Source organism: Drosophila busckii, chromosome X, assembly GCF_011750605.1.
Source record: "Drosophila busckii strain San Diego stock center, stock number 13000-0081.31 chromosome X, ASM1175060v1, whole genome shotgun sequence".
NCBI classification, from domain to species: Eukaryota; Metazoa; Arthropoda; class Insecta; order Diptera; family Drosophilidae; genus Drosophila; species Drosophila busckii.
This window is the reverse complement of record NC_046608.1, coordinates 249,024-317,386: the sequence shown is the minus strand read 5'-3', so window position 1 is coordinate 317,386 and position 68,363 is coordinate 249,024. Positions and strand designations below refer to the sequence as shown.

General features: G+C 36.7%; 14 protein-coding genes across 16 annotated transcripts in view; 7 read left to right on the top strand and 7 right to left on the bottom strand.

Moving 5' to 3' along the window:
• The window catches only part of LOC108606808 (transcription factor SPT20), a 12,976-nt gene extending 1,055 nt beyond the window's left edge, over positions 1-11,921 (top strand). Inside the window, exons 2-4 of the mRNA XM_017997277.1 lie at positions 7,374-7,436; positions 7,534-10,841; positions 11,836-11,921. Of these exons, the coding sequence (XP_017852766.1) occupies positions 7,670-10,840 (3,171 nt within the window). The 5' untranslated portion in view covers positions 7,374-7,436; positions 7,534-7,669 and the 3' untranslated portion in view covers position 10,841; positions 11,836-11,921. The remainder of the gene's footprint in view (positions 1-7,373; positions 7,437-7,533; positions 10,842-11,835) is intronic.
• LOC108605405 lies at positions 11,918-13,434 on the top strand. Its single transcript, XM_017995075.1, has 3 exons — positions 11,918-11,938; positions 12,050-12,141; positions 12,210-13,434. The coding sequence occupies exons 1-3, from the start codon at positions 11,918-11,920 to the stop codon at positions 13,432-13,434; spliced, it is 1,338 nt and encodes a 445-aa protein (XP_017850564.1).
• Positions 13,435-20,261: 6,827 nt separating this feature from the next.
• Positions 20,262-24,255, bottom strand: LOC108606976. Its single transcript, XM_033294322.1, has 8 exons — positions 23,922-24,255; positions 23,762-23,866; positions 23,561-23,704; positions 23,401-23,512; positions 23,071-23,345; positions 22,799-23,014; positions 20,772-21,185; positions 20,262-20,712 (listed from the first exon to the last, which is right to left on the bottom strand). Exons 1-8 carry the CDS (start codon positions 24,114-24,116, stop codon positions 20,341-20,343), a joined length of 1,833 nt encoding a protein of 610 aa, XP_033150213.1. The 5' UTR covers positions 24,117-24,255; the 3' UTR covers positions 20,262-20,340.
• Positions 24,256-24,520: 265 nt separating this feature from the next.
• On the top strand, positions 24,521-27,999 carry LOC108606978 (protein Tob2). Of its 2 annotated transcripts, none has more exons than XM_017997547.2 (5): positions 24,521-25,163; positions 25,229-25,446; positions 25,510-25,686; positions 26,248-26,774; positions 26,850-27,999. In XM_017997547.2, the coding sequence occupies exons 2-5, from the start codon at positions 25,294-25,296 to the stop codon at positions 27,697-27,699; spliced, it is 1,707 nt and encodes a 568-aa protein (XP_017853036.1). In that variant the 5' UTR covers positions 24,521-25,163; positions 25,229-25,293; the 3' UTR covers positions 27,700-27,999. The 2 variants fall into 2 exon arrangements, with proteins under 2 accessions (XP_017853036.1, XP_017853035.1); XM_017997546.2 differs by having other exon boundaries at positions 24,522-25,163; positions 26,847-27,999.
• A 4,510-nt stretch (positions 28,000-32,509) lies between these two features.
• Positions 32,510-34,624, top strand: LOC108605991 (small ubiquitin-related modifier 3). Its single transcript, XM_017995812.2, has 3 exons — positions 32,510-32,638; positions 34,142-34,258; positions 34,389-34,624. The coding sequence occupies exons 1-3, from the start codon at positions 32,621-32,623 to the stop codon at positions 34,542-34,544; spliced, it is 291 nt and encodes a 96-aa protein (XP_017851301.1). The 5' UTR covers positions 32,510-32,620; the 3' UTR covers positions 34,545-34,624.
• A 192-nt stretch (positions 34,625-34,816) lies between these two features.
• Positions 34,817-35,649, bottom strand: LOC108606081 (UPF0488 protein CG14286). The gene is made up of 3 exons (XM_017995928.2): positions 35,414-35,649; positions 35,216-35,350; positions 34,817-35,143 (listed from the first exon to the last, which is right to left on the bottom strand). Exons 1-3 carry the CDS (start codon positions 35,583-35,585, stop codon positions 34,860-34,862), a joined length of 591 nt encoding a protein of 196 aa, XP_017851417.1. The 5' UTR covers positions 35,586-35,649; the 3' UTR covers positions 34,817-34,859.
• Positions 35,650-36,354: 705 nt separating this feature from the next.
• LOC108605858 (60S ribosomal protein L30) lies at positions 36,355-37,418 on the top strand. The gene is made up of 4 exons (XM_017995669.2): positions 36,355-36,409; positions 36,486-36,531; positions 36,599-36,744; positions 37,197-37,418. Exons 2-4 carry the CDS (start codon positions 36,511-36,513, stop codon positions 37,363-37,365), a joined length of 336 nt encoding a protein of 111 aa, XP_017851158.1. The 5' UTR covers positions 36,355-36,409; positions 36,486-36,510; the 3' UTR covers positions 37,366-37,418.
• A 159-nt stretch (positions 37,419-37,577) lies between these two features.
• LOC108605406 (zinc finger matrin-type protein 3) lies at positions 37,578-38,719 on the top strand. Its single transcript, XM_017995076.2, has one exon. It carries the CDS (start codon positions 37,608-37,610, stop codon positions 38,709-38,711), a length of 1,104 nt encoding a protein of 367 aa, XP_017850565.1. The 5' UTR covers positions 37,578-37,607; the 3' UTR covers positions 38,712-38,719.
• A 188-nt stretch (positions 38,720-38,907) lies between these two features.
• Positions 38,908-40,882, bottom strand: LOC108605760 (protein NipSnap). Its single transcript, XM_017995563.2, has 6 exons — positions 40,778-40,882; positions 40,191-40,282; positions 39,915-40,094; positions 39,557-39,850; positions 39,345-39,487; positions 38,908-39,279 (listed from the first exon to the last, which is right to left on the bottom strand). Exons 2-6 carry the CDS (start codon positions 40,247-40,249, stop codon positions 39,131-39,133), a joined length of 825 nt encoding a protein of 274 aa, XP_017851052.1. The 5' UTR covers positions 40,250-40,282; positions 40,778-40,882; the 3' UTR covers positions 38,908-39,130.
• A 1,693-nt stretch (positions 40,883-42,575) lies between these two features.
• Positions 42,576-50,039, bottom strand: LOC108605702. 2 transcript variants are annotated; one of them, XM_033294335.1, is made up of 8 exons: positions 49,948-50,039; positions 49,738-49,819; positions 45,547-45,921; positions 44,374-44,987; positions 44,103-44,316; positions 43,264-43,564; positions 43,058-43,182; positions 42,576-42,991 (listed from the first exon to the last, which is right to left on the bottom strand). In XM_033294335.1, exons 3-8 carry the CDS (start codon positions 45,767-45,769, stop codon positions 42,858-42,860), a joined length of 1,611 nt encoding a protein of 536 aa, XP_033150226.1. In that variant the 5' UTR covers positions 45,770-45,921; positions 49,738-49,819; positions 49,948-50,039; the 3' UTR covers positions 42,576-42,857. The 2 variants fall into 2 exon arrangements, with proteins under 2 accessions (XP_033150226.1, XP_017850983.1); XM_017995494.2 differs by lacking the exon at positions 49,948-50,039 and having other exon boundaries at positions 49,738-49,857.
• A 437-nt stretch (positions 50,040-50,476) lies between these two features.
• LOC108605872 lies at positions 50,477-52,847 on the top strand. The gene is made up of 8 exons (XM_017995686.2): positions 50,477-50,733; positions 50,799-50,903; positions 50,963-51,106; positions 51,169-51,280; positions 51,342-51,475; positions 51,533-51,673; positions 51,739-52,335; positions 52,397-52,847. Exons 1-8 carry the CDS (start codon positions 50,536-50,538, stop codon positions 52,766-52,768), a joined length of 1,803 nt encoding a protein of 600 aa, XP_017851175.1. The 5' UTR covers positions 50,477-50,535; the 3' UTR covers positions 52,769-52,847.
• Positions 52,848-53,449: 602 nt separating this feature from the next.
• On the bottom strand, positions 53,450-54,470 carry LOC108605392 (antigen 5 like allergen Cul n 1). Its single transcript, XM_017995062.2, has 3 exons — positions 54,327-54,470; positions 53,886-54,268; positions 53,450-53,824 (listed from the first exon to the last, which is right to left on the bottom strand). Exons 1-3 carry the CDS (start codon positions 54,468-54,470, stop codon positions 53,572-53,574), a joined length of 780 nt encoding a protein of 259 aa, XP_017850551.1. The 3' UTR covers positions 53,450-53,571.
• Positions 54,471-58,107: 3,637 nt separating this feature from the next.
• On the bottom strand, positions 58,108-59,147 carry LOC108605999 (loricrin). The gene is made up of 2 exons (XM_017995821.2): positions 59,070-59,147; positions 58,108-58,879 (listed from the first exon to the last, which is right to left on the bottom strand). The coding sequence occupies exons 1-2, from the start codon at positions 59,073-59,075 to the stop codon at positions 58,229-58,231; spliced, it is 657 nt and encodes a 218-aa protein (XP_017851310.1). The 5' UTR covers positions 59,076-59,147; the 3' UTR covers positions 58,108-58,228.
• A 3,128-nt stretch (positions 59,148-62,275) lies between these two features.
• LOC117134904 (zinc transporter 7-B) lies at positions 62,276-62,768 on the bottom strand. The gene is made up of 3 exons (XM_033294337.1): positions 62,763-62,768; positions 62,454-62,695; positions 62,276-62,390 (listed from the first exon to the last, which is right to left on the bottom strand). Exons 1-3 carry the CDS (start codon positions 62,766-62,768, stop codon positions 62,276-62,278), a joined length of 363 nt encoding a protein of 120 aa, XP_033150228.1.
• Positions 62,769-68,363: the final 5,595 nt, after the last annotated feature.

The following is a 68,363-nucleotide window of genomic DNA, read 5'->3' as shown; positions in this document are numbered from 1 at the left end:
AATGTTGATGCAGCAAAAATAATATTTTTTTTAAATTCCAATAAATAACACAAAATTAGCCAAGCAGCTGTAGTCTAAAATTAATAACTAATTTTATGTATGTATGTACATAGCCGCCTTATATATTATACATACAGTCAGGTTCATTACTCAGAACTGAGTTTGGCCATGTGCCTTATGCGTTATACGATACCGGTTTTTTTCGCTCTTAAGGATTCACAAAACCAGCGAAAAAGGGTGCGCCAAAAAAAAGCAGCTCTTGCTCCACAGGGCATTAACAGAGTCTTAAAGTTTAAGTTTCAAACGCATAAAAAAAGTACAAGTTATATGAGTGGAGAATACATACATATACATAGATACATCTGTGTATATATTTTCATACACCAATACTTCAATGTGAAATTGCCACAATTGTTATCACTCACACACACATTGTCAAGGTGAATCTGCTGTGTAATCTAAGTGGTTCATTCTTGATATAAGGCTAGAGACATATTACAGTGCACTTTCGCTTTAATGAACTGTATTGTAAGTTAGCTACCGTTAGCTGCACTTATAAAATAAATGTTCCGCTTGAGCGTTCTCAAGCAGCTTTGGTATTTATTTTCAGAGTAGTACGCGTGGGTATTTGTTTTTACTTACGAGTAAGCTTTTTTCAAAGGTATTATAAATTTGTTTTTGTTTGCTTTTCTTCTTCAGAATTCATTTATTGCGTCCCAGGCAATTTTGACTGTAGCTGTTGCTCGCTATGAAAGGCATACAAATAAATTTGATTATGATATATGGTCAAAGTAGAGCTAAACTGCCAACCTTCAACATTGAATACTTAAGCGTGTGTGCACAATTGTAGCTCTAACTCTCTGTGCATGTGTGTGTGCCTGTTTAGCTGTAACTGCACACACACATAATTATGTCTAAAAAAAAAGCTTACTGTCCCAGGCTAGCAACATTATCAAAAAGTCACACACAGCGTTTTTCCCTTTTATTTCATATTTTGTATTCCTTTGTTACTCTTTTCTTTATGTTTTTTATTTACATTTGTCTTTACAATTGCTTTCTTCATTGTTCAGCTTATAATAATTATAATAATTTTTTGTGACTTCTAAGCGCTTGCATAGCAATACATACATACATATGAACATATATATGAACATATGTATATAACTAAAAAACTAATAACTCCTCTGTGTGCCCGCTTGTCGCAAAGCATTTACATAAGCGCCACCTCTTATAAAAAACACACACACATACTTAAAAACATACATATGTACATATATGTACAAACGTACATATGTGTATGTGTCTGAATGTGATTGTAGCTATAAAAACTTTGGCGGCTGCTGTAATCGCTCTGCAATCAGTTCAAGCCGACAAACCACACACACACACACACACATACATAAAAAAAAGTACAGTTCACTTGAATGTATATGTACATGTGTGTATATGTGTATATGTAAATTCAGTTCAGGGAGCTCTGTTTTATGTGCTGGTCATTAGCTGGGTTAGTAGTTCACCTGTTGATTGCATTAGTTCGCTTGAGACCGCACAGTGACTGAAATTTGATATACATACATACATACATATGTATTCGAGACACACACACACACACACATACATACATATGCAACCTGCATGCATATTGATGTGCATGTACTGAATTATCAATTTTACGGCAGTTTCGCAACAGCAAATCGCACAAAATTATGTGTGTGTGTGTGTGTGTGTGTGTGTGTGTGTGTGTAGAGTGGCTATAATGACACTCACACACACACTCATATGTATGTATAGGGGCCAGGCAAAACTGCGAGACTATAGAAGTTGATGATCATAATTATTATAAATTTGTAGAAAATATAAATTTCAAATATTATTCACAGCACTCTGGTTTAATTTCAAAACCATTTTCTTAAAAGATTAAAACTTTGGAAAAATTATTATAATTAACGACCTTTAGGGGGCAACCCTAAGCAATAACATTAGCTTTGCCTATAAACGGCAACAGTTAAAAATAATGTTAGTTGCAGCTGCACAGTTGGAAATATTACGAATCAAAGCTCGTTGAAGTCTGTACACTGACGTCATCAAAAAGTGATTAAGTCGAAAGTAAACATATGTGTTATATGTATGTATGTAAATATCTGTGTTTGCTTGTTCATGTGGACTTCTGAGCAGACGAACTGACGGAATGACGTGACCAACTTGACCAAGAGCTTAATCTCAGTTAAGCGGCCATTTAAGGTGCGACCGTTAAAATCAATCAATATCACATCATCGAGAAAACTTTAGCATTTGATGTGACCATTTGACATTGTCACGCAGCTGTCAAAGTCACGTTTACAGAGAAAAAGAGCCGACACTTGAAATATAATTAGCTAATAGTTTTGGAAAAGTTCAGATGCCAGCCCGAAAGCTTGCTCGCAATTTATTATTGCGCTTTTTCAAAATCGTTTATAGCAAAATTTCCAGCTCGAGTGGCAGTAGTGGGTTAAACAAATTAAGAGCAGCTCAAGATGGTTATTTTTTCATTCAAACTTATTTGTCTACAACGTAGTTTATTCAATCTAAGCTGTCTTAACGCTTGTCTCTTCGTATGTGTGTGTGTGTGTGTGTGTGTGTGTGTGTGTATTTGTGGGTCAACTGTTTGGGATCAACTACGAAATAGTTTATTGTCGAGAGAGACTTCGCTGGCAATTAATCGATGCGCATACATCTGTGCAACATTTTGAAAAAATTTAATAATTTTCTACACATTGTTATTTTGGTTGGAAAGGGTGGAAGGTTACACCATGTGCATATCATTATGAACATATTTCGATGTGTAACTGAAGAATTTCCTATGCTATGCGTAATTAAAGCAAACACTTGAGCCGGCCAGCAACAGCAGCAGCTGCGAAAGAGCAAGATCAAACAGAAATAATAATGAGTAAAGTAAAGTCAAAAGTCTGGCTGTAGCTACTTGAAATGTATCTGTAAATGCGCGTACCTAAACAGTTGTATCTCAATATTGTATTTTGTTTTGTTTCTTTTTTTAATATTGCTCAATTTTCTGAACGTGCGTTCGTGCGTGTCTCTGTGCGTGCAAAAGTTTTCAATTCCACTACAACTTTTGAATTCCACTACAACTTCAGCTAAAGTCAAATGTGTGACCCTCCGCCTGCCCCTCAGTAAAACGAAGTCAACGTCACGAGCTGCCTAAATTCTGTACTTAATTTACTATTGCCTTAAGGCAAACGCATGTAGCTACAAGTGTTTTGCTTTTGCATTAAGCATAATCTCTGACCGTAGCTTTCAGCTAACGTACGCTATATAAACTTTATAGCTATCTCAAACACACACACACACACACACAAATACACACCAAGATACATATAGAAAACTAACTGAAGTTGAAGTTTTTGGTTGCTGAAAAAACCAGTTTTTTCTCATATGTACATACATATATGCGACGAGATCTTCGCTTGACTCTGAAGTTCACTTGAGCGATCCCCAGAGGAAACGAGGCAAAAACAAAAACCACAATGCACAGAATAAGAATAATAGATAATCTTACCATCTTACATTATATATATATCTTAAATTTTACCCTATAGTTGTACACCGAAATTGCGAGAGAGATTGTTCTAAATTAACGGTATTTTAGCTGTCTTTTATATTGAAATATATCCATGGTAAACACCATCTTGCAAGCCCAGAGCAGTATTATCGTAATAAAATAATACTACTTCTACTGAAATTATCTTCTAATATCTCGTAGAAGAATGAAACTTAAAATAAATAGTTTTTCAAGCTAGAGTCCACCTAAATAAAAATAATAAGAAAAATCGCAGTGAGCTGGCGGCACTAAGGTAATAATTGATTATTATTGACACGATGAATATTTTAATATGTTGCTATTGTTATGATTCTAAAGTTCTACTTTCAAATAAGGGCGAGGAGAATTCTGCTCGATAATAAAAATAACAATACATCTAATGAAAATAGAACTATCAACCTGGTAAAAAAATTAAAAGAAATTATAATGATTGTTAGTATTTATACAGGAATTGCTGTAAATAGTAGAGTTGATGCATCCACTTCTACTTATTTAAAATAAATTAAATTATTCTGAATAAATAAGCATATGCATGATAACGAAAGGAAGATACATACTTTACAAATGCATACATACATATATAGATATAACTCTATCCCGATATTATTGAAATGTGTGTGTGTGTGTGTGTGTGTGTGTGTGTGTGTGTAGTATTTGCCTTTATTGAGGTCGATTGTTCATTTATCGTCAATGTCAGTCATCAGTTGGGCTGCTCGGCGCATGTTTTGTTGTCTTTACACATTCCCTTGCGTGTCTTGTTTGTTTACATCAGCTACAGCTATATTACGGTGGGATAAGGGGCATAGGGGGGGGGGCGTTAATTACAGTAGAGTATGGCAATCGCATAACTGCTCTCGCGAGTCTCCCATTGTGGGAGGGCTATTGCACAACTCAACAAAATCGAAAAAGAAGCTAGCAGCTTGAGCTCTGGAGCATTTGCACTATAAACAAAACAACAATTAATTGTTGAAGCGCATTGTTTATTTCAATACGAAAGTACAGCAGGCCAGCCAAGTAGCCTTCAAGTTGCAACAATGTAATCGATTACGCTTTTTGTCTGAAATTCTAATTATGTCTTCGTTATGTTACATATCTGTAAAGAATTTGTATAAAGATCGAGACAGACACAAAGAGAGAGAAAGAGAGATAGCATTGTGCTGATAGCTGAAAACTTAAATTAGCGTGATTTATTTTAATGATTGGCTCATTCCAGACTATCCTTTGCTAATGGCTGCCCATATGAACTCGAAATGTATCAGACCTAGACTGCCAAATTTGGCATCTAACTAGCTCTGAAGCATACAAATATTTAGACTGTGTGAACTCAGCAACCAGCCAAGTTCGCAACGGAACATTTGCTTTAGACGTAAGTAGATATATGTATCTACATATATGTATGGTATGCAGGGCAGTTGCTAGTCGCGCTGGCTAGTCTATATAAATTATTTTTTTTGGCAGCTCACTGCTCTTTTACCCACTTGCAGCATCTTCAGGCATAGCACATATGAATTTTATTTGCAATATGCCGCATATACATCTTATAGATATTTCCTTTCCTTGCATTTGCTGCCTGAACATTGTCTGCCTATTGGCGCCAACGGCCAATGCGTCAAAAAGAATCAAGAACCACTCTTCAACTCTGCCAAAAAAAAAAAACATTAAATCATACCCATTGTGCAAATAACGCTCTAAAGCGGCCTCATGCCTAAGCAGAGACTATAAATTGTGCTTAAACACAGCGTTTAAGTGCTATTTGCAGCAATTGCTTTTTCTAAAATTGCTTAGCTGCTCCAAGGCAGACGCGACTTCAACCGTAGACTATAGTATGTATGTTTGTATGTATGTATGTATGTGGAAATAGTAATGGACTTTTAATAGTTATTAATGCCATAGCATACATATGTATGTAGCTGGCAATCAATTAACTGAATTCAAATTTGTTATTAAATATTTTTTTTAATATGTTGCATATATGTATGTGTATGCATGTATGTACATATGTATTCGAACATTTAATATTTATTTCCCAACATTTATTTGCTGAACAAAATTCCAATTGCATTTCCTTTGCTTTCGCCAGAGGTTATTTTTATGGCTAGACTTAAGTTTTGAGGGATGTTAGTTAATAGCCTATAACCAGGGGTGGATTGCATATACTCAATCTAAGGCAAGGGTGGCAAGTATTAAAATCTAGCGCCCCCTCGCACCGCCCGCTGTGCTTAGACCGAAGGGTGACGCATTTTATGTGATTTCACATAGTTTTTTGACTTCAGGGCGTAATTTTCAGTTTTCACAATGTACTACGGAATTAACGCAGGAACACCTGTGCAACAACAAAGACTCCAGCTATACAAATAAATATATCTATATATGCATATGTACGTATGTATGTATGTATGAATCGGTCAGATTAGCAGCGTTGTTGCGAACCTCTTTTTTTTTATTTTGCCTCATTTGCAATTGGCTGGCAATTTCATGAAGCATACACTAAATACAGTCACTGATATAGTTTGTGAGCACATTATCAAGGTGCACTAGATATTCATTTAACAAACAACGTCGGTCGGTCGGTCGGTCGGTCGGTCGGTCGGTCAGATAAGCATATGCAAATTGGTTGCCAAGGCATTTACAAATGCAGCAAACCGGTTAACAGCTGCTACTAGCGAATATCCCCTCTCACACCCGCTCAGCCACTAAGCCCAAGAATCGTAATTGTGTCGTTGCTCTAAACTCTTCTTTGAAATACATTTAAATATCAGTCTATATGCTATAGACAGTGGTGTGTAGTGTTTTCAAATTTTGTATTTGAGCGCTCTTAACAACCAACCTTATAATTTATTCTTTTTTTTGTCATATATAAATAACGATAAGTAATCTTGTGCACTGATATAAGAGATGTTGATATCATATAAGCTTCACAGACACTTAATAATTAATTAAATAATTAATTTTGGTCTGCATATTTTCATACTTTTAGATCATACTAAAAAAAACCTAATGATTAAAAATATTTACTCTGAAAGATGTGCTTTAAAAATAATTTTGAGTCATGTTTTGAAAACTTTTTGAGCTTAAACTTATTTTCTTTTATTTATTTAAACTTATTTATTTTAATTTTTTAAAAATTATTTTTTGTTACTTTGCGCAAGTTTTTAAAGTTTGCAGCTATCGATAATAAAACTGTGATGCTTTGAATTTTATAAATTTGAGCACTCCCTTATAAACGATTTGCCTTTTAAAAAGAACTTAAACTTTTACCTTTTTTGCAATAGCAAAAATATATGTGGCAACATTTCTTAGTGCCTTTGTTTTCTCATTCACTGATTGGCTTTGCCATTTTTCATGTTTTTCCGCTAATGCGCATTTCCTTACCGCACAAAAGGTAGAAGGAAGAAAAGATTAGCTATCAAACGACCCAAATAGGCGCTAAACATTGCACACATTCATAGATCTAGACACATATGCACGCACACATCTGTACGTGGAATAGCGTCCGTATACGTTTATGAGTTTTACATTGAATAGGAATGAGAAATCATTAGCCATATGGTTTTAATAGCTAAATACATATGTACATATGTATTTTCACAATGTTCCTATTACGAAATCAATAGAGATATTAACTCTCAATTGTTGCGCATTAGACGAGAGCGCTAGGCTATAAATTAATTAAGAACGTGCACTTTTTATGGAGGGATACTCTCAAGTACCTACGAGTATGTACATATAGACTGAATCAATTTTAATTTTAAAGCATTATTTTTTTCACTAATTGCAGTTCATCGATACGCAAGGCGCCCAAATGCGTGGAGAAGCGTAAAAGGCGAAAAACAAATTGCCAGTAAGTTAATTAGTATATTTATTTGCATGTATGTGTATATGTAGCGTTAATTCATTTAAAGTTGTTGATGTTGTTGTTGAAACAATTGCCATTTTAGCTTACTTCGTGCTAGAGAAACGTGGAACATTCTCAATGGTGGGCGGATATACCAAAGTGATTTCTAGCTTTCTTCCAACCCAGAACCCCTTGTACTCTCCCCAAATTTTTCTGGCCTCCGAACACTGTAAAGAAACATGTCTGACATGCATGACAACGAGAGCAGCGATAACAACATTGGCAAACTAAATGCAGACGCTGGCGCAGTTATCGATATCAACAAGCAGCCGTTACCAAAGCCGCGTTACAAATCGATAAGCGAATTTTTGCCACAAGAGCAAACTTCGCTGAAAATAGTGGAGCCTTTTGAGCAGCAACAGCAGCCGCAGCCGCAGCCGCCGCAATTGCTGCAGCAAGAGAGCGTAGAAAGCGAACAAAGCGCGCAAACAACGCCAGAGAAGGAGAAAGAGAACAGTCGTATAAAAAAGAGCGTCACCTTCGATACAACAGATGAGAAGATACAAAAGTTTATAACCGGCGAGCCCATTGTCGATCAGCGTAATCCCTTCAAGCATGTGCTGAAAGAGAAAAAGACGCCTCCGCCAGTGCCCACCAAACGTTCCACGCTCAGCATACGCAAAACGGTTACACAACAGTTGCGCGAACGCGAACGCGAGAAAGAAAAGGAGCGAGAGCGTGAGAAAAACGAGTCCAACTTGCGCAAACAGCAAAAGCAGCCGCAGTCGCAGTCGCAGCCACAGGTGAACGGCGGCAGCACCAGCTCGCCGGCCGATGAGTTTATAACCACTGAGGAGGTACTGAAACAGTCCAAATATGTTAAGACGTACATAAAGAATCCCGATGCATATTTCGTGTACGATCCCACGGTGCTGGCACGCCTGAAGTTCGAAGAATTACGTGATATAGCAGCCAAGGTGCCGCCCAAGCGGAAACAGACGGCCAACTCGCAAATCCCCAACCGTGTCAAGGAGACCAAGCAATTGAAGCAAGAAGAGGCTACTAAACCCAAGCAAATAACTTATAAGAAGTGCTCCAAGCCAAATTATCCGGAATTGGCACATCTAAAAATTAAAACGGGCACAGAGCATACCGGTGATTATTTCAATGCCGCTGAAGTGACCAAAAATGCCAAAAAGTTTGATGAGCGCGTCAAGAAATTACAAATAAGCTCCGATGATGATCTCGACGAAATCGACGGACCGCTAACTAAAAGCGAGTCCAGCGACGAGCTCAATACACACAGTAGCGAAAGCGAACCTCTGAGCATGGAGCAGAGCACAAGACCAAGTGCCGAGCGAACAGTGCAAAAAACAAATAAAATGGGCACCTTTACCAATACCATAAGCTCCGATGAGTTCCAGGCGTATCTGGAGCGCAAGGGCCTTACCCTGATGCCCAAGCAGCTATTAACGCCCACTGTAACGCCCACGCCCTCTCCCACTATCGCAGGGAGAGAGAGCGCCGAGGAGCGACGCCGCCTGGTGACTGAGTCACTGGCAGCGCTGCGCAAGAGCAACAGCAAAAAGCTAACGGTACTGCAGCGCCTCTCCAACAGCTTGTTTGCCCCCAAGCGCAAAAGCACACCCAAAGTCAGCGCCTTAGAGACGATGGAACGCAAAGGCAGCGCTCCCAGCGATCTGCGACGCATACGCTTGGAGCCAGCGACTCCGGTGACGACGACGACGACGCCGCTGCAGCGCAACAGCCTGGAACGACAGAGTCTTATACCCAGACGCGTGACAGCCACTCCCGAAGGCAGCAACGCAAGCTTCAGTCGCAGCGCTTCCATGGATCGCCAGCAGATCAAGGCGCTGAGACAGCCCATTAGTCGCTTAGAGAGTGTGGGTCAGCGACGCAGCTTGGCCACCAGCATGCCCATAGCTAGCAGCACGCCCAAACGCAAGGAGCAGGCTTCGCCGTTACAGCAGCAGCAGCAACAACAACAACAACAAAATCATCAACAACAACAACAGCAGGAGCCGCAACAACAATGGGAGCAGCTGCGTGCCATCAAAGAAGTCACCGATAGACAGCTTTACAACAAGGTAATGCAGCAGCAGCAGCAGCAGCAGCAAGAACAACAGGCGCAACAATTGTTGCAAAGCGTCGAAAACATTTATGAGCATCTGCCTGGACAGCCGTGCTTTGTGCGCGGCACGCTGCAGCGCAACACCTTCAATGGCTTTGGGAATGCGCGCAATCGCCAGTTTATGATTGTAGATGGCGCACCCATAGCACCACAACAGCAGCAACTGCGTCTGCAGCAGCAGCAGCAGCAACAGTTGCTGCAGACGCAGCAACTGCAGCAATTTCCGCCGCAGCGCTGCCAAAGCGCCTTGGATGAGCCCATCACGCCCAACAGTCAGCGGCTCACGCTGCGACGCGGGTATGAGAGCGAGAATGAAACGCCTGTAGTGCTGCGACGCAAGGAAACGCCCGCAGCGCGTCGCATTGGCGGATTACTGACGCGAGAGGAGATCTTGGAGAAGGTCAAAGAGTTTTGCCGCAAGTCTATCAGTCGCACGCCTTTGGCCAATAGCAAAATGCAACCCATTTATGAGCGCCACCAACACAATGACATTTCTCCCGTGTCCTATGCTTCCGTGGAGACACACAAGCGTCCCGCCTCGCAGCTAAGCATGAGGCCGCAGCTACCACAGCGCGTGCAGAGCTTGTCACGCAACGGTAGCGCTTACGCGCCCTCTCCCATCTATGCGCATGTCAACAAACGCAGCAGTCTACTATCCAATGACTCGGAGGCGTTCGGTCAGCCCGCCTCTGAGTATGTGCTCATACAGACAGAGGATGGAATACAGGCTGCCAAGCTGCTGGACTTAAATCAGAGCGCGCTTTATATGCCACAACCGCAGTACGTGCGCGCACCACAAGGCTATGTGCGCATGGAGGAGCTTGTCTTGGCCCAACAACAACAACAACAGCAGCAGCAGCAGCAGCAACAACAATTGCAGCTGCAACACAAGCAACAGCAAATGCAAAATAATCGCGCCACGCCGCTAATATTTGATCGCTCCTCTCAGCAGTCGAGTCAAATTTATTGGACGCCGCAGCATCAGCGTCTGCATCAGAGTCAGCTTAATTTGATGGCGCTGCAACAAAGCAGTCCAGGACGCGTTTATCCAGTGCCTGCACCCAGAGCGAACGTTGCTCACAGCTATGTGCTGGCAAATGGCCAGCAATACGCTACTGTAGTGCCTGCACCACGCAATCTAACCCTGTTGCAACAACAGCAGCACCATAACAGGCTACAAATGGCACGCAACTCATCGGATTGGGACTGCAGCTCTGAGGCGGGCGAGGTGCGTCGCATCATGGAGAAGTCTTTGTAAGGTGAGCGCACAATTTCAAATATCAATTTAAACAAAGCGACCATAGTTATCGGTATCGATACTTGCTGCTACATATCGCTGTTACTTAACATTATTTATATTGGCAAGCTCCAGCACCAGCTCAGTTACGAGTATAGCAGTTTGTGTATGTACATAAATATAGAAAACAATTATTTATTTTTGCTAATTCAACAGCTAAACAAATATTCATAAAATAATGTGAAATATGCATACAAGTGGCTCTCTCTCTTCTGCGCGCGCTCCAAATCAACTCACTGTCATCCGCGTGTTCATAGTGTACTGTGCTACTCTGAATGATACCCGTGCTAAATTACTTGTTTGTTTCATAAAACGGGTAAATTTTGCATTGATTTAAGTGCATAGATCATTAACCTTTTAAATATTAAGTATATTCGACGCAAAGCAGATTTGAATTTTAAGTTCAAAGTATTCTCACCTAAAAATTTACATCAAATTATCGCGACTTCGCGAAGTGGAGTTTTACTACCTATAGATGAGACCATTCAGGGCCAAGTACTTATCAAAGTAAAAAAAAAAACTTTATGAATGTGCAAAGTAAAGCAAATGTAAATACACATGAGGTGTATATACTTATGTGAGTTTTTTATCTGTATACTGGGTAAGTTTTTGCAAATGTAGTTCTGCTTCAAAACAAATAAATACATATGTCATATGTATATATATGTGTGTGTGTGTGTGTGTGTGACAAAACATTGTAATAGCTGTTTTTCTTTTCTTGAAGAATACTAAGTCTGCCGTAAAAGATAGATTAGTGAATGTATGTGTGCGTAGCCCCCCTAGGTAGAAAGAAAAGTGCATATTCATTATATTATACCTGCGCCTAGGTACGCATGTATGTATGAGTCTGAGTATATTTTCATGCATGTATTTAGCTATTTTTGCTTGAGTTCTAGAACGTCCGAAGGCTGTTGCAAAAATAAAAGCATAAATTTGTTTCTATGAATGTATTGCAGACAAAGAGGAGGTCAGCACAACCCCAAGACGCCCCAACCAGCAATACAAGAACAGACAAAGACCAAACGAAACGCATACATCATGGATGATATCGGCGACAAAGTAGCTATAAAAACAACAACTGCAACCACAGCAGCAGCGGCAACACAAACAACGCCATTGGCAGAGGAATCGTTGCGCATCAGTACTTCATCATCGTGGACTTTATTACAGGCAGCGGAACGAATCGAAATACTTGACAAGAGCAACGGCAGCGACGAGATAGCACCCCAGCATGAGAAAAGGGAAGAGCAGGCGAACGCAGAGTGAGTTAATCTAATACATACATACATAACTAAAGCTTGACTTAAAAAATTGTTGAAACACTTTCTAGCTGCAAGCCTGCTGCGGAAGACACTCAAGCGGAGGACGTCTCGGATGGTATATCGATCATAAGCGATTGCGAGAGCATTGGACGCATATCCCCACATCCTTTTCTACGCGACCATCTCAACGAACTTAGCTATAAATTCGAGGCAGACCATGATCTACCCAAGGAGCGAGTAGAAGCGCCACATCAACTGCGCGCACGTCATCAAGTGAAGGACGTAGCCACAGATGTACCGTTGTTGCTGGAACCGCAGCAAACTCAGCAGCTTATACGCCATCGTTTGCCGGTGTTGATGAAGAATGGGTTGAATGCAGTATTCTATGTGGGCGCTATATTGGCCATTTTGGCCATTGTTGGGCGCCTACGCAATCCGGAGTGGCAAGTGCTTGGCGGTGAGAAAGCGACAGCTGCACTACACCAGCGTGTGGTGGATCTGGAGCTGCAGAATAATCTAATGCGCGCTGAAATTGATATCATGAACAAGCAGATGCAATATCTAAGCTCTTTGTCCCAGGGGCAGGGTCATGGTCAGTCGGAGCAACGCAAACACAAAACCTTCAAGGCCTGGCCAGGCAATGGAAACATTGTAGACGCCGTTGACATAACCAAAGAGCAGCTAAAGCGTCCATATAAATGCGCCGATGGCAAATATGTAGAAATTGCTGGCATGTGCTTGGAAAGCGTACCACAGCCCGAATCTCTAGCCGATGAGATTGGTAAAGTGGTGAACGATGTGCTGCAGCAATCGCAGGCTTTTCACAATTTCGAAAAGCTGACCGAGCAGCTAGGCACAATCACAGGCGAAGGCAACAGCAACAATGAACACCCGTCGCCCAGTGCACCGAAAACCGCTAATCCATCCAAGCCAGGGCCCATACCTGTGCCCGCCAAGGAGCGCTATAAGTCCGATCAATTCAACTCCAAGGAACGCAAACGCCACAGCAGCAACGAGCACAAACGCCAGCATGGCAGCCACGAGCATAATTCTAAGGAGCGTGGCTATAATAAGAAATATGCAGATAAGTCCAAGGAGCAACGCCACCAGAAGCATCGACATGGCCACGATGACGATGACGATGACAGCGCCAGCGGCGAGTGGCATCAACGATTAATGCAACAACGCGAACAGGCACGTCAGCGACAAGACCAAAAGCGCAACAACAACAATTGGTATATCGAGCGTGGCGGCAGTCGCGAGCAACGACGCTCCGGCGAAACGCGACGCTAAGGAGCCAAATGGTCCATATCTAGCAATCTATAGGATTGTTTAATTTTTAAAGCTTGTTCTATGTGTTGCTATTTGTATTTTACAATCCCAAAAAATATAAATATTATAAATGTATGTATATGGTAGGGGTAGGGGTCTCAAGATTGCTGTAATCCCAAAAATCTTAACTTTAAGCGACAATTCGAAAGATTTGTGTATTTGTTGGTTCTAAACATTTAACCAGGTTCTTTATGTACGAACTCTGTTCTATGCATATGTTTACATAATAAACATACATACATACATACGTTCTTAAATATTGTATATGTATTGTATGTAGGTATTTTATACTACAACAAAAAATCCAAAAAAGATTCATAAAACCAAGCTTAATTCTTTTAAGTCAACCTTGCATTATAAACTTTATTAATATGTATTTTTTTTCCTAATTTAATAAGCTTGCGCTAAAATTATATATAATTATATATATTTGTGATATATACAACTACATAGTTTCTTTTTATTTCATTATTTTTTTTTTTTTTTTTTTGATTACTTTAGACTAGAAGATTAAATTATTGTAACATTATATATTCCTTGGAAGGCCAACACATAAGAATATTTTTGTATGCATGTAATTCTCTATATATGTATGTATATCTATATGTACTATATGTATATACCCAAATTACGATATAAATGAATAAACGTATACTTACCCAAAACACTAAAAAGTTTTATTGTTTATTTTAATTTATTTTTAAATGTAAGTATTATAAGTTTAAGAAAGAGTATTATAAGTAAATAAAAGGTGGTTATTTTTTTTAAAGGCAAGTATAATAAAAAAGGAATCATGTCTTTAAAGGCGACTTAAATTAAATTTGCTACAGAATAGTATTATAAACGCATCCTTGCAAATCTGTGAATGACAGCTATCAATCAGAAACATTTTCTTATATACATACATATGTATGAACATATATTCTTATATATGTATGTATGTGTTTCTCATGCTTGAATGTATGTACACAGTTTTGTCCTTTTAAGACTTGCATACTACAAGAGTAGAACTAGTATGTCTGCTTACGTATGCACTTTCCTTGATGTATGCTTTATTTAAATATGTATGTAAGTAGAAGTGTAAGTACGTACATACTTATGTATGTATGTACATATGTACATACATGTATGTGCTATTGTTGGCTTGCCAATAAAGCCTTCAGCGGGTTTAGCTTGTCCTATGGTTGCATTTACTACCAGCGTAAGCTTTAAATACTGCCGTGTGATACACATATGTATGTATGTACATATGTATGTATGTACATATTATATGTGTGAAAAGCTCGCACAAAATATTTTAAAGATAAAACACATTTGGCTATGGCAGTCATCAAGAGAAAGCACAAGATAAGAGCGCACTGAGAACGCAACAAAAAAGAATAAAAGGAAAAGATAGCTTAAAACACTCGTGCGTTAAGGTTCGTAAAATACACGAAGTTGTCGTAGCGAATGCAATTATGACTGTGTGATATGTATGCATGTGTGTGTGCGTGTGGTTCTGCATTTGTGTTTGTTTTTGCTGCTGACTGACTGAGCTTTGCTGTTACAGTTACTACAACGATTTCAAGACCTCCGGACGTTTTACACGGCGTTGGTGGCGCGCGCTACATTTAGTAACGGAACAGAATCGTTTGAAAATAGACTCAAAAATATATAATAAAGTATATTGATAATACACATAACTAATATTATAAAATGTCATAATATAGACACTGAGAAAATTAATAGAATTTACCCAAAGCAGAATTTCAAACAAAAAGCTATTTGTAATAACTAAACTGTATTACACAACTCGCCAATAATTCGCCCATCGTATAACAAAACAACGACAAATATAACTAGTAATAAAAAAAAAACAAAACAAAACAAAAAAAACTACAACAAACGCAGCACATCAATCAAATCAGTCAACAGTATACAGTCTTTTGGTACATACAAATATAGTGTTTATTTAAATATGGTTAAACAATTACTTACAAACATATGTATGTGTCTATGTATGTATGTATTTTTATACATAAGGCTTATTTATGCACATACATATGTACATACATAGAAGTGTGTGCTCTACAATATCACAATAACAAAGCGCATTGATATCTCATATTTACATACATATGTATGTATTTGAACATACATGTGTATGTATGTGTGTACTCACACGAAGTTTTCGGATGACAATTTAGAGTTAGGAATCACTTCCCGATGTGTAGGTCATTTTCGTTTTCGTTATCGCTCAGTAGGCCAGTAGAGCGTGCTCTTCGTGCTATTGCCCAGCTGTTAAGCCTCCCTCCGCTCTTACCCACGCTCGTTCTCAGACTTACTCTCCACGCAGCATGTTAATAGACATGTTTCCATCAACCAAAAGTACCATGTTGGTGTGTTTCTTTTGCTTTTTACATGCGCAGTACACACATATAAATCCATGTGCATATGTAGTTATGTACATACAAACGTGTACTGCAATAGAGCAAGTGCGTTTTTATTTCTCATGCTGCCGCTCTATTTTGTTTTCTCTTCTTTTTGGCCTACTCTCATTGCTCGCCAATCTATGTACATATGTACATGTCGTCACTGTTTGCAGCTCAGCTGTTGTATGTACATACGTACATACATATAATTATTAAAATACATATGTACATATGTATGTATACCTTCATACATCCATGTTAATTGCCTGTAAATAAAAGCGCTGTAAGCTAGCATAGGTACGTAAATTGTACTTCTAAAACTCAATTGTTATTTAAATAAGCAAGTGTCTCAATGCTAGGTCAGACATGCATATGTACATACATGTGTGTATGTATGTTACATACTTATCTATCTATTTGTCGTTTAAATTTTCGTGTGGGCACAGATAAAAATCATGTGCTTCCACTGTTTTCTGACACTTGCACATACATATACATATATATATATATATATATATATATATATATATATTATATATATATATAGTCTATATATAATAAATATATATATTATGTGTGTATGCTATTGCATTTGCTAATGCGTGTGTAAATAGATAAATTTAGCAGCAACAAAAAATCAGCTGTGCTCTCATTTCTTGTGTTAAATAACGTTTTGTGATGTGTAACTGCAAGCCAAAGTTTGTGAGAAGATAAGCGTAGATACATATGTATGTACATGTGTACATACATGTAATTGACTAAGTAAGGCTATGTGAAATGCAAACAAAGCCGAGATGGGTATTTATATTTGGCACATGCAATCAATCAGATACATACATACATATGTATGTAAAACGGTGCAAACCACAATATATCGTGCAAAATAAACGAACATAAACACATGCAGATATACACATCCACAGACAATCAGCTGTTTTGTGTTGTTCTGCCAAAAATTTTTGTCTTGAGCACAACATATTTTTGTTTTGCTCGTCTACTGTTGCTGCAGCAGCGAGAGAGAGCGATAGTAGTGAGAGCGACAGTTAAAGCTCGCAAAAACGTAAATAACCTTTGACGATAAGTTACGTGAGCGGCAGAGTGAGCTTGAGTGTGGGTGTTCTGCTTGCGTCTCTCTCTCATTTAGCTAGTATGAATGTGGATAAAACGAAAGGCAAACGCTGTTCAGCATTGGACTAGTCTGTGAAAAATTGTGCGCGACATTTGCAAGTAAAGAAAACATTATGTATATATAATTTATGGTGATTTGTAGTATTGATATATGTATGTGCATTTTGTATGCAGACGCCTAATTAAACGCAGATAAATGTACTGTGTATTTACGAGTGTGTATGTGTGTGTGTCGGTTACAAGTGCGTGTGTCTGCCTGTGCATTTTTTAATGCTAAATTAAGTGCTTAACTAAAATAACCTAAAAGGAATTATGCAATTGTAGCAAGCTAAAAAGGCTTACACTAAGCTGCTGCGACAATATACAAACATAAGTATATAGATGTGTATTTTTTTTCTGTTTTGTAAGTGCACTAAATGCACATACGTGCAATGTAAATAAATGCGTAAGCACCAAGCAATACTAAACATTTTAGGCGTTAAGAAACGACAAAAACAACAGCAGCAACAAAAACATACAGCTGCAAATGCTTGTGGTTGTGTGTGTGTGTGTGTGTGTGTGTGTGTGTGTACATGAACATACTTATGTATGTATTTATGTAATCGATTGTGCTTGCCTTCAGTTGTTTTTAGCTCTGTCTTGCTCTAACGCTCAGCTGTGTGAGTTTGGCCTGGGGCCTATTAAAGGACTATCAAAAAGTACCGTTATTTATTGAAGTGCCAAACGTGATGTAACAATAATAGCAACAAACAGTTACTTATGTATGTACACCTCTGCCTATTATAATTTGTCAAATACATACAAATGTATACGTAAGCGGGATTATTGATAACATGTTAATAACAAAAAACCGTTACAAAAAAAAAAAAACAACTCTATATGCATACGCGACGTATTTTACATATGCATACATACGCTCTTAATAAATTCATACATATGTATGTATCTACGTTCAAGCAAATTGAAGGCCACTTAGACGGTAGTCACAAACCTAGCGAGCTTATTGTAAATTTACAGTAGCCCACATGACGCCCCTCTTGTGCCTTTGGCTCAGCTGCTTCATTATCACTTTAAAGTCATAACCAGTAGCTCAAGTTAATTGAATTAAAAGCAAATAATTGTAGGTAAACAAAGACAAACAGGCTGTATTAACGAACAAAAAAAATATATATATATATGTATATATATAAAAACACTAAATATAGCATTTAACAGTTTTTTATATGAGGGAACGACAACATGTGCCACAATACTTATCACGCAATTCTCAAGGACAATAACAAATTAGTTAAAATTTCTGTTGTTCTTGTTCCACATGTTTCTGATAGCGTGGGCATACAAAAAATATCCAAATTATAGATAAGTGCTTCTAGTAATATAAAAACTATGTCATAGCATAAAATTATTGAACTTGAAATTTAATATGTACATACATTCATAAATATGTATAGTATGTATGTATGTTAAATAATACATTGGCATACAGGCATGTCCTATAGTAAGCCAACAGTTATTTCCATAAATAACTTTCATAGGCCACTATTCTCGGACTCAAGTCATTTTCGACAATTTGTTGCACACACAGCATACACACATGCACAGTGGACAGCATCATTATTCCATCATTAATATAATGACTATGAGCTGGAGCTCGAGCCAAACATAAAGCGTAAATGCAAAGGTAAACACAACATCCATAACATTTTTCTCTCTCTTTCTCTCTCTCCCTCTCTCTCTGCTTTGTTTGCTCTTTGGCTTGTCACGCTTACGCTCTTGTGGTCTTTGGGCACCCAAACGTCTGTTCGTTCAGCTGTTAATTTTGTTTTTGTTGTTCGGCGGTGCTCTCTTGCAACGCCGAACAAAAAATCAATAAAATCTGGGCCAACAGTTTTAAAGGTTGATTTAAAAGGTACTATGACGCCGACACTTTGACCTAACTACAAGTTGACATACATACATACATATGCATATACGGGGCTTTGTAGGCGTATAAATAAACAATTGAAATGATACCATTCAGGAATTTCTTTAATTACCACCAATTTGCTTAACAGCTCTCGTTCTTTTGTGCAGACTTGTGAGAGGGTGTGTATTTGTGTGTGTCTTAAAAGTGAAAATTGAGCTTTTCAAGTTCACAAACATGTATTAATAACAGTCTACGATACACTGTAGAAGTGCCTGGGAGTTTATAAAATGTCTGCTCATTTCATGATACATATTTTAATATATTTATTTTTAGTATTAATATTGTATAATGTAATTATAATAATCTTTAAATTATAAATTATGTGATCTTAAGTTCATAGACGATTAGGGTCTTCTGGAATTGTTTCCAAGCTGAGCTCATCTCTTAAGTATGCAATAGTTCTTATACACTTTGAAAAGCAAAGGGTATACAGCCTTCGTTATGCTGCTCATGATTAGTTTCCCAAACTGCATATAGACATTTTCCGACTTGTCACGTACATCACGTTAAGGTGTTGTAAAATGTTTGTATGCTCTTACGTGTGAAGGGCCCGGTGGGGCTATGAAAGCAACGGCCTTCAGCCAATGTGAGCCTTAAGTGCATACATGGATATGTAGGTATGTATGTACATCTGCATATACATACATACATATCAAATTAAATTTCAACGCTTTTGACGACTGCATTTGACACAGCTGCAGCTGAGTTTGTGTGCACGCGGTTTATGTCTATGTAGTTGAAGCCTTTAAAATGTCATGGCGCATACGCAGCAGCAGCAACAGCCTCTTTGAGCGAATAAACAACTAGTGGGAGAAAGAGAGACAGGGAGGTCGAGTTCTCTTTATATGAAAAGCTCATTTCAATGCTTGGCTATGCTCCAGTTATAAATGCATTCAAGCTCTTAGCTTTGCGACACACTTTCATCCCACACTCTCACTTGATTTAGCTCTCTCTTTTAGCTTCGCAGTTTGTTGGGTGGCTTGTGCTACTTTTTTGTGCGCTCTTGTGTCCAAGTTAACCTATATACACATATACATATTTACGTTTGACATTTAGGTGCATGTCGTCGTACAAACTACATATAGTAGTACTATTTTGTCTGCTATATAATGGGAACACTCTGCCGCTGAATGACGACAATCATCTGTGCACAAGTGCTTGCAATGGTATTTTTTTCATATTCCGTGTTATAAAAGCTCAGATTGCTACAGTAGCAAGGAAATAATAAACTATAAACTCATTCGGCATTGCAATTTAAGCAAAAGGTAATTGATGTTTCGAAATCGATCTTATGGTCATTTATTCATTTACACTTAAACAAATTACAACAAATTTTTTCTTGAAATCACTGACCGAATCAGCTTATTTCTTGGCCTCATCTGTGGTCTCTACAATGCGCGAGATTATTGGTATGTCTTCCAATTGTGTATCATTCACGCTATTTGGATTTAATGTGCTCTGCACATAATCATGCTTAAATTCCTCCCAGCGACGGGTCTTTAAGAAATTGCCAAAAAGCTCTTCCCTGGATGGTATGCTCGTCTCCAAATAGAAGCGGCGTCGTTGCCATATATGGCCCGGATTCTGTTCCTCCTCCATTAGCCAGTAGCGTGGCAATAGAAGGCACTGTACCACAGTGCGTGCCATAATAACGCGGTGCATCATTTTTTCACCCAATCCAAAGATGCCACCATAGGTGAGCGAGCCCACATCAATGAAGTGAGTCTCCAAAGGCTAAAATTACAACAAAACGTATATTTAAATAATAAGTAAATATTCATTTGACTGCTTACCAAAACCTCTGTGGGTACGGAAAAATTACGTCGACTGCCACCATGCGATGAGGGTATTACAGATATTTCGCTATCCACAGAAGATTCCTTATCGTATAACGAATCAAAGGATTCTATCCGCACTGAGGTTTTGCGGGAGTGGATAGATAATGGTCGAACTTCCTCAAAAGATCCACTGGATTTGTCAGCTTCTTCGAGCATAAACTCTTCAGTGATATAATCAAAATAGTGCTCATAATAATCCTCTTCAAAGCCTTCAGTTTCATAGACAATTACCGATCGCTTGGATATAGGTATTGTTCGACGGATTGTTGATTGAGATTTTTGCAAGGATTTATGATAAGTCTTGGGTTTCTGTTTTGAATTGAGAAGCCCACAAGCAATCTCGATCTCACGCAAGCCCATTTTACGCATCTAACATGAATAAAAATTATTTTAAATATTCCATATCTTTTATTATATATATATATATATATATATATATAAGAGTTTGGCCGGACTGACGGTTTATAGTGATAAGTGATCGCTGTACATATCGAACCCATAACAGCTAGAAAGCTGAAATTTTCATCAAAACTCTATTAAATATATCTTCGGTGCTTCACAGGAGCAAATGTATGAAATTCTACGGGGAAACACTGTTATTCTCTCAATAAAAATACAAACGGCCAACAAAAAGAATCTTAAATGCTTACCTAAACATCTATAAAAAAATATGTAATGCGTTTGGCATGGTCGGATTTGAAAAATGTCGCCAGGAAAATTTTTATAATTTTCTTCCAATAAAATGAATTACACGAAGGGCAAGAGAAAAAGATTGAAATTTTCACTTAAACCATTTATGTGAAGGCAGGTCAATAATTATTGATCAATTCGAAAGTTATCGCTGCATCCGAAACTTAAAAAATTACCGAGAGTTCCAAAAGTTATCAATAAACGAGTGAACAATTAACGTTGGTCGCAACCAAGTTTTATATACACTTTGACACGAATGCACTCACAAACACATATACACAAAACAGGAAATAAAATAAAAGCGTTTGGGGTTGAGTATACGAGCACCTACATACAAAATTTGGAGCTCTAGCTCTTATAGTTGCTGAGAAACAGTCGGACATGACTATACCGACAAGGTTTCTCTTGCTTCTCAAGAATATATATACTTTCTCCCTGTCACATACATTTGTACAACTTCATAATGCTCTGTTCCATTTTTTAAAAGGAGGGGGTCAAGGAAATGATTATGTTTGATTACATGAGGAGGGAGGGGGTCTTGGACAATGATTACGTAATCATTTTATATAAATATTTTTGTTAAAAGTATTTGTTTAAAAATTTAGTTTCGCGCCGATTGCTCCCCCAATAAGTCCCGAATGCAACTTCGTGGAATCTCCGTTTGAAAATATAGATTAAAAGACCAAATTTGCTTATATGTTTTTTCTTGTGATAACGTAATAATTGTGGGAGGGTGGGAGGTTGTTCATTGAATGATTACTTTTGATTACCAGGGGGGGGGGTTGTCAAAAATCGTGGGGTCAAATCAAAATTCAAAAGTTGGCGGAAAATCTGAATCTTATCCAAATACCTATTATGGTCAAAAAGCTAAAGCTATCGATAAGCACCCATATAAAATGACAACTGTCATAAATATTGATGCATTTTCTACCCAAGACTAACTAGTGTGCATAATGTGACATTTTATTAAGTCAATGCAATAGCCTTTTAATTTCCATCTGGAAATCTGGGAAAACTACATTTCCTCTGAGTGGTACGAGTGATTTCACGAGTGGTACGAAATTAAAATCTGAAGTTTTAACTCAAATCATTCATGTGGAGGCATAATCAATCAAACATATACAAAATCATTTATAAATTATCGAAAAGTCAAAGGTTATGGAAAAGTTTAAAAGGTTTCGAAACTTTCAAACATTATCGTAAAATCCAAAAGCTATCAAAAATTCAGCGGCTATCAAAAAATGTACACATTATTTAAAGGTTCAAAAGGTTATATCTTATTAGGAACTCACAGCTTTTTTGCGTTCTAGTGCCTCTTCTCTGTCCGCTTCGGATGATGTGGCCAACAGTTCTTGTAAATTAAATACTGAATCCGTTAATATATTATAACGACCCTGCATATCAATTCTTTGACTTTTTAAGGATTTCGAACTAGCTTGAAATAGACTTTGTGGATTATTTGACACATTCAATAATTCAAATGTAGTCTGCCCTTCATTCTTGATTACCTAAATGAAGATCAATAGCCTTATCCAATATTATACTGAGCTACAAATAGACACACCTTCATTTTGAGGCACTGTAGTATAACACACTCGCCGCTTAATATAAAATGCACATAGTTTATGCCAGTGGTTTCTTCGGAATAAATTGACTGTAAAGGATCATATTGCATGAGATACCCGTTCTTGCAAGCTCTTATAATCTGATCTTCAGTAAGAAAATCAAAATAGCTTAAGGACTTGAGCGCAGCTTTCTTTTCTAGCCATTGCTTTTTGACGAAACCACCTAAAATTCCAAGAAAATCGCTGGTACTTATAGCTAAAAGCTCGCAAGTGGCTAGAAAAAAGCCATAAATAATGTGAAAGCATTTCCTTTGAAGCACAAAACTTACTCATAGTAACATATGTATTGATTCTGGTGCAGTCTTCTAGTATTTCAACATCACCAATCCAATCACCGGAACCAACTATAGCTTCCGTTACTTTTGATACCTTTTTGGTAATCTAGCAAAAAAAAAATTTTAGGAATATCTTTAAGAGCATTACAATTACCTTATCATAGCTTGACTTAATCATTTCAACCTCGCCGGACACTATAAAATATACATGTATGGGTACATCGCCTTCCTTGACAATAACACGATCCGTATTGATCGTCATAAAGTGCAGGACAGACACCAAACGCGCTCGTATTTTCTATGAACTCGTATTTTCTGTTAACTCGCAATTATTGATTAATGAGCTTTTACTTACGGGTGGTAAGCGACTAAAGCAAGGCTGAGTCGCTATAATCATGCAAAGTCGCTTGCGTTCCTCTATGGTACGCGTGCTGTGCTTGGCGCGCAGTAAAGCTTTCTCCTAAAGTTCATTAAAAAGCTTTTTGTTGAAAACTTACGCTACCTTACTTATTTACCGCTATGGTTAGCACGCCCGTTTTTCGCTTTTGTCTCACCAAAAATGCAACATTTTTCTTCACATTCATGGATATACCCTGATCCTCGGTTTCGTCCAAAAATTGTAGATTTAATAAGACATGACGCACAAGCTTCTTGAAGCGAGTGCGCATTGTTTTGCGCAGTAAATGTGAATCGCGATTGCGTTTCATCATTTTGTGGTCGAAAATGCAAATATCCTAATTTTAATTGATTTTTTTGTAGGTTTTTAATGTGTGGTGAGTGTTTGTGTTGGTGTTTATTTTTTAAGACTTTTTTTTGCGTATTATTGTAGTGTAAGCATGTTGAGTGTGAGTTGAATGTGTGAAATAGATAAACAAAATCAGAGTGCTTTGATTACAGCTCATTTGCTAGTGTAAACTTACTGAGTAATTTGAATTAAATTTTTTTCTTTGATTTCAGGTACATTTCTTATGAGCACTGGCATACAGAGCAAAGACACCGGGGAAAGGCCAGTGCGGAGGAAATAAACACACACACAATTTGCCAAATATAAATAGTATAGTATAAAAAGAAAACAATATAGAGCAATAGACAAAGATATAAATATTACTTAGAGGTAATAACAACAACAACAAGAAAAGAAAACTATACAGAGAAAGAGACACACACACACACATATACCGAATAAAAAGCCATTACCGCCTATCAAACAATGTATCTATAAGATTCGTATGCTCCATATGTGCATATAGATGTACTAGAACAAAACAACAGCAAAAACAATACAAACATTTTAAACAGATGTACGGAATCTAGCAAACTATGCTTAATACGTCAACTAGAACGGGAACACTTTATTCAATACAACAAAAGGCACACAAATCTCATTCGACACAGAGAAACAGTTCAATCAACATATTATATTCTATTAACAAACGTGCAAATACACAAACAGCAAAAAAAAGATAAATAAACGTTTAAAAGCCCAAATACCAATAAAAATATACAGTAAACAAAATATACAACACACATACAGCAAAATAAAGTATAAGTGTTCTTTAGTCCCATCATCAAAACTCATCAGCCCCAGGAAAAAATCAGCCATAAAATTAGTCAACTCTTTCGAGCCCATCCGAGTTCCAAATTTCAATACGCACATTGCGTTTTTCATAGGCGCCACCACCAGTAAATCAAGCAATAATAATAACAACACCAACATTACCTTATAACCAATTTTCAAGACGTTCAAGAAACCAAGCGTAAGTTGCACGAGTGACTTTACTTTATATAATGTGCTTCATGTCCTTTTTATACATATCTATAGTTCAAAAGCTCGAAGGGTGTAGTGGAGGAGAGAGAAAGCATCAAGATAGTGAGAGAGCTGCCAAAATGCATATTGAAATCCAAGTGGCTCTGAATTTTGTCATTTCGTATCTCTATAATAAATTGCCACGGCGACGTGTGAACATATTTGGAGAGGAATTGGAGAAAGCATTGCGTGACAAATTCCAAGGACATTGGTATCCAGAAAAGCCCTTCAAGGTAATGTCAAGCTAACTTTTTTTAATTTCAAGCATTAATGTTGATGCTCTTATTTATTTGCAGGGCTCGGCATATCGTTGTTTGAAAACTGGCGATCCCATTGATGCAGTATTGGCGCGTGCCGCTCGCGAGAGTGGCGTTCCTATTAGCGATGTCCTAGAGAATCTGCCCAATGAGCTATCTGTTTGGGTGGATCCCGGAGAAGTGTCATATCGAATCGGTGAAAAGGGCGCTGTAAAGGTAAGCAAAAGTTGCTATTCTCAAGTTGCATACTGCGAGCTTACATTGTTTGAGCTCTTAATCTTATTATTCAATTCTCTAGTTTTTTTTTTATTATTATAATTTGATTTTTATTAATATTGAATCAATTCAATTATCTCAATTAGGGAATTGCGAGATTGGTCCGAAGTTTAGAATATTTCTCCTCCATAATCGTGTTTTGAGCCGTCTTCTCGGTAGCTGGCTAGCCTTTTTGATTTCTCACCATACCGTGCAGTATGTCGTCGAAATTATGCTTCCATTGTTTCGACTCGAAGTTCACTATTAAGTTTCTTATGGCTGACATACGTCGGGCTTGCATATGCAATACTTTATTTTGCAAGGCTTAGAATTGTTTATGATGAGTTTTTGCTGCTATTCCCAAAAGGTGGATTCCTTTTTTCCATATCGTTCCAATAAAGCTTTTGCATTTATTGTCTAAAGCTTAATAATGCAATAATATCAAATTATCAATTCCAAATAAAAATCATTTGTCAATTTGGACATCTTGCAATTAGTCCTAATGAGAATATACTCTTTCAGATACTGTACACGGAGAATAATGAGAATCATGAGGACAGCTATTCGGCAGATCGTGAAGTTACCAAAACATTCAATCCGGAAGCGCAATGCTTTCGTCCCATCGATGCGGTAAACACGACCATGAATAATCTGAGCTTAAGCCCCAAAGCATTGCCATTGCCATTGGCATTGCCATTGCCGTTGCCATTGCAGATGCCAATGACGACAACACCAGCTGCTGCTGCCGCCGCCGCCGCTGCAGCTGCTGCAGTGGCAGCAGTTGCTGGCTCCTCGCCGCATTCGGCTGCGTCAAGTTCCTCGCCCACATATCCACATCATAAGGGCAGCCCGAACCCAAATGGCAGTGGCGCCAGCGGTGGCAGTCTATCAGGTGCTGTCAATAACAGCAACAATGTGGCTGCCACTGCTGCTGCCTCTGCCTTTATGCAGCGCGCCGCCCAAGCACCACTAACATTCACCACGGCTACCTTTGCTCAAACCAAATTTGGCAGCACCAAACTTAAGACTAGCTCCAAGCGCACCAATAGGTAAGCAATGCCAATACCCAGCCCCTCACCCAATGTAATGCCAAAGCTAATAAATGTTTTCTTATTGAGCAGCAGCTCCTACCGCATGTCCCCCACTGAATTCTCCAACTATATCAAGCAACGTGCCATGCAACAGCAGCTGCATCATGGCCACAATGGGCTGGCTAGCCAAGCTGGTGCAGCGTTTGGAGCGCTAGACGCCGTATCGCCAGCACGCTCACTCTCACCTAATCCTCTAGCGCTGGGCGCAAATCCAGGCAATTCTGCTGCTGCTGATACCTTCTACTATCCCAACATTGCCATGGGCTTGTATTCGCAGTTCAACAGCCAACGCAATCTCTTCGAGCCACATTTTACTCCCGATGCAGCCGGCCTGAGTCTCTACGGTAACAATGCCGCCGCCGCGGCTGCTGCTTCCACTGCTGCTGTGAGCAGCAATAAATTCAGTGCCTATATGGAGCCCTGTTACTATGCTAATGGACATGCGGGCAATCCACAGCAGCAGCAGCACTACGAGCAACCTGGCAGTGAAAATGTGTTTGGATTAGATACTGACTGCAGTCTGGTTAACACCGCTGGTTTGGAGGAGGCCATCAATGCGGCAGCTGGCGTAGAGATCTCCTCGCCGGACAGCAGCCCCATTGGCACGCCCACTGACGTTGCCAGTTTGGAGACAGTAGCAGCAACAGCTACAACAACAACAACAACAACAGCAGCAGCAGTAGCATCATCACCAACCACAGCTACAGATACACCGCCAGCAACACCAGCAGCAACCACAGCAGCTGCAACTACTACAGTTGGTGGCAGCAATCAGGAGACAACTGCTGCTGCTGCTACTACCAGCAACAATAAAATCATTGATGGTCTTAACTCATTCTACGCTGCCGGGTCCACCTATCAGCAGTTGTTGGTTGCCAACTAGAAGACTCCGAACAGCAGCAGCATCGACTGCAGCAGCAGCAGCAACAACAACAACAGGGCCACAAAAAAACGCAGACATAAACAGAAAATCACTGCAAGCAAACAATTAAAGAAATACTAGTAACAATTTATAAACCAGAGAGTACGGAGAGCAAGTGCTTACCAAAGGAGAAAACAAAATCATAATACAAATTATAACTGTAGCCATTTAAACACTAGCCTCGAACCCGACAAACTCATGTGTATCAAAAGCAAAACAAATGTGTGTACAAAACGATTATAACAACAACTAGAAAAGCAATTCAAATGCATGTACTCTACTAAAAAAGCAAATTGTAACTCTCTCGCTATCTCTCTCTCTTTTTCTCTCCCTTTCTCTCTCTCTGTCTGTCTGTCTGTCTGTCTCTGCCTCGTCTCGGCCTCTGTCTCCAACTCACGCTGTGAAGCGTCAAGCGCATATTTATTTTGTTTTTCAGTAAGGAATTGCTTTCAACTATAAACGTTTGTATATACATATTTTAGGCGTATATAACATGATGAAAAACAAATGTTGAAAGAATTTTAGAATTTCAATAATTAAAAAAAAAAGCAAAAAAAAAGTTTGTTATATTTTATTATGTTATCAAGCAAATGAAAACAACCCTGACATTAAGTTTTTAATTAGTATTAACTTAAAACATAAGTTCTTTTTATATCAAGCAAAACAAAAAAGTTTTTAAAATCTAACACACAAAAATCTAAAACTAGAAATTTTAGACAGCATAACGTGCATACCCTAATTACCAGCAATGTTAAATTACTTTTAATTTTTATACAACTGCAAAGTTTAATACTAATTAAATAATTTCCTTAAATATCTTAAATTATTTTCACAGTGCTTGATGTTTTTATATAAATCTGTTTTTTTTTTGTATAAATATAATTAACATTTTTCTTTTTTTTTTTTGGTATATGCATACTTGTTGTCTAGATTGTTGTTGAAAATATATCTTTGTGTGCTAAATGTGTGAGTGTATTACTATAAATTTGACTTCAAATTGTTGTTCTCTTTAATTTTTTTTATATATTATATGTACATCTATTTTTATATGAACATTTGTAATTTTTATAAAAACAAGAAAAACAAAACAAGTATAAGCAACAAACAATTTTATACTTTTTATACGGGCTTACCTGGAAAAAATAAATACCTTGTGCTATATAAATATTTACTTTAATTTTCCAAAGTAAAAAGTGAAACATAAGATGAAGATTTGTGAATCAAAGAAGCATTTTTCATTACATGTTGTGTATACATATATACAAATATGTACATATGTGTACTTATTAGCTGAAACAAAATTGAAACACACAAATATGTCTGTAAATATTTTGTTATATCAAACAGACATGTATATGTATAAATGTACATACAAAATTCCCAAATTGAAATTCAAAAAATATAACAACAATAATATGAATATGATATTTTTCGATAAATTTCAAAACTTACTTGCAATGCGAATATATGTGTGTGTGTGTGTTCTCAAATTTGTTAATTTGTATGTTTTTTGTTTTTTTTTTTTTAATATTTCTGAAAATTATTCGAATATGTACCTACCACATACATATATAAAATGTGTGTATCTAAACTTACCACTGACGAAAAGAATAAATAACACACAAAAAAAAAAACATCTAAGTACCTTGAGCAAGCTTCTTACTAAACACTACTGTGATCGTGATCGTAAGAACGCCAACGCTTATGCGTGACAAGTTCGTGGCAACTAATTGAATTTGGCCAATAAATCGACAGTTTTGATCATGGTAGTACCAGAAACGTACCTACTATAAATTAATATATGTATATGTATAAATGTGACGCAAAAAGCGAAGCGAAGCAGCAGCAAAAACTTTTAGATTGTACTAAACAAATGTAAAAAGCATGACATTTTGTACTTTTATATGCATATACATATGTATGCATATATTTATTTACATGTATATATAATTTTGTTTCAACAAACTCTCAATGTTTTTAAGTACAAGAAAAGAAAAACAAAAACTAATCTTATTGCATAACCTCTATTTTTTTGTTTTTTTTTTTTCATTTCTTAATGCTATAAATGTGTGTTTTCTATGACAAGAGTAATTCTACTCCATACATAGCCACCAAAATTATAAGTCATAGAGTACATGAGTCTATTAGACAGACAGAACGCTTATGATAACTGAACTAAAAATCAATTAACAATCCATGTATGTGTGTGTGTTTGTTTGTATGTTAAAAAGGCTCAATTGATAAATAAGCAATACATTTTATACATACACATATGTATGTATGTATATATCTGTGTGTGCTACATACATATGAATGTATGTAATTATCATTACATATGTATTAGCACCTCCAACTTCCAATTGTGATAATCAAATAAATGTTGTAGTATGTACATATGTATATATAAATATATATGTATGTATGTACATTTATATAAACACACACACACACATGCATGCAAAGAAATATAAGCGTTAGACCCACAGATGTCTTTAGTTTATAGTTAGAAACAAATAAAATCCATTTATAATGACGTCTACCTACCAACAACAACAAAAACCACAAACAATAACATTAATAATATATAAACATTAATAGATTTAACTAACTGTAGCTTTAAGCACGGTCATAATAAAGTTAAACAATATATAAATTTAAAAAATTATATACAGAACTACCAAAACAAACAATACAAACAAAATTAAATCAAAACAAATTACAAATAATTATACATATACTTACATATATACATGCATAAAACTGAACATCAAAGTTAGTGTAGCCATAGTAGTGTGCACTCGATAAGTGCATGTGCGTGCTATTAATTGTTTTATTGAATTAACATAATTTTTAAGCTTTTACACTTATTGAGTGCACACTGTACTTGCATACAAGTATCTCCAGCTGTATTTAAAGGACTTTAAGCTCACTACAAAAATAATCCTAAACTATACAAACTGCTTTTTATACCTCAGACGTCTTTCTATATGAATATATGTATGTATGTATGTATGTGTACACTTCAATGAACAACCGGAAATAAGCCCCACAGCATACATACGTATGCCTTAGTTACCTAACTAGAATAACGTATAACAATTTAATAACAACAACATAAATACATATATGAATTATAAAACACAAACAAAACATAAACAAAACTTGTTACATACTATATACATATACGTATCGTAATTGTTTAAGTAGCTAGTTGAACAATTTATTTAACGATTGTATCTTGTGTGTATATTTTAGATAACTTTCAATTCGAATTGCTTACCAGAAACATCTAAATGTGCATTACCAATACCTACATATATATTTATGTATTTGTATATGTGTGGAATTTTTTTCAAAACAATTTTTGAAAACCTTTTCCATAAAAAACAAAAATTAAAAAAAAAATTTAAAAGAAGATTGACAAGCAAATAAATAGTGTAAATCAAACCAATGCTTAGAATAGACTTATGTATGTACATATGTACATACATATGTATGTATGTATACATACATCATGCATAGACTTTTATAAAAACATACATGTGCAGTACATACATACATACATACTACATACTTTACTGTTAATGCACAGACTCCTAATGATTAAGGATTCAAGCGTTTAGGATTAAATTTTCCCATTTGCGACTGGATCATAGTTAAAATTATATAGATAGACATATGAATGTTAGTATTTCTTACATTTTTTAAAACTTGTCATTAGGTACATATGTGTCTGTGTATTTGTGTGCAGCAACAACAACAAGAACAAGATTATAACAACAATGTTTGGCAACTATGTATGTATGTATGCTTAGCAGTACAAAAACACTAATTTATAAATAAATGCATATCAATAAATACAATAAATTGTACATACATAAATAACATACACATACACCCACATGCATACATCCGTTTAAGACTTTAAGTGCTTCATATGTACATGCATGGACTTACATACCTACATATGTATATATGTATTTGTATGTACATTAAGGTTAGCATATAGAAAATATTCAATCAATTAAAAAAACAGCAAACAACATAAGTGTACATAAACTTAGAGTTAATTATAATTATATAAATACATACATGTATTATGTATAGCAAAGTAATAACTTCCATATTGAGTATTTTTCATATTACCTTTAATAGAATATAAATTATCGTATTATTCAAAAATAATAACTATTGTGTGTATTCTGTTTTCAAATTGAAAATGGCGCTTATGATCGGCGACTGACAGTTTGGTGCCTGCTACGGGCATTCTAGAATAGAACAGTGCTGAGCAGAATACTGAAAGGCAGTGCTGGCTAAGTACTCAGTTAAGTGAGCAAATCTAGCAATGCAAAAACAGCAGTCAGTAATGCTTTGTTGTTATTATTCGCTATTTATAAATTGAAAGTCTAAGATAAATAGGGAAAAACGAAATTTTAAAGATCAGAGAATCTCTTTATAACAGAATTGTCTGGAAATCGGCCACTGAAAAAGGATGCAAGCATATTAAATGATCGTTACAATGGGGGTTCAATACATTTTGGATGTACATATGTTACATCCAATTAAATAAAAAATCGTCAATAATTGTTTCTATTTAACCAAATTTTATTGAGAATCTTATTTAACCTAGCTTGTATTTATGTATATGTATGCTTACACGGTTTGATTGGAATGTTTATTTTGTAAGTGTAGTAGTTGTATTAATACTTATTCGATATTTTACTTCATGATACTCGTGACAATTACCTTATCGCAAACTGTCATCTCTATTTTTGTTTTTGTGTGAATTTCTGGGACGACAGCTAAGCTACTGGTTGCCACTTCCAACAAACTTTAAAAGAATCGTTTAATAGTCAAAATATATTAAATTTCGCAAACGAAAATGTCTGAAGAAAAAAAGGTAACTATAATAATAAAAAAGAATAAGCAGTAATAAATGGTAAATGAAATTATATATTTGCGCGTACTAAGCCGGTTGCTGTACAACATTCACGCGCGCAGATATACAGATGTATGCATGTGTACATGCTGATGTACATATAGCGTACACACTGCAAAAAATGTTATTATTCACTTGCAACGTGTTTTAAAAACTATTAGTTTATAAATACATTCATATACCTATTGAGTATGTGTGTTTTTCATGCGCTTTAAATTGCATTGTGTAGAAAGCCGCCATTTTCATTGGACTGGAAATGAGAATGGATCCTAACAATGCAGAGTAACTAACAATCAACCCTATACACATGTACTTGCATCCATATGTATGTATGTAAATATGTATGTATATGCATATGCTTTCTTGTACAAGCCCTAACCACTATTAATTGGTACGCTAATGCTTCTTGATAGTGTAACTATCAATAACTATGTTAAGTTTATCTAATTATTGCACATGCATGTTGATACTTTGTAAAAGTTGAATTTAATTACCTTAAACCACACACCAAATATTTTTGAATAATATTAAGTGGTACGGCAACACTGTTTTTCAAATAATACTGAAAAAGAAAACAATTCACGAATTATTACAAATTTACGGTCTTTGAATATTATTATGGCACGTGGCCATCCAGTTTCTGAACAAGTTCGATCAATTATGGAAAAATTCGACATACATAATATAATCCAAGGTTATGTTGATTTTGTCTCGATTGCATAAACATAGAATTGGTCCAAGAGCTTGTGTTGACTGATGGGAAAAACAGTTCCTAAAAATTCTTATTCGACTTGGGGGGGTTATAGGACGTTGAATTCGTTAACGGATTTCTTAAGAAGTTCGTATCCCAGTAATTGAAGTTTCGGATTTCGCGTCAGAGAACGCAGATTGTATTCCCGTTATAGATATTTAGTATTTAATATGTTAAGTATATTGCTTCACCCTTGTACCGGATTTCGTAAAGTATGCTGCGACGGACTTTAATTTTCAAATTTTCCCTTTTTTTTTATACATATATATACATTTATACATATCGACGCATTTCCGCGAAAGTATCGTATGTTAAAAAACCAAACTTTACAGGAAAGCGTTTAGAATGATTTATTTCTGGTGTAGCCTTGAACAAAATCAAGGAAGTAAATCATTGTATTTTTATACCTATAGAGAATGTCATTCTAATATTTATCCAGATTATAAGAGATATGATTTAGAACAAGTTTGCATCAAAATCTCAATTTCGAAAAAAGCGACATACGATACTTTCGCGGAAATGCGTCGATTTATAACCTGCTTATTTCCTTATATATATGTAATTACCTTTTTTTTGAAATCTAAAATCGTAATTAAAAAATTTACCCAAACATTTATAGAAGCAATTGAAAGCAACCCTACCAATGAATGGTGATTAGGGCGTTAGTGTATAAGTATGTATTTACAATTTTCTAAAATATTTTTGTATTATAGACTGAAACCGAGCACATCAATCTAAAGGTGTTGGGACAGGATAATGCTGTTGTGCAGTTTAAAATCAAGAAACACACGCCCCTACGAAAGCTGATGAATGCATATTGCGATCGTGCGGTAAGTCTACATTTGTCACAATTGAGGCTATTAATATTAATTAATATATTAATTCAAATTAGTGTATAAGTGTATATATAACTTGTTTAAATCTAAACGACCTATTATAATGTTTATTCTGTTTTTTTAGGGACTTTCAATGCAAGTTGTACGCTTTCGTTTCGATGGACAACCGATCAATGAGAATGATACTCCCACTTCACTGGAAATGGAGGAGGGCGATACGATTGAGGTGTATCAGCAGCAAACTGGTGGATTTACTAAATCATTCATAACTGTATATTAGTTAAAAATAATTAAGCGCATAAAAATAGTTGATATTTAAGTCTAATCACAAAATGAATACATATGTAGCTGTCGAATCATAATTTTCAATTTTATGTTTATAACTCTAAAATTCCCAATAAACACTATTTAAGAATAAAAAAATAGTATCAGACGTCGCTTTTGGTTATTCTAATGATAATCCTAAGTCAAATTTATTCAATGCCTAAAAAAAATTACCTTAATTTGTTTTTCCAAAAGATTACAATAAATTATAAGCATTTTATACTTTGCACAAGATTAGCATTTATTTCTAAATAAATGTAGTATTACGTAACTAATTTATCACTAAGCTGCCTAGATTTATATCCTCTGGCGCATCGTTTATGACAAAGTTGAATTTGAATGTATTGCCATTGTTGCCTAGAAGATTGCTGTTTAACGACGTTGCATCTACTTTTGACTGGTCCTTGAGGGCTATAGGAGAATCAGTGTTGTCTCCAATTTTAGGCTCCGAAAAGTTAAAGCGAAAATCCTTCCCACTGGTAAGAAGTGCCGATTTCTTGACAAAACTAGATGTTGGTGTTGCTGATGTCGGTGTAAATTTGATTTCTTTTGAAGCTGAAATGCAAATACATGTTGTACTTTACATACTTTAAAGCAAGATGCAAGATATTGCTTGACTTTTCTTACCAAGCAGCATTTTTTTTTCCTCCTGTTGCATCTTTGAGCGGTAATCCCCCAATGCTAACTTCATCACTTGTCGTTTCTTAATAAGGGGTGCTGTTTGGCTTGTTAGCGTTTTCAAATTCTTAGACGTGTCTTCCGCTTTAAATGCACCGGTTTAATAAGTATTTACAGCAAGTGTTGTAAATCTAGCTTTGGACTCACCAATTTTTTGACTTAGCTTGCCACTGCTCAACGCCGTTTGCAGCTGTTGCACACACCAGCATAACTCTACCTCGAACTGAATATCATTGTCCCCATCAAATACTGCCTTTTTCGCAACGGGTTGTATTGGCGGTGGTTTGTTTATAGATTTAGCTGTTTTTCTACGGTGCATGTTTATTATATGCGGTGCATGTGCGCTTAGATTAGAGATGGAGAACAGTCGATGGCACTATCGATGGCTGGGCGCAATCGAGGTACCATCGATGGGAGAAGACAGACGATAGTTCTTTGTAAATATTTATGTAGGTCGACATTCGCTGGCTATCGATGGCACCCACTTTCGATAGTTCTCACCTCTTTATAGTGCAGGTTCTTTCGGGAACGAACGAACGAACAAGATTTACTTTCTCACTCAAATGAACGAACACGAACTGGATTATTTTATTATTTTTAAATTGTTAAATGAAATATGTATCCATCGATATCATTAAACGATGAATAATAAAATCGAAGGAACAATTCAAATCAGTAATTAAAAACGAACAAACGAACTTATTGAGTCAATTAAATGATGCTCAACCATCGAAAATCGAAATATTAAATCAAACACATCCATAAATATATTGTTTTGGTTGAAAGGCACAGTGGATAACAGTGTGTTTGAGTTTATATAAATTATCGTAACACCGCCACTTTCCATCTACCCCATTGTTCTGTTTCGGGATGCAATGGTCGTATTTTCATCCATGCTTTCAGTTCAACTTATCAACCCCATTTAAAATATATCAAAAACTTTTTATACACTAAACCATGATATCATAAGCTGTTTTTAATTAAAAAATCTGTAATAAAACTCTTCTAGTTCATCGATATGTATTGTAACTAATCGATAGATATTAAAGCAACTGTCTACAATTGTGCTGCAGCCCTGGTTTGTGGTAACGTGTTTCCGTTTCTCCTCCGGTTCTTTCTTTTTGACAACGACAGCCGACTAAGGTGGGTGTGTTTATTTTGCAGAGTTTTTTTTTGTTGTGGAAAATTGAAAATAATATTTTTATTTACATTTGCTCAGAACCTTTGTCGCTTAAACGTTCAACATGGTTGCAGTAAAGAAACAGGTAAATGTTTATTTGCGCTATTATTGCTTTGCACAATTGATTTAACCTCAAACATTCGCACTTGCAGAAGAAGGCTTTGGAGAGCACCAATGCGCGTCTAGCGCTGGTGATGAAATCCGGAAAGTACTGTCTGGGCTACAAGCAGACACTGAAGACCCTGCGTCAAGGCAAGGCCAAATTGGTGTTGATTGCTAGCAATACCCCAGCTTTGAGGTGAGATAGAGAGAGAGAGAAAATGATTGAGTTAATGCTACAGAGAAGTAGATTTCCATAACGTGATGCAAGTATGTTGTTGTTGTTGGAACCATATGGAGTCTGGCTGAATGCTCTGACTGAGAAATATGATTCCAATCGAATACGATTCATGGAAACTATGGAGTAGCATATATAGTCATGAGCAGCAGCCACCGCACAAAAGACGTCCATAATTTGAACTCCACATGGTTCCACTAACGACACGATCATATTTATAAATATATATGGATACTTGGCGGTAAGGAAGTAAACTTGTTTAATAATTAATTAGTTTTCATTATATGATGATGTTTTGTAATGCCGATAGTTTATGACGAATTTCATTACTAGAGACTCTTTCTGAACGCTTTACAGTTCTGCTCAAGCTCTTTTATTTGTGAACGTTTGAATAATGAATATTTACTTTGCAGGAAATCCGAGATTGAATACTACGCCATGTTGGCCAAAACTGAGGTCCAGCATTACAGTGGCACCAACATTGAGTTGGGTACTGCCTGCGGTAAATACTTCCGTGTGTGCACCATGTCCATCACAGATCCTGGAGATTCGGACATTATTCGTTCTTTGCCAGACAATTAAATAGTTAAGCACTTATAATTATCTGCAAGAAAATATAAAAAAATTTTCCGGAATTTAGTTTGTTTCTAATATAAAGCATATGGGGGAACTTTTACAGGGCTTTGGTACTGATGTCAACGATGACGATAACTTTTTGCGATTAATTTGCCACACATCGCTAAAGCTGTTTTAAATAGTTTCAAGAGGCTTTCGCTCTTGCAGAGAATTTTTTGCTAGTCAAATATAGTATAAGTAAGCACGAAATGTCTTCAGAATATCTCAGTGGCTACCACATACCCTTGGTAGCCTCTGTTGCGCCACAACCAGTCATTGCGACGCCTACGTCCGAAGCGTCAATAAACAATGTGAATCGCTTTTTGTCGCCTGGAAAGCCCATTGAAACCATAGATGCCACTGTTATTGCTGCTGTTACACAGCGTCCACAGAAGCGCAAGCTATCCCAAGAGCCTTGCACTGAGGGCAGCAAGCTGATTTTTTTTTCGGGACGCGATGAAAGCTATCCGGCGGAACTGAATAAACTAATAGAGCCATTGTCCTGTCAGTTATGTAAGACGCAGATGACATCAATGAAGTGCGCCAAGGATCACTACGGCTCCAAGGCACACGATCGTCATATGAACGCCTGGCTTGCCAAGAACTACACCGAAATGGGCCTGGAGACGCCGCCTATCAAGCGACTTCTTAAGGAAGGTCCCATCGGACCAAACGCGTTTCACTGTGAGCTCTGCGACTTGCCGCTAACTTCAGCAACACATGCACGACAGCACTATGCTGGTCGCAGGCATCAGCTTGTGCAGCAAAAGCGCTCCAAGCCATCTGGTGCCGGTTACTTCGATGCGGAGAACAAATGGGTGCGCACGGGCACCAAGGCAGAGCCAAAAGTGACAGACGATGGTCGCTTTGGCATTGGAGAACTATTCATTCAGGCTTCGAAGGAGCACCAGCTGATTAATACCAAAGAAACTAACAATGGCCAGCCATTGGATGAGGGACTCCATTGCAAAATATGCAAAATCAGGGTATCATCCAAATCACAAATCCAAATGCATTTGGATGGCGCCAAGCATCAAAAGAATCTACGGAAACAGCTGATTGATCCTGATGCCACCACAACCAAAAACAATCAAGCAGCGACGATACCAGCAGGAGACTTAATCGCTAGCAAAGCTCAACCAGAGGCAGACAAAAAGATTGATGATCTTCCTATGTACCGCACGCCGTCTGGCTCTTATTATTGTAAGCTTTGCAACATGGCTATGAATCATATAACTATCCTGCAACAACATTTGCAGGGAAAAAAGCATTTAAAGAACATGCGACAACAGCATGAAAAGACAACCAACTAAATACGTAAACATGAAATTCTATAAATATAAAATTTGTGTATACATCTGGGAAAGGAAACTACATTTTTGTTTTCATATGAAAACTCTTTTTTTTACATTTAAAACACAAACATATTTATTTAGAAATTCCAATCAAATCACTTCATTTTCTGTTTTTTTGAATCTTTGAACTTAAGTATACATACATATATATGTTTACATATATATGTATATCTATCTACTTAGTAAACTGTTTTTCTTTTTCGAAAACAAAATGCACGTTTATCCTAGCGTAAAGTGTAAGAAATTCAAAAAATCAACAATACAGATTTACAACAATTTAGGGCTCTCAATAATTCACAGCAGTAATATAAAAAAAATTTAATTTGTTGGCTTCATAACCAAGCTTAAGACAGATTTAACAGTTTGACCATTGTGCTCTATTGTGAGGGCGAGAACTCAGTGGGTGCCAGCACACGGCAATGCATTTCCCTTATCAATGGCACTGTATAAGCAACACACTCATCCCAGCCAGGGGAACGCCAAGCTGCCTCTCTGGTCTCCTTGCGGTCTTGCAGTGACTTATAACCTTCACAAAAATGAAGCCATAAATTAGTTTGTAATATAAAAGTTTCTATGGCTTTATAAACATACACCATATATGATGCACATTGTAGAGTCGTCCGATCTGTGAGAAGAAACCAGCAAAGGCTTCATTGTTATGCTTACGGAAGTTTATGGCGCGCGCCCAGTTGTTTCCCCATTCAATCATGGTGCCAGGTGTCAGGCGATATGATCTATATGACAAACAAAAATTGTAAGCATAATTTATGAACTAATACCTGTGCTTGGCTTAGCAAACTTGCCGCATTTCGTATATATTCTTGCCACTGCGGCTTTCAATTTGTGGCCAATAGCTAAATGCCAATAGATATTGCAAATGTCTAGATCTTAAAAACTTCGAACGCTCATTCATGAGCTTCAAGTATTCGGGGTCATGCCACAAATCCTCTTTGGCTTGATCAATTTTTTCAAAACCTCCTGTATATTTCCATAAATGCAAACACTGATCCATATCGCCAACCTGCACAGTCCAGGATGCAACTAAATTACAGGACAAGCTTGTCTTCTTCTCATTGATTAATGCCACGGTGTTTTTACTAAACAGTTTATGCATATTATTAGTAAATTTCTATTGAATGTTGAATACTTTTTGCAACTTACTAATTATCTAAGTAATTACCCATTGAATCGGGTCGCACATTATGCGTGTGTAGTGCGTATATAATTTCCTTATCGCTCAACATGCGACTGTGCGATTCCTTGGTTGCCTCAATTTTTCGCACCATCAGCTTGGAAAACCATGATTCTGAATCCTTACAGGTGGCAGTTGTTGAAAGTGTCCTACGGTCACGAATCAACAGGTTTCAATTTATACCGGCAAGCGATAAAAACACAATTAGAAATTAGACCTAGCACAAGCTAATGTTCTTAACTTACCGCAGAGCAATGGGGCCGGCATTGGTTCCTACAGACAAGATGTTACGTGCATTCAACATGTTTCACTTAACCGACGGATGATACCCCGTTTGCTATGGGAAAATCACTTGCATATTATTGTATATGTATGTATGTGTATGTATGCATGCATATGTATGTATTTGTTTGTTTTTTAAACCGTTCTCTTATCATTCCAGGCGATTCTTAATTTATTTTTGTATTCAGTTTACTTTTTTTTTCATGCCCTCGTGTACTTTAGTCAAGGTGAAGTCAGAGTCAGCGGCACAAACAAGTGGCAACAGAGTATTGCTTGTTGCTTTTGCAACGATAATTGTTGCTAATACCAATAATGCTTAAAGTATGCATACAACGTATATTGCAAATCACATTTGTTTATTACCAATTCTAGCTACTTACTAAAATAAATACATACATATATTTAAGAGTAAATACATATATGCAGCTGTTGATACATATAAATAAATTGTATGTACATATATATGTATGTATGTATGTTAAAAACTGCGGATATGAAAAATGTATTGAACATACAATTATTTTAAATTTAACATTAAATTTTTACCCACCTGTTATGCTTGTAAGAATTTTATGTCTGTGGAAAACTAACAAATTATATTAGTAAGTATATTCGGCTTTGAAATGAAATGCCAAATGTTTCTATGCATTAAAACAAAATGAAAATAAAAATGTGTTGTTTTTATTGTAATCAGCGTGTGAATGACAGTGTGTCAATTCCAATTGGAGTATACAATGCTTACGTTTGACTGCGAGTATCATCCAAGGCTTTGGTCTAATTCTTAGACCTTTTGTCTGCAAGCGTTTGGCGCTTGAATTTAAAAAAGAACTAAATTACATTTTTAAGCATTTTTAATTTTATCCGCAAGGAGTTCGGCAGAGTTTAGTCCAGTATCAGAACATTCGCCAGTGTCACTTTCTAATGAAATTACAATAACAATTACAATTACATATGAGCATGAGATTTGAGGCGTGAACAGTGAAGAGTTCGAAATCTCAGAGCGTGGCTTTGACATTTTTCCTATTATTTACACAATTTTCCCAGCCACCTGCTCCTGATCTTCATATGTTCAATTTGACAAGATCCAATAAATACTAATTTCATCCAGATCCTCAAAAAGGTCTCAGGAGTTAATCTATTTTCATATATAGAAAAAGCTGTTTCTCGGCTCTTCAATGGACTTTTTTCCGTAGAGTGTACTCTGAAACGATTCAATGAGGGATGCTAAAGGACATCGAATCTTTTCTTTTAGTTCCAAGAACAGAAAATTTGTTGTTTCTTTTGCTATTTGCTTGTAACATTTTCATGGGTGTACCTGTATATATTCATAGGCAATTCGATAGATTTAGTCGCAGCAAACACACGTTACACACGTCTATATTAAAAGCTTAAGTGCTAAGAGCTCCTAAGATGTACATATATCCGATCAATTTGAAAATTTTCTTCTGGGATATCGACTCAGATCTAAAATGAGCGCACATGGAAGAAGATCAGACAGGCAATTACGCTCAGAGGGAACTAAACCACCCACAGCTGAATAGGTATTGGTAGTGATATTTATGAAGGTTTTACTTTAACTATACACATACTACTATATACCATATGATCTTAAAAATAATACAGTAATCAAAATGATGTGCAATAATTGATGATACGGCTGATGCTCCGCGACTTTTGGGTCAGTCCACTGAAAAATCATTCAATATTACTCGTTATAATCAAGTGCATACAAATTATGACAACATACAATTCATTGCAATTTTATTTGATGGAACGGGAACTCAAAAATATAAATATTTCGTAATATATATGAATACTTGTAACTTAACTAAGTGATGTACGTACATATGTATGTATCTACATATGTAAGTAAATTTATATAAATTAATTTGAATTGATTAACTATACATAATAACAATATAAAGAATTGGGCTAGCACAATGCATAATTAATAGGTGTATATGTGTGTATTTATAGTAGATGAGTACGACTTTTTAAAGTAAATTTGATTTTTGATTTTAAGGTTAGCTGAGAACCTTAAATACTGGAATGTTACAATATTTACAAACATACAAATTGCCAAACCACACAATTAGATGTATTCAATGTAAGTGAGAGTTAAACTTTTACTTACATACAATAAAAAAAAACAATAATCCTAACTTATATGAATGAGTATATTTATTTCGACAACAAAATTAATGTTTAACAAATCTAATTTGATTTTGTACAAAAATTTTTTATATAATGTCTTCAAAAAACTTTTCGATTTTCAATTTTAAAAAAATGATATGCAACTAAGTAGATACCAAAATAAATGCAGTTTTGTATGTATTATATAAATTTATATATATGTTATGTGTACTGTTGTTAGCATTCGCACAGAAATTGTTCGGGAGTTTTTTATATTGAAAACTTACGGTTTCGGCATTCCGATCTATTGACATTTATTTTATGTATATATGTATATTATGGTATGTAATTTGGCATGTGTGCATCAAGCATTCACACTGAAATTTCTCGGGAGTTTTTTTATATTGAAAATTTATGGTTTTGGCATTGCGCTCTGCTGACATTTATTTTACGTATGTAAATATGTATATTATGGTATGTAATTTGGCATGTATGCATCAAGCAAACATAAGTTTTATGTTCGAAATCAAAGTACGCTGAAGAATATTAAAGCCAAACATGAAGAGAGTCAGGCCCCAGTACAAAAGTTTCACATTCGCTGAATTGTGTTGAACTGCAGCAGGTAATTCGCCTGAAGAACAAAAACAAATGAAATGTTATTAATAACTTAATATTGGTATTGAAGAATGCTACTCACCTGTCAGCACTTGAACCTGCACTATGACAGTAAAGAGGCGACCAAGCGAGCAAGAATAGTTGCCACTATCCGAAATTTTAGCATCTGTTACCGAAATGCGACTATTGAGCCATTTATCGGAAATACTAATACACAAATATATTATTGCATATGTACATACATACATATCTATATATTAAACTGTTCAAGCTACTGCTTGTCCTTACCTGAACCGTCGATTAGTAAGTGCGTGCAATGGCTCCTCATCCTTAGCCCAGGTGATAAAATTAGTGAAGTATTTTTCCAGCTCTTGACTGGAATATTTATGGGTTTGATTTGTGTCGCCAATCAAATTGAACTCCAATTCGCTATCATTTAGTTTCAATTCAGTTGACTTAAGAATAGTGTAACGTTCCTTTTGAAAAAAATTCCGTGATATTTGGCACTGCAAGTCGACGGTGCTGCCCGACTTGTAATAACGATCGCCCACATCTCGCTCATGTTCATCTATAATCCTTAAAGGCGGTTCTAGAAGACAACAAATAAAGCATAGATGATATTGTACCGTATGGTCGTAATCTATGGTAAATTCTTAGATGTTTTCAGCAAGAAACCATAGTTTAAAAATCAATTCTTGGTTCGTGCTTTTACAGTGGAGTGTTTTGGATGCGATCCTGACAAAATTTGTCTCGACACGCATGGTAAGACCAGAATTCTATGGAATCAATAGACCAAATGTCCTTAGAGCATAGCTCTCGTTAATGTAAGCTAAATTTCATGAATCGGCTCTGTTAAGATATATGTATCTAAAAAATATTGGTTAAATTCAATGTTTTTTTTGTTCAAATGACAAATTGGAATGTGATTTGGAAAAATGTTAAAAATAAGAAAGTGACACTTAAAATATATAATTAATTATTTTGTTAAAAATAAGCTAGCATTTCTTGGTATTTTCGTGCGGATCTCAAGAGGAACTGCTATAACATTTTGATCAAGGGTTTCAATTTTATATTATTGTCAGACATGCTTATCTACATATTATGTGATCGTCGATTCGAATACGCACCTAAAATGGTTAGATTTGTGGTGAATACACGTGGCGGATGCGTTGATACCTGGCACATGTAGATGCCTGCATCTTCGCGTTGAGTGGGATTAATAAGTAGACGCCAATTGTTGGGATATTGAAATTTAACGCGTATGCGTGGATCGCCACTATAGGTAACGTTGCCTACCGTTAGTAGGGAGACCTTCTCGGTGGTACGACGCACCCACATGACCTGAAAAGAGAAAGAGCTGGCGCATTTCTCTACAATCACCAACTCTTATAAGCTTACCGTCTTATCCTTAAGCATGCCCACGCGACAATTGAGCACCGCTTCTGTAAATAGATGCACTGCCGCCACTAGCGTCTTGCCGGGATCTATTGTATTTGTGGGCTCCTCAAAGAACGGCCCATAATGGTTCTCATGATGATATTTGTTGCGAAATGTGCGTGTACGATCCGCATCTCCAACGGCGCCGACTCCAGTCCAATGATTTCGAGTTCTTAATGAATCGATAGTCTGCCTTATAGTGCTTCTCGCATTCTTAGTTGTGGTCGTCAACTGACCAGTGGGCATCAACGTATTCGCGCTGAAAATTTTGATTGTTGTGCTATTGGCAATTGCTGTTGGCTGGTCGGTTTCACTGATGACGACAATTGTAGCTGCTGTGGCTGCCTTGCTGTTGTTACTTGCTGTTCTTCCAGTTGCTATTGTTGATTTTCGTATTGGTGTTGTTGTCGTTGTCGATGGTGGTGTGGTTGTTTTCAACTCGCTGGTTAACTGATATACTTGAGCATTTATGGATGTTTCGGCACTGCGATTACTATTCTGCTCATCAAAATAGAAACCATGCGTACTGTCGTTTACATATGGGGTGGATGTGCCCTCAATGCTGCGGCTGCTGCCTAGAAAATAAAAAAAGAGGATTGAAATGTAAGTCCAATATTATTTTAAATATGAATAAAAAATATAAAAGTTTCAAATATTAAATATTATAAGGAATGTAAAACTTGTACGTTAAAAAAATAAAACGAGACTTGCTAGAACCCATGTATTTACAGTTCATTTATTCCAAAAAGTAAGTTAATAGAAAATCAAATAGTATTCATAATAAGGTGCTTTATTAGAAAATTAACTGAATTAAAATGAAACTGGCGAAAGAAAATGCAATGAAGCTAGCTTAAATTAAAGTCAATAAAAGTAATAAATATATGTTTACGTACGCATATTAAAACTTAGTTTGGGGAATTTTAAAACAGAAAAGGGATAAATTTTTATATTATTAATATCATGGGTTGGCAATTCTAAAATGTTGTTAAAATTTCTGGAACAATAAAAATACATATAAAAGAAGCGACAAAAGCATAAGGAAATACAATTTAATAGATCCATAATTTATATAAGAACGTGGACTGTGACTTTCACTTCTGTATGCGCAATTAGGGCTTAAAATTGTTTACTTACCCAGCACTGAATGCGGTTGCAACCCAAACAGTAACACCGTAAGCTGAAGCCATATTAGAAAGGGACTTGGACTGGTCCTTGCACCAAAGCATGTATACAGTTTGTTTTGTGTTCTATGGCGTTGGGCGTTTCTTATGATAGCTGCTGTCGGTGTTGGTGTAGGTATTGGTGTTGTTGATGTTGTTGCTGTTGTTGTTGCGCTTTTAACTTTTAAACGCCTCATCCTTTGTGGGGGCTGACGTCACTGCTTGAAGTTGGCCCGTCGAAATCAGTTAACTTCATTGTTGTGCCCAAGCGCACACTTGGCTGACCATTAGCATTTGTTAGTAGTACTAAGTACTAGTCAGTGGGGGAGGCCGACTTGGTTAGTTCTAACTGCAAGGAAGCATTAAAACTTGTATTAAATTTTCGGCGTTTATTTGTCAAAACAAAAAGAATTTCATAAATTTCTTGTGGCTTTTATGGCTACGCTTCGTCATCGTAGTTTCATGTGCCTTATTGTTTCACCTTGGCCCCGTCACGCCCCCCACGGCTACACGGCTTGTTTGTCTCTCAAAATTCTTGCTTATTACATTTGCCCTCAGCTTACATTTCTACGTTTTTTCCACACTGAGTTTTAGCGGGCATTTTTGGGGCGTGGCTGTGGCTGTAGCTGTGGCAGAATGGGCGTCGCTTGTTTGCCCTTAGCTAGAGACATAATCACCGTAATAAATATTATATTAGTGAAGTTGTTGTTGATTTTCTTGTTGTTCTCTGTCTCTCGCTGACATTCTCATTTTGTGCCCTTTTCACGCTACCCTCGCCAGCATTAAAACTCACTAACTGGGTTGCTTGTAAGTCGTAAAAGTGTATCTACTAAAAATCTTAAAATAAACTCAATAAAAATCTAATTTTATTATTACTTGTTTTTGTAGTTTCATTTACGAAACATACTTACAGCAGTCCGAGCTCTGACTCATAAGCTCAAACTAATGAGTGTTCCCTATCAATTGTATTTAATATAATATAATTTAATTAAATATAATTCATTAAGTTGCTACAATTAAAGGCAATGAATCAATTGGAGTTTATTTCACACATTTATCTTCTTTGGATATAAACGAGGTCATATGTATGTGCACAGCAAAAATGGCAAAAGCTAGAGAGCTGAAAATTTCACACAAGTTTCTTATCTAAATTTATGGTTGTCAAACGTGGCTGATTTTGTATTTTCCACCGAATTGAATTCCAGTTTGGGAAAACAAATTCGAGTTGGGTTTTTTGAATGAAAAGTTGTACTAAAATTGTACTCAATTTACAGGATATTCAGAAACCTCGACTTTGTTGACGAAACCTGCTCGACTTTGTTGACATTGTGATTTCGTTATAAACAAGCAAAAATAATTTAAAAGACGCCCGGCACCCGCACCCGGGTCTACAACTATTTACTTGTACAATGATAACGAACGGAAGGCTTTAAGCAATTTACGTATTCTAATTGCATTTAAAATCAGCACAAAAACAACAGCAGTATAAAAAACTAACTCGTTCTGGCATTTGCTGCCAAGCAGGCGAGAGAGAGAAGCTCATTCAAACGAGCTTCATGACAACAGAGCTTTTTAAGCAAGATTTTCATATCTTATTGTGCACCCCAAGACTCCAACGCCCCCACACCATCCACAATAAAAACTGCCTAGTCGAGCAGCTTGCCAAGTCTTGGGCCTGACAAGCCCGAGCCCCAAGCCCCCAACCCTGGCGGCGACTTGAAGAAATTTTCTTCGCGTCTGTCACGTTTTTTTTTTTTTTTTTTTTTTAGCGTGCGGGCCGCTTTCTTTTATTTGCACAGAGTTCTGTATGCGACTGCGACATCAACTTTAGCGCCGGCTGTCGCTATCATTTGCTTTGCTTTTGCCTTTACCTGACTTTGGCTAACTAGCTCTTAACGCTTAAGTCTGTGTCTGCCTGCTAGCGAACAGCTTAACCCCTAGTCTTTCAGCGCCCAGTTTATTTTTTTATACTTTTTGCCATTTTTGGAGTAGGAGGTTTGAGAACGTGGGAGTTTGACTCGAAGTTGGAGTTGGTGTGGAGCGCTGCACCTGCTGTGCGCATTGCCCATTCGACTGCAAAACGTGCTTTGTTCTGCTTAGCACGCATTAGCCCTTCTAAATACATACATATGTATATACTTACGAATGCATATAGTATATACATATAGATATACATAATATGAGTACATATATGTAAAGTACATAGTACCTACATGTTTACAGGATATTGAGCTGACTGTGTGAAGAGAGCAGCTGCAATAAAAGCTGATATTTTATTAGAGTAACATTACAAAACATGCACATTTATAATATGCAATTAATTAATTGGTAATGAAAAAAACATTTTAAAATTCAAAACATGCACAATATTCAAATGTGCCTAGAAAGATGTGGAATGGGAAATTGGCAGCGGACTCCACAGTTTCAATTACAAAGTTATCGATAATAATTAGACTTATCGAAGAAAAAACAAAGTCGCTTTAACAGCCATTAACTTTTACTATTCGATTTGCAGCTCTCACTCGTTCCGTTTTAAAACACACACCCCCACACACACACACACATACAAATGTATGTATGTATGTCTGCGTACTCGCTAAGCCACCTGCTGTGTTGATTACGAAAAATCCTTAGCTTTCTCTTGCTCGCTGTAAGTGCGTGTGTTTTTTTTTCCAAGCACAAATTCAGATTAGAAAGTTCTTGAGATGGCAACAGGCGCTTGACATTTGCACATTAACCAAGACGTTGCCTCTAAAGTTAACTCTCTTGTAGCTACAACTGTATACACACATACATATATGGTGTGTGTGTGTGTGTGATGTGTGTGTGTGTGTGTGTGTGTGTGTGTGTTGTGTGTGTGTGTGTGTGTGTGTGTGTTGTGTGTGTGTGTGTGTGTGTGTGTGTGTGTGTGTGTGTGGGTGTATATGTGTGTTTGTAATTGCATGTACATATGTCTGTGTGCTTACACATACATAACACATGTCTAACGGCACTTGCATAATTCAGTTCATAAACTCGGTAAATTTATAATCAGTTAACTTTAAAATTCAGACAACAAAAGCAAATAACATTATCATAAATTCTCTCGTTTTTTGTATTTTTTCCCTTTTTTTTTTTTTTGCTATAATACTGTATCTGCATAATGACTTTTTGAATATTTGTATACAAAAATACATATATACATATACATGTAAAAACTTCAATTAGGCTCATAAAATAAAATACAGAAATTTGTTAATAATCTTTTATTTCGTGAAATATTGCATAGAACTCTTACAATGTGTCTAGTTTAGTTTTGAGAAGTGTGACTTGCAAAATGTCTGAGAAGTTTTGAAACTCAAGTGAGTAAAAAACAAATATATAGTTAAATTGTCACTTCCGCAAGAACGGCAAATAAATAAAAGCCATGGTGGAATTAATCTGTTTCTCAGAACTGCAGTCAACACTTACTTTTGCACTTGCTACAAAAAATTCAAAATTATTTGCAATATATTTGGCAACTGTGTCACTCATACTGATACTCATTTCACTCTCACTCTCCGATTGTAATCATGCAAAAGCTTCAAAGCCCTGGAGATCAAGCCATTGTATGTATGGTGCACCAGGCATTAGCTACATTAGACATCTGCTCATGGCCATATATGTAAGTATATAAATCAAGAAGGCTTCAATTGAAAATATACACATATATGTATATGTATATATAAATGCATGCATTAAAAAGTTTTGTACGGCAGCAGCTGCTACAAATATGAAATTTGATTGATTTCAAATTTATGATATTTATTATTTCCTTTGGAAATTTGATTAAATATTAATTCTCAGTAAAACGGCATTAAAAGCTCATTTGATACAGTTTAATAAAAATAACGATATTTTCAATATTTCCCACCAAGTCGTTTTTCAGCCCGTGCAGATATATTGGTCCAAGTTTTAACTAACTGCTTTAATTAGTTTACATAGCTGTCGTTGTTTAAGTCTCATTATTCGTTGTTTGTGCTAACGGCAAAATGTATTGAACCGGTAAAACAATTACATTTGCTGTCCACCCCACCCCTAAACAGGAAATTGTTTTTAAAAGAAAGGCAGACATGAACTGAACTGAACTGAACTGAACTGTCGGCCATTGATTAAATCAAATGTTTGCTATAAAAGGTGCACTCACCAACTACACGTGTAATGCATATTCCACAAAAAAAAAAGTTATTTTTTGACACACTTGGGCACTCAGCACTTGTTTGCATTTGCTTGTAAAAAAAATTAATAACAAACAAACAAAAAAAATGTTAGCAATATTTATAGAGCGCGTTTAGTCTTATTTGAACTTTTTTTTGTTTATTTTTTGTCAGTTTTATTTAAAAAATCTCAAACACACTACGCGCTGTATTCTTGTTAATGTTTCGCTCGTGTTTCTTATATCGCAAGTTCAGATTTTGTTGCTTAGCGTGCTGCCAGCACGTGGACATCGTTTATCCTTGAAAACAGTAATGAACTGTCGTTGGCAAAAATTACAGAGACATGGCCAAGCATCCAAATGAACAGCTTCACAGATTTTTTGTGCTCAAATTCTGCACACACTCAATTGTTCTCACTCAAAAAAACTCGCTCTCCCTTGTCCCAAGTATAGCCATTGTACTAAAACAGCGCTGTACTAAAGCAGCGTACTAAAAGCTTTGCTGCAGGCGCAGGAGAAGGGCTGAGTGAAACTCGCAATCAGTGTCGCGGTTTACTTGCAGCTCAAATTAAGCTGAAATGAGAGATTTCTGTTTTATTTGCTTGAAGTGCTGTTTGCAAATTTTAATAGCAAAATTAAAGGAAACTGTGAAGTGCTTTCAAACAACAGTTGGTCGAAAAGTAGACACAGCCAAGCAAAGTAGACTTTGCATACATTAACAATAATTTTACTAAACAATACAACAACACTAAGCACAACAACAGCTACAATTTTATACACACAGCTAGAATGTCTAAGCGCACTAAGGACGATGATGGACACCGACGCAAGAAGGCGCGTTTACGTTTCAGGAAATGTGTGCGTTCCGCCATTACCAACAATCAATGGGTCTCCGAAATGGAGGATCAGGGTGTGACCTTGAATGTCAAAAAAAATGTGGCCATGTTGGTGCGTAAAAAGCACAAGCCAGGCATACTAACCATGGCTGTAAGTATCACATACATATATACTGATAAGTAAGCATATGAATATAAGCCGGATTTACGCCCTAGCAAAAAAGTTTGTTAGCCACGGCGCACAGCACGCGCACCATTGAAGAGCGCAAGAAAATTTGCTCAATTGTAGCGCATTTGGGGTGCTTTAGTCAAGTACCACCGGTAAACATGCACATTTATTATAAAACTATAAACATGTATACATAAAGCATAATTATTAGAAAATACGTGCGCGTTTGGTGCCGCATTTGCTGTTTGTGCCCATTGCCGCGAATCGTCAGTTAATGAAGGAGGGCGACTTGCCTATATGTGTGTATTTTCTCATAAGCGGCGAGGTGGAAATGTCTAAAACTATATTAAACAAAGTAAGTGATCATGCTACGTAACGATTAGTTTAATCGAATGCACACATTTTTGGTTGAGATAGGTCACGCGACGTGTTGAAAATAGACCGGAAGCCATTTTGGGACCAGGTGATTGGATTGGTGATGTGGACATGCTAGAGGCGGAAATCCGCTCAAACTCTTATAAAACGATTTGTAAGCAGTATTAATAAGTGCCAATTTCTATGTATAGCTGTATATGGCTTTTATTGCTTAGCTCAATGTGAAATTCTGGTACTACAAGATGACGATTTTATAAGCATATTAGCGCCATATGTGCGTAAAAACTGGGTAGAAAAAAAACGTGCCATACAAGCGTTGAGCTATTTAAGTTTTATGAATGAATCGCAGGCAAGTTGAGCTCCGTTCGATTTCAGTTTCGACTTAACCCAACATTCTTTTCTACAGATTGTGAGCGCTTGTAAATTTGGAATTATACGTCAATATGATCCATTCGATACGATATATTCACAAGATAAAGAGCATTTACACCATGTTTATTTTATTTTAAGCGGCGAATGCGTGCTACTACAATGCCTATATATGAAGGTAGTTACATGTATCTTATCTCTTTACTCTTAGAACAACAACCAAACTCTATATTTTTATTGAAGATTACAAGTGTGAAAGGGGAAGTGCATTATGAGCTAAGCGAGTTCACTAATGATCAGAGCACTCATGTCTTGCTAGAGGAAAACAAATCCGATCTGGATATACGTGAGCTATTGCGCTCTAGCTCATCGTTAGATGAGCAGGGCATTAATAAAAAGAAACAGAAACGGCAAGCGGAGTTGCAAAAGATTGAAAAGCAATGTCTTCAATTTAAAGTCAAAGCAGTGGAGCCCGAAGAGGAGCAGCAGGTAAAGCGCCCAAGTGTTAAACGTCGCCGTTCATCGGTCAAGCATAAGGATGCGTATGAGAAGTTTATACGTCATGGTGGTGCGGAGGGCTTTATTGACATTGATGACGACGATGTGTATGTGGATGATGATGCAGGGCGGGCAAGCGAAGAAAGTCCTCGAGCCACTTTTCGTGTAAGCCAGGATATTGTAACCCGCGACACTTTAACCTCCAAGCATAGCCGAACGTCTCAATCGCGTGAATCGAGTCGCGTGCTCGGTAGCAACAATGAAACTACAGGCTCTGAAATTTTTACAGCTGCCTCGTCGCACATTTCAGCACGCTCTTTATCCAAAGAGGAAACTGCACAGGTACTTGTATCACCTTTCTGTATCACTCGTAATTTGAATCCTATCCTATGCTATTTCGTAGACCGATAAGTCGCAATATGTTACGCATTTCATTGACATTGGTTCCATGGCTTTTGGTGGTCTATGTGGGGTTGGTGAGCGCACTGAGCATCGCGTTTTAATGGCTCGCACCACTGTGCAGTGTCTTCTGCTGCCACGGTACTGGCTAATGGAGGAGGAACAGAATCCGGGCCATATATGGCAACGCATGAGTTTTTACATTGATCGATATATACCATCGAGAGAGACGCTATTCCAGGATTACATCAAAACGCGTCAGTGGGCACAGTTTAAACGCAGTTGTGTTGAAGAATATATTCAGCAAGGCGTCAATTCAACTAAAGTCGAGGATATACCTGTTATTATACGTATTGTCGAGTCTAAAGAGGATTAAATGTTCACTGTTGTCTTTGCTAAAAATAATTTATAAGCAGAATGTACTAAAAATCAAGTACATTTATTTTCCCGAAATAACAATGCTTAGCAAAGAAAAGAACCGATTTCTAGCCAAGACAGTCAATCAAGCAAATAATTTATTTTGAAACCTTGTTGTCTATGGCATTTCCCTTTCATTCATTTCGTGAACTTTTTGAATCGATTGCAAAGTAGCTTAATACTTTAAGCTTTTTATTTATTTATTTATATTATTTATACTTATAAATTGACGGTCTTGTTTGTTTGTTAAAAATACCTATTTATATCATAGGTTTAGTACATAAGAGAATCTGTTGATCCAGAATATGTCCAATATTCTTCAAAATGTCCCTTTGTTTTTATAGGGATAAATTGCTTTATCGTAAATTAGGATTAGTGAATATCAGAGCCAGTTTCCCAAAATATCCCAATGCAATCTTTTATATCATATCATGGAGAATATGGTATAGGCTTAGTGAATATCAAAACCATTTGCAACATATTACTAGCCAAAAATATTCCTTTGCAAATAATTATATACCGGATAAATTGCTTTTACCGAAATTTCCTTAGAAGTCCCAATCCCTCTTATTATGAACGCTAAACGGGTAAATTGCTTGCAAAACTTAGATCTAAATGAAATATATGCTTTAACCCCAGTCTTGGGACAAAGGAAATTGGACACTTTATTTTTGGGACAAAGAAAAAAAAACATGCAAAGGGGTAACAAACAAATAGAAATGGTAGTAACGAGGTAACGAGGATGGCTCTGCTTGCTGGGGCTTAGCCCGACCAGGTGTTATGGTTATATGACTCATCCGTGGCGCATAGATTGGAGTAATTGGGATTGCGTCCACGTGTACAGTCCGAGGCCGGGCTCCCAGCACGATAAATGGGATTATTTATGACATTGGTCACCGCATAGTTGCAGGCCAGCAGCGTGCCACTCTCGCCACTGGAACTTGTGTAGCGTGCGCTGGCGCAGCCAATGCGATTGTTTCGCTCGTTTACCATTGTTGTGAAGTGACCAATGGCGCTGTAGGAATGCGTGCATCAATTATAAGAAAATAGTTTAAATCGCTGTGGCATTCACTTACGGCCCACTGCGTGGCTGATAGTTCTCGACGTCGCCGCTGGTGGCATCGCGATACTCGTTGAACCACGCCGGAATGCGATCGCGCAGAAAGTCCGCTATGCTGCCGCTGCGCGTATAGAGTACGCTCAGGTTTTGTCCCGAATAGCGGTAGGTATTGGTGTTGCGGCATTGATCGTGCGCCAAGCGACACTGCAACACATTGTATCGCGCCAGCTGTGCCAAGGTGTCGTCCCAGGACATTGTCGCCATTTGCCTGGCACTGGGAAAGCCACTCAGGCCCCCGCCAGCAATCAGATTGCGTTGCTCATTGTGTAATCTAAGTATGAGTGCGCGCTGGGAGGCGTCCAGCGAGACATGCTCGCCACTGCAGCCGCTGGCAAATTGCTAAATAAACAATGTCTATGAATATCAGCTAAATCTGAGCACACAGCGGAACACTTACGCCGTTGTTGTTGCATGCGACATGTGGTCCGCCAGCTGGACACAAGTCCGCATCGCAATAATTTTGCGCATTGGCCCCTGAGCTGAGCAGCAATTGTGCCAGGAGCAGTGCTACCAGCTCTAAATGCTTCATTGATTCCCACATAATAGCGCCTGATCTGCCAGCTCAGTGCTATTTATAGGCACCGACCCACCCAAAGCCCTTAACACCTGTCCAGAAAAATGCCTCGAGCATTTTCACATCTCTCCGCCTATAAACATCTGTTGTTCAAAGCTCTTATAATACAATAACTAAACGGGTGTCTGTTTGTATTATTTAGAACACAACATGGTTTTGTAGAATTTTCATTGTTTTTGTTTATTGTTATTGTTGCTGTTGCTGTTTCTGCTTTTGCATGCATACATAAGTGTGTGTGCGTGTGTACACCTCAATATTGTTTTAATTGAGATTGATTGTGTGACACTTTCACTCTGTTTTGTCTTGTTTTATTTTCAGTCTATGGTTTGCTGACAGCACATAACAGCTTATTATTTATATTTCATAATAATTATCATTATTTTTTGGCTATAAATAGCGGAGGCACAGCGTGTTCCTTATATCAATTTCGCCTCTAAGCTTATCTCATTAATAATTTTATTCGCAGTTATCATTTATAAATATTCAAAAAGTGAATTATGCTCTATATTTAATGTAAAAAATGTGCTACATTCTCTTACATTTAATTAATATCATTTAATGCTAAGAATGCCCTTATTTCATATACATACATACATTTATAGACAAGAAGTTTAATTAATATACTTTACTTTGTTGAGATATTCACAATTATATACAATGCGTATAAGCAATTTCCCCCTAGTCTGAACTAGTAGTATCCAGTTAGGATTAATATAATAAGTAAATGAGAAATCTCATATTTAAAACGAAAGCAACAGAGTAGGCTGCAGAATATTTTATTCGATAATTTAGTTGGTATCCAGTTATATGCAGTGTTCCTATTTTAGTTTTTTTATTGCTAGATAATTGCTAGATCTAGTAGTTTTGTAACTGAATCAACTATTACATTTTATAGAATGCTATTAGCTAGAAATCAGACTATTTAAAAAGTCATCACAAAAATTTTTAAATAACAAATATTGTTTTATTTACTAATATTTACTCTCAATTTAAGTATTATATTGTTAATTTAACATGGAAAATTGTAGCTATTTTTTTTTTGATTTTTAAGTTCGTTTTCAACCTTTTTTTTTTAATTAAATGTAGGTATTTTAGCTTAGGAAATTCTGGCAACAATGGTTACAATGCATTGTTCATATGGGAGCTATATGATATAGTGGTCCGATCCAGCTAATTTTTACACAACATTTTACTAGAATTTTATTTTTATAAAAAATTTGTGACAAGTTTCAAGCCCCTACTCCTACTAGAAGTATTTTTGGCCGCAATGGGGTCATTATAGCAACAATAATTTTATTATACTCTTGTCAAAAAAACTTTTTCTCGCGCAATGAACTGTTTAAGTATGGATGTTAAAGAAAATACCGCTTTGTATTTTTTACCAGTGAAGCTTAAATTCATCTTATTGAAGTCATAAAGCGTCTATTATTATGGGACTTCACCGATAATTATATCTTAGCTTCATTGGTAAAAATTTCAAGGCTATGGCTTATATAGAAATTCAATATTTATCTTAACTGGATAATGGCTCACTAAATTACTATATCTAGAAAGATATTTTTTCGCTTATTGTATAAAAATATTTTTGGATTGGGAATTTTTTATATTAGGTTGTTTGGTAATGACATACCGGTTTTTGCACACAAATTTCACGCTCCGATTGTGAGGTCAAGTGGAATCGTATCTGCCAATGCTATATATGGCGTATAGCTTGTTAACATCGGTTGTCGAAATTGAGTTCTCAAACGATAAAATTGTATCAATTTTTAAATTTTATTTAGCGCAAGGAAAAACTGTTAAGGTCTTATTCAGGAGAGGCATATAAATATTACCATCAAATTGATAGTAAATTATGTCATTAACAAACAAGCAATATTTGTTTAAAATACATTTATCTCAACGTGGTACTGGCCTTATACTGATATCAAAGCAAAGATTTCACATGCCGTATCTGAGTATCAAACAAATGTTGATAATATTTGTAATCTAAGCAAAGTTTCATATTCGACACATTGAAAATATAAAGCTAATAAAATCTCTTAGCTTCTAAATACATATGTATGTACATACAAGCCATAACAGCCAATGTCTTTTAACTAACAATAAGTTAAGTTTAATCAGTTTTAAACTAAAAATAGCTTTTTCTCTTGCCAGCTTACTATCTCTTTCTCTCTGTCTGTTCTCCTTCTGTCTCTCTGACAACAAATCAGTTTACTGGCTGCTGGTATAGTATATTGGATTGCATTTCAGCTGCACTGAGTGCAGCGCAACTTTGACTTTTCAACTCGCCCGGAACTTTCAATTTCAATACGTTGACAAACATCTAACGACATTGAATTTGTTTAACTTTTTTTTGTCTCGCGCACGAGCATTTGTAGCTCAAGTTTGCTCGTGTGTGGGTGTGTGTTTGTGTGTTTTTCGCTTTGATTGTTTTTCCCACCCTGTCTATCAATCAGTAGTTCAGTCAGCCAAGCAGTTGTTGTTTGGTTTGTTTCTCTCTTGGCATTGCAAGACTTTTGATGCAACGCGATAATTGAGGTTGATGGTGCCAAGTTGAATACATATTTCACCAACATTTGTTGGAGAAATCTTTTAATTTTCATTAATGGCAATTTTTATGAAAACTCGAAGTCAACAAATAACGCAGGAGTGTAGTGATGATGCTAATTTTTGGATCTACGCATTCTACAATTAATAATTACTAAGAGATTAAAGAATAAAAAAAGGCTTGCTGAAAAACGCAAGAGGCAGACCCATTAGTTTCAAAGCCCTATCAGCTCAAGAGAGTAAGTGTAAGAGGGCACTTGAATCACTTTTATGCAGGGAACGATGATTTTACAAATTGTTTTTGTTTAAGAAAAATGCAACCCAATCGGGTAAATAAATTCAGACATATTTAAACGTTCATTTTCCAAGCAGCCACATAAGCTGTTGTGATTGTATTTTTATACACTTTGACGTTTTTGTGCAAAATGCAGACCCCATAAAGTATATATATTCTTGATCAGCAAGACAAACTCAGTCGATATAGCCATGTCCGTCTGTCCGCCCGTCCGTTTGTCCGTCCGTCCGTTTGTATGAGTGCGTGTTTCTCAGCAACTATAAGAGCTAGAGCAACCAAATAGGTGCTCCAGGACACTACGCTTTTATTATTTTTTAATTTCCTCCCCCGCAAATCGAAAAAAAAAACGGTATAAGGCAGTAAGTCATGCTTTCAACCGATTGGGCAAATTTCAGAACGATCGGATACATAACTTAGGAAATATTTACATTTTAATTTTCAATATAGACAGAGCGGTGCGCTTGTTGACGCGCCATATAAACGTCTCTGCCGACGCAATCGTCGGCGTCGCTGCTGACGCTGCAGCGAAAACGAGCAGTGACGCCTTGGCTGTTTTGTGTGTATGTATGTGTTTTCGAGTGCGTGCGTATGTTTGCTGCGATACCCTAGTCAAAGTGTAAATAAAGGTTGGTTGCGCCCAACTTTAATTTGTCCACTTGTTATGTGAGTGCGTCTGCTGCTTTGTCCTCGTCAAAGTGTATCAAAAAGTTTGCAGCGCTCAACTTTAATACGCATTAAATTGATTATGTGAAAAAGCGGATGTTTAGTTTTGTGTGAAAAATATTCTTGACTTTATTTGATAAATGAGTATTTACAATTTGGGGACTTATGGGATGTAGAAAAAAACACAGTAGTGGTGAAGCTTTCTATATATGGCAAAGCCTTACCAGCTGCTCTGGGCCCAACCGCCTTGAGGTGCCCAGCCGCTACCGCTGCTACCGCCGCCATAGCCACCACCGCTGCTTGCGCCAGCATCTGAGATGACTTTAATGATTTGCACCGCGCCGCCGGAGGATCCACCGTGACCACCAGAGTAGCCTCCATGGCCGCCGGAGTAGCCACCATGACCGCCGGAGTAGCTACCGTGACCACTGGAGTAACCACCGCCGCCGGAGTAACCTCCTGCGCTGGCTCCAGTGTCCGAGATGACTTTTACAATTTTAACAGTGCTGCCACCTGAGTAGCCGCCGCCAGAGTAGCCGCCGCCGGAGTAGCCGCCACCTGAGTAGCCGCCACCACCACCGCCTGAGGACCACCCGCCGCCGCCATGACCACCAGAATATCCACCGCCGGAGTAGCCACCACCGCTTGCGCCTGCATCCGAGATGACCTTTATTATCTTCACAGTGCCGCCACCTCCATAACCGCCACCACCAGAATATCCGCCGCCGCCGCCTGAATATCCGCCACCGTCTGAGTAGCCGCCTCCATGGCCGCCACCCGAAGACCAGCCTGAGCTGAGGGCGCTACCGCCGCCGCCGCCCAGGAATCCCGCATGGGCCATGCTGCAAGCAGCTAACAGACAAACAAAAATCTAAAAAAATTACAACAAATATATTTTTTTTTTAGCACAAAACAAAAATTAAACATTTGTAAAAAAAATACGTCTTAGTTTTAACACAGACACTAAGCACAGCACGAAAAACAAAAAAAATAAAATAATTTGCTTAAATTATTGTTAGTCCTGTCTACATATATTGTTGAGGCGCAGGACATACACACACCTTCATGCTGGCTAGGACTCTGCGCGAGTGAGTGTGCGAACTGTTTTACTGTAACTGCGACGAGCGCCGAAATTCAACTGTGCTCAAAGCCAGCTTGGGCGGCTGCTTTTATGTTGACCAAGTCAAGCCAGTAAGCGGCCCTCTTGCATGCTTGTCCCCCTAGCCACAGTAAATGCAAGCATATGCTAATGCTTTTGGCACTCTAATTGCTTGTCCACGCGAGCGGCTTGCCGACTGCGGATTATGCCATCATCAACATCATCATCCAACAATATGAAGAGCTCGCCCCAATCTTCAAAAACTTAATTGGGTGTCTGCGCGCTCCCAGCTATGGTTTGCTATAGACAACGCGCTGCGTCGCTGTTTTCAAACTTCAAGCGTTCAGTTTCAATCTCAATCTTTGCATGAGCTCCACCCCGCCGCCTTCCGCCCATCGCCCTCCGCCGGTCGCCTGGTTTCTGCTTACTCTAGCAGTGGCGTTCAGTGTCAGCGCTGCTACTTTTCGGCTTTTGGTAGCTCCGCTTTATTAGCTCGTTATGCAATTCATCAGCAAAATTCATAATTATAATAAAAGCAAGAAGAAGAAGAAGAAGATAATTTTGATTTACCACCGCTTCATGCAAATTAGATGCTCTTTCAAAAATTATTTGAAAAGCAATATTTATTTATGTATATTTTTTTTGTGTCCCAATAATTTGTATACATACTTTCTGGGTAATATATTTTGTTTATTATTATTTATATATAAGAAATTTCAATATATAAAAATACAGAAAAATACCATTATTGATAGCATTTTATTTTATTTAAATTAAGCTCAACTTTACTTTTGTTCTATAAATGTTACTACTGTTCATTATACATATTTTTTAGTTTTGATATAAAGATGTTTATTCTATAATCTAAAACTTTAGATGCCTCAACTTTTATTCTTACAATTAATAATGTAGTAGAATCTAGTTATAAGCTAGCTCTTAAGCATTAGCTACACAAGGTTTATTTTTGTTTTTCATTTTGCGCATACTTACTTGATTATGCATATAATCTTTTAAATTAGTTGAAATAAGAAATTCACTATACTCTTGGTTAAGCTATAGAAAAGGCAACACGTAAAATACGTCTATTGTTTTATTGCAGCCTAAGCACATAACTAGCTGCAACAACAACAACAACAACAAAATGTTTGAAATAAGTACTTGCTGCTTTATTTCAATTTCGATTAACGCCGCCTTAAGGGGGTCAGTTGCCATGCTTATTAATTGTTGACCCCCATATCTTTTAGTTTTCAAACTCATTTTTGTTTTGCTTTGGCTTTGTTTTATTGCGTTTATCTTGCAGCCTTCATTTCGACTTTTGATAGATGATGGGCATATACATACATATATATATATTATATATATATATATATATATGTATAAATGCAGCGTATAATTTTGCCGTCAACTTGTAGTCTGCTTGTTAATTGGCAGCGTTGTTATAACTGAAAAGTATTTCTGCCACGCAGTCACGAAATCGCACTTGTGCTTTAAACTCTGAGTAACAATAACTGTAATTACTAGCACTGAGCATTTGTTTATGATGCTCAAAGTAAATAAATTGAACTGAGAAGATGGTGCATTAGACATCAATCAATGCAATTACTTTGTTTTGCTGTTTAAATGATTTAACCAAATGTGCAAATGCTAAAGATATAGAAATTGCAAAAAAAAAAAAAGAAATCTACGGTAGAAACTAAATTTTATAAACTTTGACATTTTTATAAAAATAAGAAAAAGGGTGTTATGGAGTGGTGAAACGGAATGTAACAGGGAGAAGGAGGCGTGACGAACCCCATAAAGTGTATATATTTGTGATCAGCAAGACAAACTGAGCCGATATAGCCATGTCCGTCCGTCTGTCTGAATGTTTGAGGGTCTAATTCTCAGAAACTATAAAATATTGATGCTCTAGAATGTTGTGTGTATGTAGGTGCTCATAGGAGCAGCCAGACCTAAACGCGTTTAATTTATTTATTTTTATATCCTCCCCCGAAATCCAAAAAATCAATTTGCACCCAAAATATTTAAAAATACTTAAAAATCGAAAATTAATAACCAAAATTCTTGTCTTGCCGAAATTGTGAGAATGATTTTTGGATAAATAACTTAGAAATTATTTACATTTTTTATTATCCTCGTTCCCGACGCAGTCGTTAGCATGGATGCGATGCCCTAGTCAAAGTGTATATACAAGTTGGGTGCGCCCAACTTTAATCCATCCACTTGTTTTAGTTTAACTTATATAATTGCAATCAAGGCAAGCACGCAATGCTGATGGCAAATAAACCGCACACACATAGTCAGATGTATGTGTGTGCGACGCTTTTCTATGACAGTTCCAAAGTATTTTAGTTAATTAACTTGCGTTAAGTTACTTACACAGCCTTAGTTGCTACTTATATAACAAGCGTTTCGCAAAAACATAACTAATTTTTAACTAAATGCGCTGACTTACCTGCATGACGATACTGACTTTTAATTTTCAGTTTTGCTGAATAAATAATAATATGTATATAATATAAATAATAATAAATATGAGACTCCTTATGAATTTTTAGTGTTACATTTTAAGCTAAATGGTAAAAGTTAGAAAGCTGCAGTTCTAAGAAGTGTCGTCCATACAAATAACTAGGTCAAGCCAACAGACAAACAGAGACTTTTCTCAGTTGTAAAATCTTGCTGAGTTCTCTGAAAATTTTCTGCTGCTCTGCGCCTCTCACGATTTCAAACAAATCTTGCACAATTTGTTGTTTGTTTCAGCTTTGACCTTGGGAATCCGAGAGCAGCTTAGCTTAGCTAGACTTAAGTGAAGCTTCGGGGGAAGTCCCCAACTAGATCGTTAGTCATTATGTCCGGGAGCATTATCGACCAGCGATTTATAGCATCATTAGACATAATTATGATTTCAAGCTGTGCGCACCAAGCTGCGGCAAGCAAAGACTTTTTGCTTGCAGAACATATTTTACACATTTAATGAACACAGAAAAAAAATATTGAAAAAAAATTGGTAAACACTTAAAGATACATCACTTAAATACATCAAGGCTAATGCCGTTGCTTCACACGCACAACAAAGAACAAGCGTGCGAAGGGGGGCATATCACATGGCTAGAGGGGTGGGGTGTGGATGTGAGACTGAGAGTGGGTGGCCGTGGGCGTCGTGCGCATTTAATTCCAGCCAGAGCCTCCGGCAGCCCAGACACCACTGGAGCCACCACCATAGCTGGCGGCACCGCCAAAGCTGTCACCATGCTCATGGATTACTTTGACTAGATGCACTTCGCTGCCGTGATTGTGACCGTGATCGTGAACGTCGAATCCATGCCCGTGATCGTGAACGTCGAACCCATGCCCGTGATCGTGCCCATGTGACTGCTCATGAATGATCTTGACAATTTGAACCTCGCCGCCATGAGCATGACCATGATCAAATCCTTCTCCACCGCCTCCATGTGCATGCCCCTCCTCATGTATGACCTTGACAACTGCCACACTACCGCCATCATGACCATAGCCACTACCGCCACCGAGGGCTCCAATGAATCCAGCTTGTGCCAGAGACACGCAGGCAAGAAGGCAAGCGAACATCTGGAAATAGGAGTTGAAGAGTTGAATGTGGGGCTTACCCAGAGCTGGGATGCGTTGTCGGAATTACCTTCATCTTGTTGTCGGTTGTGTTTGGGCTCAGCGTTAGCTCTTGTTGATGACGAGGTTGAGCTCTTAAGCTCGAAACAGTTACTAATAGGAAGACAGCACGGACTCAAAGCTATTTATACCCAACCGAAACTGGGCGATCCAAAAACACCAACAATATTTATAGCCAACTGAAATGCCTTCGGACCCGATTGAGGCTAAGTCAGCAAGTTAATCATATGTTTGTATTATAAACATATTTAAAAGAAATATACATGCCATACATGTAAATTTGCATTTAAATTCATGCATTTCTTAATATGAGTTTGTTAAAAGCTTTTGCTGTAATAAATTTAATTTTAAATGTATTTTCTCTTGAGCAGCACTTCAGGCTAGGTTCTAAGCCAATTACAAATATAACGCAATTTAATATATGCATTTGAAGCACAAAAGTTTTCCAATAACAGGTGCATAGGCAAAAGCCATTTAACTTTTATAAGTTCGCCTAACTTTTACTTTCCAATGACATTGGGCACAAGGACGTAGTGAAGGAGGGGTGAAGCTAACATAATTTCCAGACTTTAATGATTAAGATTATCGGTATTAAAAAATTATAATTATTATGTGTTGGCCGAGTTTGTTGGAGCATAAACCGAACCGTTTTCATTTATTGTAAAAAACAATTAATATAAATATTTTATATATATATAAATATTATTTTTAAAGTTTATATTTTTTTTATAGTTGCTTTACTCTTGCATTAAATAAAGGCTTCTAATCGTTAGTAGAGGACCACAATCAAATGTGTTTGAGCTTAAAATATTGAAACAAACTTTGTTTTATTTTAAATTTGACGTAATTTTCCGTTAAATTTTCTGCGTTAGTGCAATTATTGTGGCAAATGATCTCAGCTATCCCGTGTATTCGTTTGGACAAATCATCATGGTACACCCTGTATATAAGTACGTACATATAGAAACGTATATGAAAGTCACGCTGTCACAATGTGGCCAACTCAAGTGGCCAACGGATGTTTTTTTTTGCATTTCATAATAGGGCTTGCTCCTAATCCCAAATCCAGTTTGTGGCGGCCACAATTAATCACAAATGCAGCAAACTGCTAAGCTATAAAAAAAATGTTATTTATTTATATTTTGGTAGCCGCAGTGAAGCAAAACGAAAGCTATTAACGTTTAATAGCTGCGCGCTGATCTGCGCTCTTAGACAATGTCGAAAATCGGTGCAAAAAGTGTTTCTTTGATGGTGCAGCTAAACGGGTTTTTGTGCCTTCAGATCTGAGCTCAGCAAGGCATATTGCTGCTCACTGCTATAATATTCTGCAGGGTATTTAGCTAGTCGCGCCTACTGCTGCTCAAACATCAAATTGGCAAACCACATTAGACGATTTAATTATGCAAATCTGCAACGAGTGTACCCCATCAGAAAAAGGGTCAAAGTGAAAGATGTTAAGACCCAATAGCAATCATACAAACATATACATATGTATATATGTATATATATATGTATTTGTATATATATGTATATAATATATATATATATATATATATATATATGTTTGCATGCGTCTATTATTCATAAGCTTGTGTGCAAAGCCAGGCCAGCTTTATTAATGGCACCTCGCGACAAATGCATATACATAAATTCGCAAATGCAAAATTATGTTATTGTTGTTTGTTGAGGTTCGCTATTCTTCGGTTTTTGTTACTATTTCAACCATTTAATTAATTATTCTGTTTTGATTTTCAATACACGCGCCATGGCTTTGTGCTCTTATCGTATTTTTGGTTATAAATCAGTTCTAAAAAACATGTTAGAGTATCAATTGTAAGAATTGCAAGCGCTTTCACCAAATGTTTGTTCAGCAGGTTGAAAACTCTTTGCTATCATAATTTACTTTGTAAAAACTAATCCCAGTTTTTGCTTCGACCGGATGTGTTTTTCCTTAGTACGTGTAACTGATTCAATTTGTGAGTTCCTCAACCTTTTAAATATAGCATAGTTAAAAAAATCATTGCGGTGTATACGTATACCTACCAAACTAGAAAAGATGGGCTTTGTTAAACTAACATACCTATTTTTATAGTTTTGTGGCACTGTTTTTGCTATTGTTTGTTTTCTTTTTTGTTCGTTTATTTACTTACTTAATGTCGACGGTAAATGAAAATGATTACGAACAAGTATTTAAAGTTAATTAGAATAAATATTAAAAACGAAATGTCCTTTAACGCTTACAACTTTATATATTACTCAGCGGATTTTGTCTGAAATACAGCAGAATAAAATGGAATTGAAATTTCCGTGAAAGTGATTTCTGTGCCATCTAATATGATACAATTTGTGTCCCTATGTATTTTTATATTTAATAATCAGGGAGGGAGGGAGGAGGAGGAAAAGCTTAGCTTAGAAAATTCAAAGATCGGAAGGCGTTCCACATTATGCACTTAAGCATTTCGCTGGCTCCTTGTATTTTATTTACTTTTTTTGTATATATAAGCTATTTTTTTTATATATATATAATATATATATATATATATATATATATATATATATATATTGTCTGCTACTCCTCCAACTCTGATTTTCCCTCTATGCTGAGCTTATTTATTTGCTTATCACTTGGAGACATGCTGTGTAAATGTAAAGTTGTGTCTTTTTAGAGACGCTCGCGTAACATCGTCAAATACAAAATTTATTGGTTGCCTCACAATTGATTAGCAGAAGTTTGGGTATTCTCCCCGATCATAAACTGAAGGTTGATAAGCATATGATTTGGACAATACTATAGATATAGATTTATGATAAATCGTTCAATTATTCCGTTCACGAACTTCCCCTAGTGCTCTGCAGATTACAATAGACATTGGGTTGTTTTCATTTCAAAGGTCTTAGCTTTGTTGTTAAATAAATGAACTTTTTTACCTAATTATAACGAATAATAATCCCGATTGAACTTTAGAGGTTTTCTCAATCCTTACACCAAATGTTAGGTCTTAGCAATAGTCGCTATATATATATTTTTTTTTGTTAAAAAAGACAAAAATTAATTTTACAATACTTCTGATATATATATTTTATTTTATTATTTTGAAGTGTCTTTACTTTACCTGCTTTAAATTAAGTTAATAGCTTAATGCAAAACAGAGTAGTTATTAAGATATATCTAAACAAGTATATATGCAATCCGATGCATATGCATAGATATAAAGAGTTAAAAATGCAAAGGTCTTTTGGCATTTGGTTGGTTATGCTGACGCCCTAGTGTAAAATACATATACTACAATAATTAATAATCGCATAAAATTATATTGCTATTTTTTTGATACCTCAGCATCATCATTAGGTTTAGGCAATATTTGACTATTAGCTGACCAAATGACCTCAAATATATTTTTTAATTGCGCTTGTTCCAAATAATTCACTTCTATAGGGGCATTCACATAGCTCTGTGTCTTAATACAGTGGGTCAATGCTCAAAGTTATTGACTTTCTCTGAGGATTTGAGGAATATCATCATATTAAAACCACTGTAGCCAACTTCTAAAATAGAGAGAGAAAGAGAGCACCTAAAGCACTCTCACAAATTCAGTGGTCCAATGTACAAATGTGTGTGAATAGATAGACAGATGTAGGGCATCTTTGATGCCAACTATTGGCCGGGTTTAATCAAGTCAAAGCTTTAGCCAAAAGCTGCTGCTCTCAATGGGTCAATAAACTAGCGCAACTTGCAAGTTTCAAAAACGTCGGCCTAAAGCTTTTTGTAGCGGGTTCGCAACTTGGCTCAAATAAAGCTTAATTTTATGCCTATTTTTGGGACAGCACTTTTGGGACAACTTTTTTAAGGCATACAAGTTTTTATGGCAAGTTGTGCCATAATATGGCTAAATAGGTTCCACACTTGACGAATGCAAGCCGCAGTAACATTACAGAGCTCACTGAACTGTTTAGTTGTTTTTATTTAAATCAATTTATTTATTTAATAAGCAAAGAACATACTTTTTTTTATACAATACTATATATTTTTTATATTAATTTTTACTACAAATTTAAATTTTATACAATCAAACTTTGTTAATATACTCCACATTGTAAAATTGTTTCAAGAAGTTTATTTATATTTTATTAAGCAACAATTCTAATATAAGTCTTCTAAAATGTTTAAACCTAATAAAGCCTACACAAGGTTAACAATGCATTTTATAATATTTATTCTACAAAAAAACAAATACAATGTAAAATTTAGATATTTGTACATATTTAACACAATTAATAACAATGTAATTTCCCAAAGCTTGCAAGTAGCAGTTGTAATACATGTTAGAGTTGCGCCCCAACATGTTGGAACCCCTCGACTCTGCACAAAATTGCATTAAAAAATCTGAAATTTAAAAATAAAACTATATTGTAAGAAAAGCAAGAAATTATAAGTATGTTTGTAGGGTGTAGAATCAATTTTATTTGGCTTAAAATACTGTTTAAAAAAGTCAGCGAACCTGCAACATGTGTGACGCGTCAGGCTTGTGCATTGGCTGCTATCACTGTAAGAAACAGTTGAGTTGAATGCAATTTAGACTCAAAAAAAATTAAGGAGCTTAAATTTATATACCAGATATTAATTGTGAGCGTATAATGAGAGTTAGACTCTCTTGTGTGAAGTTAAAAGAGAGTGCAAGGACCTCGAATTTGGCTCAGTGCAAATCCCTGATGCTGCTGTTTGATGCTGCGTGCAGCTTGTCTGAGTTGTACTCGACTGTTTGACGCTATTGTTTGATGTTCTTTGTAGCTGTATCTGTGAATTTGCAAATTGTATCTTTCAGATAGTGCGCGGATCGTTGCTTGAAGCGGTCGACAAGTCGCAAAGCCAACGGAATTTCATAAGCAGAATAAACACAGAACATTAAGCAAATTACGCTGTGCTCTTGACGTAGTCTATGGTGTGCCACGTGCTTTGTTTTGTAGCCGGAACTGCCATTAACCACAAAAGCAAAATAAATAATTATAACAAACTCAGTTCAAAAGTCAAGACTGCTATTGGCAAAGACAACAATAGTTCAAATTTTTTTTTGGAATGTTTGTTTTGGTTTTAAGGTAATTTTTTTCAAGTGTTGCTGCTCCGAAAACTTGATTTGCCGTAAGTGCAGCTCTACTGCGTGCCAATAATAGTTATAAAAATTGGATGGTTTGGTACGCATCTGCTTTGAGTTTGGTTTTTTTGTTGTTTTGTTTTGGATTTGTGTCAAGCAATTGAAAGGACATCTAATTAATTATTCTTTTTGAACACGCGGTTCTTAATTTTAATTTACTTTTGGTTAGCACAAAGTCAAGATAAATTTGGCAAATCTAAAATACTTAAATATTAATTGAGTTGGAAAAGAAACGCACACAACCATTTAAGCTTTGCAAAACTCATTAGCAAACTTTTGTGCAAATGGTGAGTATTGTTATCCTTAAGCTGTGATTATATATATTTATATATCCTTCTACGTTATTGTTGGATTTAATTGCTTTAAGCGAATACTTTAAGCTATTCTTTTACTCAACAAAATATACAATCATAAAATGTAAAATATAAAATCTAATTAAGAAATACTGAACTGAAACTTTG

Coding starts and splice junctions, on each gene's coding strand:
- LOC108605405 (XM_017995075.1), top strand. CDS start 11,918: ATGGATGATATCGGCGACAAA. Junction 11,939..12,049: donor TGGATGATATCGGCGACAAA/GTAGCTATAAAA, acceptor ACTTTATTACAG/GCAGCGGAACGAATCGAAAT. Junction 12,142..12,209: donor GAAGAGCAGGCGAACGCAGA/GTGAGTTAATCT, acceptor AACACTTTCTAG/CTGCAAGCCTGCTGCGGAAG.
- LOC108606976 (XM_033294322.1), bottom strand. CDS start 24,116: ATGATGAAACGCAATCGCGATTCACATTTACTGCGCAAAACAATGCGC. Junction 23,705..23,761: donor GCTTTAGTCGCTTACCACCC/GTAAGTAAAAGC, acceptor ACGAGTTCATAG/AAAATACGAGCGCGTTTGGT. Junction 23,015..23,070: donor TACAGTGCCTCAAAATGAAG/GTGTGTCTATTT, acceptor ATCTTCATTTAG/GTAATCAAGAATGAAGGGCA.
- LOC108606978 (XM_017997546.2), top strand. CDS start 25,294: ATGCATATTGAAATCCAAGTGGCTCTGAATTTTGTCATTTCGTATCTC. Junction 25,447..25,509: donor ATCCAGAAAAGCCCTTCAAG/GTAATGTCAAGC, acceptor ATTTATTTGCAG/GGCTCGGCATATCGTTGTTT. Junction 25,687..26,247: donor GTGAAAAGGGCGCTGTAAAG/GTAAGCAAAAGT, acceptor ATACTCTTTCAG/ATACTGTACACGGAGAATAA.
- LOC108605991 (XM_017995812.2), top strand. Junction 34,259..34,388: donor ATGCATATTGCGATCGTGCG/GTAAGTCTACAT, acceptor CTGTTTTTTTAG/GGACTTTCAATGCAAGTTGT.
- LOC108606081 (XM_017995928.2), bottom strand. CDS start 35,585: ATGCACCGTAGAAAAACAGCTAAATCTATAAACAAACCACCGCCAATA. Junction 35,351..35,413: donor CAAGCTAAGTCAAAAAATTG/GTGAGTCCAAAG, acceptor GTGCATTTAAAG/CGGAAGACACGTCTAAGAAT. Junction 35,144..35,215: donor GGAAAAAAAAATGCTGCTTG/GTAAGAAAAGTC, acceptor TTTGCATTTCAG/CTTCAAAAGAAATCAAATTT.
- LOC108605858 (XM_017995669.2), top strand. CDS start 36,511: ATGGTTGCAGTAAAGAAACAG. Junction 36,532..36,598: donor TGGTTGCAGTAAAGAAACAG/GTAAATGTTTAT, acceptor TCGCACTTGCAG/AAGAAGGCTTTGGAGAGCAC. Junction 36,745..37,196: donor AGCAATACCCCAGCTTTGAG/GTGAGATAGAGA, acceptor TTTACTTTGCAG/GAAATCCGAGATTGAATACT.
- LOC108605406 (XM_017995076.2), top strand. CDS start 37,608: ATGTCTTCAGAATATCTCAGTGGCTACCACATACCCTTGGTAGCCTCT.
- LOC108605760 (XM_017995563.2), bottom strand. CDS start 40,249: ATGTTGAATGCACGTAACATCTTGTCTGTAGGAACCAATGCCGGCCCC. Junction 39,851..39,914: donor GGTAATTACTTAGATAATTA/GTAAGTTGCAAA, acceptor TAAACTGTTTAG/TAAAAACACCGTGGCATTAA. Junction 39,280..39,344: donor CAATGTGCATCATATATGGT/GTATGTTTATAA, acceptor ATTTTTGTGAAG/GTTATAAGTCACTGCAAGAC.
- LOC108605702 (XM_033294335.1), bottom strand. CDS start 45,769: ATGAGGCGTTTAAAAGTTAAAAGCGCAACAACAACAGCAACAACATCA. Junction 43,565..44,102: donor CACAAATCTAACCATTTTAG/GTGCGTATTCGA, acceptor GTTGTCTTCTAG/AACCGCCTTTAAGGATTATA. Junction 43,183..43,263: donor CTTACTAATCGACGGTTCAG/GTAAGGACAAGC, acceptor TTTGTGTATTAG/TATTTCCGATAAATGGCTCA.
- LOC108605872 (XM_017995686.2), top strand. CDS start 50,536: ATGTCTAAGCGCACTAAGGACGATGATGGACACCGACGCAAGAAGGCG. Junction 50,734..50,798: donor CAGGCATACTAACCATGGCT/GTAAGTATCACA, acceptor TTTACGCCCTAG/CAAAAAAGTTTGTTAGCCAC. Junction 51,281..51,341: donor AAACTCTTATAAAACGATTT/GTAAGCAGTATT, acceptor TTTATTGCTTAG/CTCAATGTGAAATTCTGGTA.
- LOC108605392 (XM_017995062.2), bottom strand. CDS start 54,470: ATGTGGGAATCAATGAAGCATTTAGAGCTGGTAGCACTGCTCCTGGCA. Junction 54,269..54,326: donor TCGCATGCAACAACAACGGC/GTAAGTGTTCCG, acceptor TTGTTTATTTAG/CAATTTGCCAGCGGCTGCAG. Junction 53,825..53,885: donor TATCAGCCACGCAGTGGGCC/GTAAGTGAATGC, acceptor GCATTCCTACAG/CGCCATTGGTCACTTCACAA.
- LOC117134904 (XM_033294337.1), bottom strand. Junction 62,391..62,453: donor GGGCACGATCACGGGCATGG/GTTCGACGTTCA, acceptor CAATCACGGCAG/CGAAGTGCATCTAGTCAAAG.